Here is a 71,657-nt window from a genome sequence, read left to right as displayed (position 1 = left end):
GTACACATCCAAATGTAGTTACTGAGTGAACAAAAGTTTTCAATTTATCTGAATGAATACCAAGAATGACAACTGGACCTGTTTAGTTTTGTAAAATATCTCCCTTTTGATTTTACAGTTTTTCTCAACATGTATTAATGAGTATGGCGTGATCTTTCAACATATGCATGGCGTACATTGGCTAAGTCAGGGTAACCGCACTTTCTTCTCCTAATAATTTCTTTATGGTTGGGAATTCAAGTTCCTCTCTTCTGTATATCCCCCAAACACATAAATTTATTGTGAACTTTCGACTCTTGCTGTACAACACTTAACACCTTCTGTCTGGCTGTGCTTGGATACCTGTTATACACTCTCTTTTATATCCCCTCCCCTACTTCCCAGTCTCTAATAATCATCATCCAGCATGCAAATGGGTTATTTGGAGAGGAACATGTGCTACCCATTTTTTATTTTATATTTATCTTATTTATATTTACTTATTTTGTGCTGGTACTGGGGGCTTGGACTCAAGAGTCACATTGTTAAAAGCTGGTACTCTACCACTTGAACAACACCACTACTTCCAGTTTTTGCTGGTTATTTGAAAATAACCTGGAGAATTTGTCTGCCGAAGCTGGCTTTGAATTGTGATTCTCAGATCTGAGCCTCTTGAGTGCTGGAATTATAGGTATGAGCCACCAGTGCCAGGCCTTTCCTCTCCTTTTCCCCTCTGGAGTCCTGGGCTTGAACTAAGGGCCTGGGCATTGTCCCTGAGCCTCTTTGTGCTCAAGGCTAGCATGTTACCACTTGAGCCACAGCATCACTTCTGGATTTTTCTGAGTCGCTTATTAGAGATAAGAATCTCATGAACTTTCCTGCCTGGGCTAGCTTTGAATCGTGATCCTCAGATCTCAGCCTCCTGAATAGGTACTATTATAGGCACGAGTCACTGGCACCCAGTTTAAGAGGATGTTTCTTTTTTCTTTTTTCAGTACTAGGGATTGAACCCAGGCAAGCACTCTGTCACTGTGCTACATCTCATCCATCTTCCCTCTTCTTTAAAAATAGAATGTTTCCATTTGAATTTGACATTTCCTGGCAATTAGATTCAAGTCTTACAATCTGTGTGGTCTGCTGCATTTTCTGTTTTTTGTTTTGTTTTGTATTATTTGTCAGTCATGGGGCTTGAACTTAGGGCCTGGACACTGTCCCTGAGTTTTTTCACTCAAGACTAGCACTCTACTACCATTTTCAACCATAGCACCACTTCTAGTTTTTTGGTAGTTAATTAGAGATAAGAGTCTCATACACTTTCCTACCCAGGCTGGATTTGAACCCCAATCCTCAGATCTCAGCCTCCTGAGTAGCCAAGATTACAGGCATGAGCCATGGGTGCCCAGTCCAGATTACCATTTTCAACTCTTGCACTCCATTATTAACAGTCAGCTTTTAGCATATGACTATGAGCACAAGGTGTTTATTGAAGTTTACTTAGTTATGTGTACATTTATTACTAATATAGAATGGTAATTCTTTTTCTTGGTGGCTTATAACTCATTATTTTACTTAACTATTTTGGTGCTCAAATGGGGCCCTGTATTGGGCCCTGGAGTCTCCTTCATGGTCACTTCTGTGTCTTTGAAGCTTGGTATCTCTTCCACTTAATATTTCAGTATTTTCTAGCATAACAATATGTTCTGACTTCACTTGCACCTGCTCTTGTTTCAGTCCTAGATGGGTCTTACCCTGAGGTTCCCTGGGTATAATAGTAGGGGACGGTGTTTAATACCAAGATCTAAGAACTATCTACGCCCACTGCTTAATGGAAGATCTGTTTCTAGACTCTTACAATGAACACTGTTAAGAAATAGAAACATGGACACATGCATACACTTAATACTAATGCATATACCCCTGCAAATAAATATGTAGGTCTCCCCATGCCAACACAGGCACATATTGTACATATTTTAGAAATGATGAGTTCATAACAAGATATGAATTCAGGCCATTTCCATAGAGCTCTTTCTGTTTAACCCAGTCAGTGAGAAAACAAAGGGTACCACAACTAATAAGCCAAATTATAGGAGTCTTTATTGCAAGGGCCAGAAGCTACATAGGGGTATAGACTTCCCAAATCATGCAGCTCTGAGATAGCTCAGAGCTAGTCTTTTTTTTTTTTTTTTTTTTTTTTGGTCAGTCGTGGGGCTTGAACTGGGCGCTGTTGTTCAGCTCTTCAGCTCAAGACTAGAACTCTACCACTTGAGCCATAGCACCACTTCTGGTTTTCTGGTAGTTAATTGGAAATAAGAGTCTCATGGACTTTCCTACTCAGGCTAGCTTTGAACCATGATCCTCAGATCTCAGCCTCCTGAATAGCTAGAATTACAAGCATGAGCCACAATGCCTGGCCAGAGTTAGTGTTTTAAAGGCAAAAGCCACATCATTTTTGGCAAGCAATGTATAGGGCTTTTTTTGTTTTGTGAAGCATATACAGAAGTAAAACTGGACATTATCAGTAAATTTAGAATTACTTGCCCAAATACTGGGTGGTTGGAACATTTTGGTGTGTGAGTGTGTGGGTGTGCGTGTGCGTGCGTGTGTGCGTGTGTGTGTGTGTGTGTGTGTGTGTGTGTGTGTGTGTGTGTGTGTGTGTGTTTGCAGAACCTGCTGAGCAAACAGCTTTTTGCAAAATCTGCTTAGGCAAACAACAGTTCTGGGGGCAGAGTCCTTTTTCTTTGAGGGGGATGGGGAAGTAACTTCTGTCAGGCTTCAGGCTTCATTTCCTACCTTCTTCCATTTCTTTTTTTAAAATATATTTTTATTGTAAAGGTTCTGTACAGAAGGGTTACAGTTACACGAGAAAGGTTAGTGAGTAGATTTCCTATCGAGCATTGTTATTCCCTCCCTTATTTTTCCTCTACCATCCTTTCCCTCTTACCTCCCCAACTCCTCCTTCTTCCATTTCATTATTGTCCCTTTGTCCACAGCATTGAACCCTGACTGCTAATGTTCATATTTGTACTCATTTGGTCACTCTTACATAAATAAACCTAAGGTAGGTTCAGAATTGGATAGCCTGTACCACTATGCTAATAAAGATTATGGGGGGAAAAAAGAGTTCGTGCTATGCTTGCAAATTTCCTCCCACTGTGCTTCATTCACTGTGCCACAAAATCAGAAAAGATAATAAAACTATTGTATTTTACTCAGTGTCTTATACAATGGATAGCTGTACAAGGTTATTGGCCTTAGATTATACTATGGCAAGAAGTGGTGCTGTGGCTCAAGTGGTAGAGCGCTAGCCTTGAGCTGAAGAGTGCAGGGACAGCGACCAAGCCCAGAGTTCAAGCCCCACGACCCACAAATTAAAAAAAGAAAGAAAGATTATACTATGGCAGTAGCGTTTGTGTGTATGTTCTACTACATTATGTTCCATGAAGTTAGGAATGCAAAGTTAATTAGATGTAGAATCAAGAGCACTAAGACCTGTTAGTATATCCTTTTCCATTTGGGGCTTGACAGTCCCCATCCTTGGCTCTCAGCATGCCAGCCCCCCCTCTTACCTCCCCCCCCTCGGCCAACTCCATCCTGCCTACTCACTAGCTGTCTTTAGTGACCAGCTACTGCAGGTGAAGTACCTCCCACCTCTATTCTCAGGTTTCCCCTGAGAAACAGACAGGGGCCATTTCTGCCTCTCTCGTGAGAGATTTGGCTCCTCTGGCAATAAACCCATTTTGCTCTATGTGACTGCATCCATGTGGTCTTCTTGGCTGGTTACTTTCATTTCAGGCCTGCTGCCTGTAGTCCAAGGCTGAGATCTGAAGTTTCAAGTTTGATGCCAGCTTGTGTAGATAAATCCTAGAGACTCTTACCTCCAATTGACTAGGGGAAAAAAATGGAAGTAGGGGTGTGGCTTAATGGTAGAGTGTCAGCCTTGAGTGTAAAAGCTAAATGAGAGTATGTTGACCTGAGTTTAAGCTCTAGTACTGGCACATGCACATACACACACACCACCAGCAACAACAAAAGGATTAGCATGAAGGTTCAAAGGTTAAGATGAAAACAAAACAAGCAGGTAGGTACATTGGGCCATGGTGAAGACAGCACACTTTTCTTTCTTTTGGTTGGACATTGGTATGATGGATATGCCAAAGAAACGGGTTCTCAGCTCCAAGAAGGTCAGTGAAAGTTCAACACACAACCCAGGCACCAATCAGCAATATTGCACATATTGTGCAATTCCCAATCCAATTTTAAGTACTTTTTCCTGGAAAAGAACATTACTTGAAACTTGAGAAATCAGCAGCTGCTTAGAAATGTTAGACAAATACCTCATTGTTTACTAAGAACTTAAGTCAATGATGATTTTGTTACTCAGGCAAATCAGAGGGGCAACTTCAAGAACCAGTCTGGTTCACCTCCTACAAATCAGAAATTGCAACGGCAATGCAGTTTTTCTGTGATCCAATCACATTAAGGAAGTTTTTGGGTGTTTATTGAGGCTCTCCCAGGAGCCAGACAGGAATTAAAAGTTTTGAGAGAGCTGAAAGAAAACCATAACCAAGTTCAGCAGACAGGAGGGCTGCTACCTACTCCTGGTCAGCTACTTTCTCTTCCTGGCCACCTTCTAACCCCTTCTAGTGCAAAGAAAATCACACTTAAAAAACCATTAGTTGATTTCTGGTGGCTCACACCTAGCTATAAGAGGCCATGATCTGATAATAGTAGTTTAAAGCTAACCTAGGGGAAAAAAATAAAAAGAGACTCTTATCTTCTATTGTTATATGAAAATTCGATCTTAAGACACAGAGAAGCCATATTTTGAGAAGTTGAATCAGGAGTCTTTATTAGAATGCTGCTAACTGTGGGTGGACTCATGTCTCCTCAAAACTTGCAGTTTCAAATGCACTTGATACTGATAGGAAACTGAGCCACAAGGGTAGTTAAAAAAAAAAGAACAGAAAAATAATCTCCACAAACCAGGTCAACTTTTTTTTTTTTGGGGGGGGGGTCCAGTCATGGGGCTGGAACTCTGGGCCTGGGCACTGTCCCTCAGCTCTTCAGCTCAAGGCTAGGGCTCTACCACTTGAGCCACAGCGCCACTTCCGGCTTTTTTCTTTTTGCTTATGTGGTGCTGAGGAATCGAACCAGTGCCTCACACATGCAAGGCAAGCGCTCTACCACTGAGCCACCTTCCCAGCCCAAACCAGGTCAACTTTAATGGAAAGTTGAAGAGGAACAGCACAGTGACCTGAGGAGCATCAGGAAACACAGGCATGGTGCAATGGCGGCAGAGGTGGTGGGGCCTAAATAGGGTCATGGTCAAGGGGCAGGGTCACAGGGAACTCAAAGAGTCTCATAAACTCATGGTACAGGTGTGGCAGGTCTGGAAACCTATTGTCCAAGTCCTTGCCCCTGCTTCTAGGAATTTAGGGCTTATCACCTGGGTATGGGTGTGAAGAAGTGGGATTTTACCTCTAGGAGTTTTTAGAAAGTCCCTATCATCCATCAAGATGCCAAGATGGCATCAGTTAGACCCATATCTATATTTCACAACTAACCAGCAAAAACCCAGAAATGAAGTTGTGGCTCAAGTGGGAACAGCTAACACTAAGCAAAGGAAAAGAAATGTACATATCACCCAATGTGGAAGAAATAGTTGTACTGTCAAAGCTTGTAGAATTCACAAACTTAGACCAAGATAACAACAATTTGCCTTGTGAAGGTTAAAATGTGTTTGTTACTTTAACCAAGTATCACTATCCTACAATAGTGTGAAACTTGTAAAATTTATGTGGCTCAAGTGGTAGAATACCAGCCGTGAGTGGAAAATGTAAGGGACAGTACTCAGGCCCTGAGTTCAAACTTCATTATAGGCATAAAAAATACTGTTTTTGCTTAGATTGTTCTTCATTCAGCCTCTGTCCACCTCTCTGCTTCCTTTGACCATGGTCTTCTATATTCAATTTTTCCTTTGTAGGATCCAGGCACTGCCATGGCTCTTACAGTCCCCCTGTGGATAGAAGATCATGGTATCTCTATCCTCTTTGAGAGATGCTATTCTCACCTCCTTCTTGACAGTTGTGTGACCACCTACAAGAAGCCCAGTGTGTCTGCAATAGCTGACCCTTCACCAGTGCCTAGGATGGGGTCTGCCTGCCTGCTAATTCCCACCAATCCTCCATTATATATGAACACAGATCTGTCTATTTGTCCTTTGTGTCAAGTTAAAGTTTCATTGTTACCCTGCCAACTGAAAATGGAAACTTAATTGTTAGTCTTTAAGTATTGGACATAGTGGTTCACATCTGTAATCCCAGCATTCAGGAGACCGAAATAATAGGATAAAATGTTCAAAGCCAGCCTGGCCTACTCTTGTTTGTTTATCTCTAAAATAAACTAACAAAAAAACCTACCAGCATCAACAATGGGCAGTCATATAACATCTATTGGGCCATGTGTAATGAACAGGGTACCTATTCTATACCAGAAGAACATCATGAACAGGGATGGATCCAGGCAGATGTTGTCATGGCTCTGATCCATGTTTCCAGGTTCTTTACATGAGTTATTTAATTTCATTTCACAATAGCATTTGAGTAGCATCAACCTCAGTGTTATTAGGAATAGTAAATGAGAGACAATCACCTAGAACAAGATTCTGACTTCTACCTTTTGATTGCTCTAAACCAATCAATTGCCAAGTTCTGCAATTCTCTATTTTAGAGTTTTATCTTTTCAGGCTGTTATCATTTCTTCTAGGCTATTTACTCTAATTGTCTCTATGAAAATCTCTCTGATGGCTGGCTGGTCTCCATTTTAATCTACTCCCTATGCCATTGTTTGAGTAATTACTTTTAGATGATAAGTCTGACACCATTTTAAAGCTTTTAATACACAGAGTTTTCTCCTGTTCTTGATCATGTCCTTCTGTGACTCTTTCCTCCAGCCCCCAGGGCCTTCAGCACCAGTGAGCCATGGCCTCCCTCCTTTACTAGTCTTTTTTTTCTGTTTTTGCATTTGCTTAAAAAGCTGTTGCCCTCAACATTATTTAATTCTTTCTCATCTTTTGGGTTCCTACTAGGCTTTGACTCACTCTAGAGAAAATTTCCTATCTTAATCCCTCCAGAGTTTTTATGTCACGTTCTGATTTCCTGTTGGCTCATAAATATAACCTTCACTAAACTGAAAATTACTGAGGAAAGGAACTCACTCACTGAATTCCCAGTGTCTCCCATAGCCCCAGACTAGACAAGTACTTCATGCTGAGTGAAGAAAGGTTCTGACAATAAGCTACCCACCATCACCCAACCTATCCTGTACCTAGGCAATCAGTTTTCTGTTCCCAAGGGTCAACCTTTGTACTTGTGAAATTTCTTCTTTCAATAGATATAATCCATGCTTTGTTCATGACCATGACCATGTTTAGCCTTGTACAACATGTACAGGTACATGTGGTTATGTCCTGGGTACTTTATGTTGTCTTGCACTCCATACATAAAAGCAAGGGCCTAGACCCCTGCAGTTTAGTTTATCTGAATTGAATATCAAATATATAATTTTCTAACCCTAACTCAGACAAGCTATTTAATCTCCCTGTTTACTCATCTATAAAGTCATCCTGGGAAAGCAAAGTTTGTGAGACTCTTATTTATAATTATAAAAAAAGAGCTGGAAGTGTAACTGTGGTTCAAGTGGTAGTGCACTAGTCTTAAAGCGCACTAGCTTCAAGGGCAGTACCCAGGCCCTTAATTCAAGACTTAGGAGTGGCACAAAACAACAACAACAAATATATTCTCTGAATGTCTAGAAATGTACGCCAAGGGCAAAAGGTACGGATGTGGTAGTGCATGCTCTAATTCTCTCATTTCAGGACCAAGGCACTCATTCCCATAACTGAAAATAAGTACTTTTCCCTTGAACTAGACAGTCTTCATTGTGATAGATCTATGTAGACTCCTCCACCCAGATCATCCATGAACACTGTATCCCACTGTCAGGTTCAGTATTACATCCCTGACAGTTCACATGAGGAAATCAGGAGACAGAGGCCTGGCTGCAGATGTTTGTCTCACAGTAGACTTCTCTCAAAATCAGATTTCCGTGATGAGATCAGCACAAGGGTTGTTGTTTTGTTGTTTTGGTTGTTTTTTTTTGTTGGTTTTTTTTTGTTTGTTTTTGTTTTTGTTTTTTTTTTGAAGATGGTAGAGACTGGGGTGGAGAGATACTATATCACGTGGAGAAATTGTCCTCCTAGAGACCGTTCCTCCTCAATGGGCTCCTCTTCCCCCAGTATCACTAACAGAATCAGTAAATGTGCCCCATGGATAGAAGTATAGGAAGAGTCCATCCATCACTCCTTCCCTGTAATCCCTTCAGTCACTGGAGCTGCTCCAACAGAATTGCCCTGACTGGGCCTCAGTCTGAGTCTCCAGCTTCCCAGATCCATGGGTGGGGTCTGTCTGCTTTCTCTCACTACTCTTCCAGGCATGAGGAGGGGTGAAGGGCTGTGGCATGAGAAAAGCATCTTTTTATCAAAGTATTTTGCTTTCTTTCTGTTAATTTTGTAAGAATTATTCTTCTAAAAAGTTCCTGGTTTAGCCAGAGGGCCTGGACCTTGTAATTACATTTTAGTTACATATATTCTTTTCCTGTTGCCATTTAATTAAGACATCCCTTAGAAACTCTTGAGTTTTAGTTTCATCCATTAATTAAACCACATTCTTTTTCAGATTGTGAACCTGAGCTCAGCCAATGAGAGCAGAGGAGCAGGGACTGCTAAATTAGGAATAAAAGGATTAGGCTGACAGCTCTGTGTGCTTGCTTGCCGTGCTTTTGACTGATAGTTCACTCTTCTGCAGATGTAAGCTTTTCCTTGCCAAGTTCCTTTCAAGTTGATGTCCTTATTCCTATGTGACACCCCAACATCCCAAGCTATTTCTAACAAAGAGGACATGCCAGAGCTGGATGAAGAAATGCAGCCCTTTGGGTACACAACTCAGAGCCAGGTTCCCACACACGACACACAGAACTTATAGCACTGTGAAATGCTGATAGGAAGTAGAAGATCCCATCCCGGTCTCTGACTTTATAGCCCAGGCTGTCTACTCTTGGGCTACTCTAGCCCTGGGTTTCCTCACATTTATCCAGGAAGCACTGGAGGAAGATATTCTCCATTGCTTGACTTTTAAGGCAAAGGCCTGAGTTGTTTACATTCTGAATTTCAAAGTGTTCTAGAAGACTTCTTCCAAGATGGTTCTACTTTGTACTAAATTTTCTTTTGTTGTGTGTCATCACTGTTTCATCCAAGTCTCATGGAGAAACTTGGCTATTTTCCAAACTCACAGTGCTCTGATCAGTGTCTTTGTTTATCTTTTTTTTTTTTTGGTGGGTCGTGGGGCTTGAACTCTGGGCCTGGGCGCTGTCCCTCAGCTCTTCAGCTCAAGGCGAGCGCTCTACCACTTGAGCTTCAGCGCCACTTCCGGTTTTCTGGTGGTTTATTGGAGATAGGAGTTTCACGGTCTCTCCTGCCCAGGCTGGCTTTGAACCGCGATCCTCAGATCTCAGCCTCCTGAGTAGCTAGGATTACAGGCGTGAGCCACCAGCGCCCGGCTTCTTTGTTTATCTTTAGGATCATTCTTCTGTCAAAATTGCCTTTCTCCCACTATTAAAAATGTATTTATCAGGGCTGGGAAGGTGGCTCAGTGGTAGAGTGCTTGCCTTGCATGCCTGAGGCCCTGGGTTCGATTCCCGAGCACCATATAAGCAAAAAGAAAAAAGCCGGAAGTGGCGCTATGGCTCAAGTGGTAGAGCGCTAGCCTTGAGCTGAAGAGCTGAGGGACAGCGCCCAGGCCCAGAGTTCAGGCCCCATGACCGGACCCAAAAAAAAAAAAAAAATTTATTTATCTTGGGCTGGGAAGGTGGCTCAGTGGTAGAGCGCTTGCCTTGCATACATGAGGCCCTTGGTTCGATTCCTCAGCACCACATAAGCAAAAAAGAAAAAAGCCAGAAGTGGCGCTGTGGCTCAAGTGGTAGAGCGGCTAGCCTTGAGCTGAAGAGCTGAGGGACAGTGCCCAGGCCCAGAGTTCAGGCCCCACGACCAGACTCAAAAAAAAAATTATTTATCTGAAAGTGGTGCTGTGGCTCAAAGTGGTAGAGCACTAGCCATGAGCAAAAGAGCTCAGGGAGAACACCCAAGCTGTGAGTTCAAACCCCATGACCAACAAAAAAATATTATTTATCCTGGAAAATCCACTTTTAATCTTATATCTTTGCTGAGCTACTGCTTCTTAATTATTCTGACCTCATATATCTAGCTCTCATCAGTCTGGCTTGTATCAGGACGTTATGGGATGCTTCTGTTGCACCAAATTTCTTAGCACATAGAATTCTGGAGAAGGGTTGTTTCAGGCTTCCAGGATCCTCAGGAAACCAATCTTGTCTCAACAGATGGTTTCTTTCATTCAATATTTAACATATGAATGACAAACTGAGGATAGTTGGAAGTGAGCTGCCCTTAGAGATGGAAGGGAGGCATGGTGGCTGCTCTGCAAGGGAGAAGTGGTACAGATAGGGAAGGTTCTCCTAGATGAGGGAAATCTAGAGTCCATTGAACAACCAAACTGAAAGGCAATTAAATCCTCTTTAATGAAGAACCACTGACAACCTTACGTTTCAGTCTTTCCTTATACTCCATGGACAACATCTTCTCTATATTTAGGAAGATCCAGGGCTGGTACAGGGGTGATAAAGGACATATGAGGAGTGAATATTGTTCTTAGGACTGAGGACAGTTGATAGTGTCAGGAGGCTGGGGTTGGGGTGCCAGAGAAGGTGCAGGCCCTCAGTGTGCTCTGAAGGCTGGGTTGTTGACTACACCTGTTAGGCTCTCAGGGCCACCCTCTGAGAAAGCTGTATGTTTAAAATCAGGGCTCAAATCAGGACTCAAGGTCTCAGATGTCAAAGCATTTGAAACCAGCCTAAAGACAGGATATCCTTGAGATTTTCTGAGATGTTCTTGTAAAAACATCCTTACCTGTGCATACCATTCTCTGTGTTATTTTACAATTTGTCGAACCAGGAATAGTGGTGCATATTTACAATGCCAGCACCCAGGAAGCTGAAGCTAAATCAGTAGTTTAAGCCTGGCCTGGGCTATATAGTGAAGCCCTGTCACAAAAACAAAACAAAACAATCTGTGGAAATGAACAAAACTATCCAAATGAGAATAAACCAATGCAGTTTGTTATTGAAGAGAGGCATACACCATTACTTTCATGTGGCCGATACTAAAGGACAGGCAGTGGAGGAGGATAGCTATATAGTTGAATAAAAGAAAAAGCTTCGTTGGAGACTGTTAGCCCTGGGAAGCTGTAGGCAGGCTAACGTGAAGCAACACAGTCTCCGCAGTTGGTAAAGGGTCTGTATTGGTTTTTCCTCATTGGTCCTAAGTTGGGGAAAATGGAGGAAAAAATGGGAAAGTTTTCACTCAAAAATAAGTCCTATTTGCTTTGAGCCAATTGCTACAAGAGTCATCTGCTTGTCTTTCTGGATGATCTGCTGTATAGAATGGATTGCCTGAGCTGGGAATGTGGCTTAGTGGTAGCATGCATGAAGCCCTGGGTTCAATGCCTCAGTATCACATAAACAGAAAAAGCTGTAAGTGGCTATGTGACTCAAGTGGTAGCCTACTAGCCTTGAACAAAAGAAGCTCAGGGACAGTGCCCAGGCCATGAGTTCAAGACCCAGGACTGGCAGAAAAATAAAGACAAAAGAATGGACTGCCTTCCTAGATTTGTTGCTTAAGTTTCTCAGTTAGAACTCAGAACTGATTCTGACCCATAAATAGAACTGGTCTGCCATTGCCCACATATATATTTAGATGCTATTCTGCCCTTTTGCTCATTTTCTGACTTCTGAAAGCTTAATGAACTCAAAGCTAGAATTCAGATTTTCATTGCTTGGAAATTATTCAGCCACCTTCATAATCAACTGTATCGAAACATCACTGACTGATTGATGATCATCATTATGATGATCATCCAATGAGAAAGTATCTATATAGAAAATTCATTTAGGGGCTGGGAAGGTGGCTCAGTGATAGAGCGCTTGCCTTGCATGCATGAGGCCCTGGGTTCGATTCCTCAGCACCACATAAGCAAAAAGAAAAAAGCTGGAAGTGGCACTGTGGCTCAAGTGATAGAGTGCTAGCCTTGAGCTGAAGAGCTGAGGGACAGCACCCAGGCCCAGAGTTCAGGCCCCATGACCTGACCCAAAACAAAAAAAAAAAGAAAGAAAATTCATTTAACACAGACATGTAGGGACAAAGGGTGAACAAATGCAGCACGCTACTTACTAGATGCAATGCTGAAGCTATACAACTTGTAAGTGGAGAAGGGAGGGAAAATCAGAGAGAGCAAGGATGTACAAAAAAATGTACTCTTTGCTGGACTTAAGTAACTGTATCCTCTTTTTACATGACCTTTATAATAACAGTAAAAAAGGGAAAAAAGAACATTTAAAATTCAACATACATTCCTTGTGACACTATAGCAAAAACAATAACCCTTGAGATACTTCAAAAACAGGAATCCAAGTTGCCCAACTCAGGTCAAGAAAATCAATCTCACTGAATTTGAGGATCAACCTTAGATATCCAAAGAACTTTTTGATGATCTTACAGCTTAAATGTCCCTGAACTTCTTTGTGCTCAAGGCTATCATTCTACCACTGGAGCCACAATGACACTTCCAGGTTTTTCTGAGTAGTTTACTAGAGATAAGGACTTTCCTGCCCAGGCTGGCTTTGAACTGCAGTCCTCAGATCTCAGTCTCCTGAGTAGCTAGGATTATGGGTGTGAGCCATTGGCACCCACCCAAAGAACTTTTTATTTGAGTCAATGCACAGCCTTTTAACATTTTCTTGTTCCCTATATTCAAGTACTACAAGAAGAATCAACAACAACAGGCATAATTGGAATGGCCTTCCAACTATGTAGAATTCTTAATCTCTTCTTCAGTTGTAAATCACAAACCTAAGGAATGATGATTGTGTTTGCACTTACAATCTGATAAGGTTTCTTCCAATGACATCTAAGAGACGTTTCTCTGATCTGTCTTCCAACAGACAAGACTTCTGGTTGAAAATCACAAAGGGCTTCTATAGAAAGGTGGATTTAAACTATCTATGATCAAAGAATGATACATAAATTCCTTGCAATATTTCATCATGTTTGCATGTGGTAGGGCAGAATCCAATACCAAAAGTGAAATTTCTAAATGCATGAATTTGCCAGTTATCAGTTCACAAGAAGTTAACCTGTGAAATAGTAACTCATAGGCCATAAGGCACAGGGAGAATTTCTTTGCAGAAAGAAACTCAAAGGTTTCAGAAAATTCTCATGTTAATTAAAGTATGCTCTTAGTGATCTTTGCCTTTCCAGTAAATTGTGGATAAAAAACAGTGCAATTTTTTAATAAGTGTTCTTGTAAAATCATTATCTTAAAGTGATATAAAAGTTGAGATCATTTGATCCAAAAGTTAGAATGCTCCAGGATAAAAAACACAAAATCAAACCAGACCCCAGTAGTTCATTCCTATAATCCTAGCTATTCAGGAGGCTGAAGTCTGAGGATTGTGATTGAAGGCCATGCTAGGAAGGAAAGTCCATGACTCTTATCTTCTATAAACACCCCCACTTCCCAAAAAAAGCCAGAAGTGAATCTGTGGTTCAAGAGGTTGAGTGCTAGCCTACGCAAAAGAAACTCAAGTAAAGTGCTAATACCCTGAGTTCAAGCACCAGGACTGGCACAAAAAAGGCTCAAGGTCAGTGTCCATGCTCTGACCTCAAGCCCCAAGACCAACAGAGAGAGAGGGAGAGAGAGAGAGAGAGAGACGCACACAAAATCAAGCATCAAGGATTCTAGCTGTTTTTCAATGGAAATTCTTCATCCTGAAATAAATATACCATATCTATTTGAGCCTTATGGAAAGAAGATTAGGAAGGGGGTATAGAATGAAAGCTGGCATGGGACTGAAAAACAACCTTGATTGTCTTTTCCAAGTTTTCCCACTTATGTGGATTAAGATAATTTCCAATTTGGTTATTCTATGATGAGTATTTCATGGAGAAATTTAGATAGGGAAGGGAAGAAAAATGTGTCTTGCCCATCTTAGGTTGTCAGTTGGAGCTCTGTAATACATGTAAGAGAAAACATATAAATTTATGTAATAAAAGTTTTTTATGACATGGGAGCCTTACAAGGAAATAAAAATAAAAAACCAATTTGAGTTTTTATGTACTAATTGAAAGAGTAAGAAATCATGAAAACAAAATAGAGGGATGTGGCTAGGGCAGCTAATCATGGGGAGGAAGACTTGAAGGTAAGAGTTTGCCAAGGTTGGTTTGGACAGATTTCTCTCATCTCTAGTGAAAAGACTATCTTCTTTATAGCTGGAGACATTGCTCAAGTAGTAGAGTGCTAATCTATCAAGCCAGGCAAATGAGAGCTAGGCCCTGAGTGTAAACCTCAGTACTACCAAAGAAAAAAGAAAAAGAAGAGGAGAAAGAAGAAAAGAAGTAGCAGCAGAAGAAAAGAGAGTGATATAGGGACTGAGGGTGATCCAAATATATTGTATGAATGTATGGAAATGTCACAATGAAGCGGCTCTTGGACAACTAAGGTATGCTAATTTAAAAAATGGGAGTTTTAGAAGTGGTGCTGTAGCTCAAGTGGTAGAGCGCTAGCCTTGAGCTGAAGAGCTGAGGGACAGAGCTCAGGCCCAGAGTTCAAGCCCCAGGACTGACCAAAAAAAAAAAAGTGTCAAAAAATGGGAGTTTTGTCTCTTCTTTAGTAGTATCTGATTTTAGTCAGGCCCAAAGAAACATAGGTCCCATGGTCTCCCTTATTTGCAATAACTAGTATAAGTCTGAGTCAAGCAGAAAAGGTCAGATAAGGGAATGTTAGGGAAATGAACCCTAAGATATGTATTCAAATGTTTTTTTTTTCTTTCATGCAATTGTTTCTAACACATTTATAAGATTATTTCTTTGTTGCTTTGTATGTCCCTCCCCCACAGTATAACCCCTGCTTTCACTGTAATTGATGTCGGTATAATTTGTGGAGGGGAAGGGGAAAAACAAGTCTTTTAAATAGGGATACAGGTGGACCCATTGCAACAATGAGAAGTACAAGTCGTTATGTCGAAAATGAACTTTACAACTTTGGTGGGGGGGGCAGGGAGGATTAGGTGGGGGGGGGGTGGGGGAGGATGGGAAGGGGAAACAAAGGGGGAGTCTACAATGCTTGATAAGAAATGTACTCATTATCTTGCTCATAAAAATAAATAAATAAAAGGAAAATAAAAAAAAATAATATCTGATTTTCTCCCTTTTGTACCAGTACTGAGGCTTGAACTCAGGACCTTGTGTTCTTGTTCTTACTCAGCTTTCTTAGTCACAGCTGGCACTCTACCACTTAAGCCTTCAGTCTTCAGGACAATGCATCCAGCCTAGAATTTTGCTGATTAACTGGAGGTGAAGAATTCTTACAGGCTTTTCTGTGTAAGCTGGCTTCCCAATATATGCCAGAGTGACATATATTATGGTGGAGTTGTTGTAAGGTCCCAGAAAACAGAAATGCCACATTTTGAGAGATTAAAGTGGGAGTCTTTATTAGAAAATTAGTGTTAGCAGGTGGACTCCTGTTGCAAAGATCAGCCGCCCTGCAAATATACTTAACACTGTTAGAGGACCAAGCCATGAGAACAGAAGAAAGAAAGAGCAGAAAGACCATACCAACAATCTGTATTAATTTCGTGGGGAGTTGGAGTGGAGTGGAGGAGAGACAGGCCACCTGAATCTGAGCATGAAGACACAATGGTAATGGTGTTCTCCTGCCTGAGCAGTTCCAGACTTCCCCCTAGTCCTCCACAGGAGGCAGGGTCCTACGAAACTCCAGCCCCAGCCCTATCCAGACGATAGGTTCAGTAACCTATCTACCAAGTCCCCACCCTTATCTACAGGAAGTTAAGCACACCCATCACCTGGGAGGTATGGCTTTACCTTGTCCTGGCATTGGTCAGACCCAATATTTTACCATCCACCACGTGGCCACCTGCCAGACTCAGCATTCCCACTTCAGAGTGTTTTGTTTGTTTTTGGGTTCGGTTGTGGGGCCCGAACTCTGGGCCTGGGCGCTGTCCCTCAGCTCTTCAGCTCAAGGCTAGCACTCTACCACTTGAGCCACAGCGCCACTTCTGGCTTTTTTTTTTCTTATGTGGTGCTGAGGAATCGAACCCAGGGCCTCATGCATGCCAGGCAAGCACTCTACCACTGAGCCACCTTCCCAGCCCCCACTTCAGAGTGTTTTAAACTCCTTCAATAATATCCCACTTGAAATCACCTGATGTCATTAAGTAAGGAGACTAGATCTAAGCAAAAGGTCTTGAAAATAGAGGACATTCTTTAGTTTACAAATGTGTTTTGAGTTGGTAAGTTCCAGAAAAGTCTTACTCGCCTTAGATGATTGGTTCTTGATTTTCTTTGTGTCTACATTTGATTTGTTTGGGTTTATATTTAACATCTTTGTTAGGTTTGAGTGTTCACTTTTTTTTTTTTTTTTGTCGGTCGTGGGGCTTGAACTCTGGGCCTGGGCGCTGTCCCTCAGCTCTTCAGCTCAAGGCGAGCGCTCTACCACTTGAGCTACAGCACCACTTCCGGTTTTCTGGTGGTTTATTGGAGATAGGAGTCTCACGGTCTCTCCTGCCGGGGCTGGCTTTGAACTGCGATCCTCAGATCTCAGCCTCCTGAGTAGCTAGGATTACAGGCGTGAGCCACCAGCGCCCGGCAAATGTGTTCACTTTTTTAAATTTTCTTTGGATTCACATCTGATTTACTTTGCTACTTTGTTAAGATTAATTCCATACACCTTATGCAGTTTTGAGGCTATATAATCCATGTGTTAGTTGTACTAAGGAAAATAGGGCTTTGTGATAGGAGTACCCCTATTGCCCCCTAGCACTCCAGTAAACACTCCAGATTCAGTCTTTTAAGTGGTAGTTTCTCTGTTCTCACAACTGGATATACCATATAACAGCAGTCTTTGATCACCAGGGATAATTTGAGCAAGAAGTACAGACAGATTTTTGCCATTCTTTTTTTTTTCTCAAAATCAAGACATCTGAATCCCTCTAGGGATGTATCCTTGAAGGGTTTATATAGAATAATAGCCTTGGTTAAATCAGCTTTTGGGCATAATTGTCTGAGACCACATTTCTTTTATTTTTTTTATTGTAAAGATACTGTAGAGAGGGGTTGCAGTTACATAAGTAAGGTAATGAGTACATTCCCTATCAAGCATTGTTACCCCTCCTTTGTTTTTCCCTACCATATCTTTCCTCCCCACCTTCCCAACTCCTCCCTCCCGCCCCCAAAAGTTGCAAAGTTGATTTTCAACATAGTGTCTTGTACATGTCATTGTTACAATGGGTCTACCTGTATCCTTGTTTCAGCATTTTGTTATTTCCCTTCCCCTCCCCAAATTAGAAAAATGTATAGACAAGATGCAGGGATCAAATACAGTGACAAATGGGGTTATACCATGGGGGAGGAACATACAAAAGAAACAAAACAATCACACAGTACATTAAAAACAACAGCAACAAAGAAAAGACCTCTTGTGTCCCTATCTTGGGGTTCATTTCACTTAGCATCAGCTTATATGTCAAATGTACGTAGCTTTTGACATTTTCTGCTTGTCTGGTAGGATTATTCTAGACATATACTAGTTATTGAAAATAAGGGAAACCGTGGTACCTATGTTTCTTTGGGGCTGGCTTACTTCACTTAATATAATTTTTTCCAAGTCTTTCCATTTCCTAACAAATGGGGCAATGTCATTCTTTCTGATGGAGGCATAGAATTCCATTGTGTGTGTGTGTATACATATGTCTATATGTATAGACATATATGTCTATACATATATATACATACCACATTTTCTTTATTTTATTTAGTTTTTTATTGTGAAAATACTGTACAGAGGGGTTACATTTACATGAGCAAGATAATGAGTACATTTCTTATCAAGCATTGTAGCCTCCCCCTTTGTTTCCCCTTCCCATCCCATCCTCCCCTCGCCCCCCCACCCAACCCTCCTCTCCCCCCCACCAAAGTTGTAAAGTTCATTTTCCACATAACGACTTGTACTTCTCATTGTTGCAATGGGTCCACCTGTATCCCTATTTAAATGATTTGTCTTTTCCCTTCCCCTCCACAAATTATAACAGTGGATGCAGGGGTAATACCGTGTGGGAGGGACATACAAAGCAACAAAGAAATAATCTTATAAATGTGTTAGAAACAATCGCATGAAAGAAAAAAACATTTGAATACATATCTTAGGGTTCATTTCCCTAACATCAACTTATCTGACCTTTTCTGCTTGACTCAGACATATACTAGTTATTGCAAATAAGGGAAACCATGGGACCTATGTTTCTTTGGGCCTGGCTTACTTCACTTAATATAAATTTTTCTGAGTCTTTTCATTTCCTAACAAATGGGGCAATGTCATTCTTTCGGTTGGAGGCATAGAATTCCATTGTGTATATATACCACATTTTCTTGATCCATTCATCTACTGAGGGGCATCTTAGCTATGGCAAATAATGCTGCGATAAACACAGTTGTGTTGGTGGCCTTAGTGTGGCATTGTTTATGATGATTTGGGTAAATGCCCAACAGAAGGATTGCTGGATCATAGGGGAGCTCTATGTAGAGTCTTTTGAGGAACCTCCATACTGCTTTCCAAGGTAGTTGAACAAGTTTACACTCCCACCAACAATGCAGTAAGGTTCCCTTCTGGCCACATCCCCTCCAGCATCTGTTGTTATTAGAGTTCTTGATTATAGCCATTCTAACTGGGGTGAGGTGGAATCTCAATGTTGTTTTGATTTGTATTTCTTTTATGTGATAGCACATTTCTTTTAGTTTCATGTTGTTTTACATGAACTACCACCTTTATAATAATCACCTCTCCAGGAGAGAGAGGAGTATCTAGAAAATCCTTCACTTGCTGTCTTATTTTAATGCTTGTTTCCCAAGCATCCTAATGTCAGAACTGACCTGTAATCTGTCACACCTGTAATCTTAAATGACACAGAAAGCTTAGACCTGCAGATCCCAATTTGAAGCCAGTCCAGGCAGCAACATTTGTGAGACTCTTATCTCCAATTGAACAGCAAACAGCTGGAAGTAAGGAGTGAGTGGTTCAAGTTGTACAGTGCCAACCTTGATTGAAAAAGCTAAGGGGGGCTGGGAAGGTGGCTCAGTGGTAGAGCGCTTGCCTTGCATGCCTGAGGCCCTGGGTTCGCTTCCTCAGCACCACATAAGCAAAAAGAAAAAAGCCGGAAGTGGCGCTGTGGCTCAAGTGGTAGAGCGCTAGCCTTGAGCTGAAGAGCTGAGGGACAGCGCCCAGGCCCAGAGTTCAGGCCCCACGACCGACCAAAAAAAAAAAAAAAAAGAAAAAGCTAAGGGATAGTAACTAGAGCCTGAGTTTGAGCCCTAGTATGAGAATCCCCCCCAAAAAAGACCAAACCCCAAAGTACAACATTATAGTTTGTATGAGTAATTTTCATTGTAATGTTGTTTCCTCATGATTGTTAATCTTGATCATCAACTTCACTGGGCTGAGAAGTGCATAGAAGTTTTAGTAAAACATTTCTGCTAGGTCTGTGAAGGCATTTCCAGAGAGAATTGGCCATGGAAGGAAGGTTCTGAATGTAATTATGACTATCTCATAAGCTGAAGCCCCAGATGGAATAAAGTGGGGAGAGCAAAGCCCACTGGAACAGATTCCCTCTCCATTTCCTTGGCTGCATGACATGAGCTGTGCTGCTTGTTCATTCCCTCCCTGCCATAATGGGCTGAAACCTTTGAAACTGAGCAGATAAATGTTTCCTCCTTTGTTTTCTCAGTTATTTGGTCACCTTGACACAAAGTCTAACTGACGCATTCCTTTTTACCAGGAAAAGGAGAGAATTTAATCACAGGACATTATCACTGAAGAAATGGAGAAAGCAACCAACTTGAATTTTCATTAACTGTAAGCAACTACCCACAACACATTCCTTAGTTATTGTTAGCATTATTCCCACCTCCCGTCCTCAGCTCCACCCAGACCTGAGCTCCTCCCTGCCCTAGAGTTCCCACCATATAGTTGGCCACTCCCATTCTCCACCCAGACCTTCCTGCTTACTATTAGCCACAGAGCTACCCACCTGGATGGGGGCAGACACCATATTGCTCCCTTACCCAGGGAGATATGGTCCCACTAATAAACCTTATCTGTCTCCTGTGCCTGCCTGCTTCCGTGTGGTCCCCTGGGATGGTCATGCTGGATCCTAACACCTTCAACACCTTCAATACCTGCAATCCACAGCTTGCAGACCCTGTCTCTGGATCTTGATACTTCTGAGCTTTTCTTTGTTAGTGGAATGTAAGCCAAGTATTGATGGCTTATGACTGTAATCCTAGCTACTCAGGATGCTAAGTTCTCAGGATCTCAGTTAAAAACCAGCCCAGCCAAACAAATGTGTAAGACTTTTACCTCTAATTAACTAGAAAAAAGCCAGAAGTAGAATGTGGCTCAAATGGTAGAGTACCAATCTGAGTGACAAAGCTAAGCAAGAACCAGTACCCTGGGTTCAAGCTCCAATTCAGGCACAAAAAAAAGATATCTAACCTTCCAGCTTATTGGCCTCTGTAGGTCTTATGAAGACATCTATGTTTATGTTAAAAATGAATAAGTAAAACTTGTATGGCCAGTCTCCTGTTAAATCAGTCTTTTCTCAGTTTTCAGGGGTCCAGCTCTGAAATATATGTTTTTGTTTTTACTTCCCCTGGGTTTTTTTTTTCCCTTCAGATCTGTTTTATGTCTTGTTTATTTGTGCTACTACTGGGGCTTGAACTCAAGGCCGGGGCACTATTCCTTAGCTTTTTTGCTCAAGGCCAGCCTCTACCACTTGGGCCATAGTTCCACTTCCAGCTTATTTTGGTTGTTAATCAGAGATGAGTCTCACCAACTTTCCTATCTGATCCTAGATTCAATCATGATCATCAGATCTCAGCCTCCTGAGTAACTAGTAACTGAGTAACACATGAGACACCAGTATCCATTAGTTTTGGAAATTGAACCCAGGAACTTCACTCTGCATTCTAGTCCTTATTTTTGTTTGTAGTCCAGGCTGCCCTCTAAATTCTCCTGCCTCAGTTTTCAGTGTCCTAGGATTATAAGCATTCCACATCCCACCCAGCTTCAAGTTTCAGTTTTCAGGTAGGATCATTACCAAGTAATATTAGACAGGATTCTTAGAGTTACTAATAACTCTGAGTGAGAAATGGACTGTCTCCTCACTCAGGTAAGATCATCACAAGGATCCCCTTCTCTTGGTAGGGGCAGAAGAGTGGCAGACTCAGGCTGTGACAGCTTTAAACAGTAATGTAAAGACAGCATGATGGAATCACACAAGTAAGTCAGATGCTTATAGTCTGTTGGGTATCTTCTCTGCATGCAGGACAAGAAGGCCCACAGAAGGCCTGAAACTAGTTCAGCAAACCTTTGAAAAGTATTGCAGCAACAACTACTGCCCTGGGCTGGGAAGGTGGCTCAGTGGTAGAGTGCTTGCCTTGCATTCATGAGGCCCTGGGTTTGATTCCTCAGCACCACATAAGCAAAAAGAAAAAAGCCAGAAGTGGTGCTGTGGCTCAAGTGGTAGAGCGCTAGCCTTGAGCTGAAGAGCTGAGGAACAGCGCCCAGGCCCAGAGTTCAGGCCCCACGACCGGACCAAAAAAAGAAAAAAAACAACTACTGCCCTGAGATTAGAGAGCTTTGCAGAAGGGCCATGCGGAAAACTATAGTAAGAGAGAGAGAGACAGGGAAGAAGGGAGGGATAGAGAATTCTTGTTTTCTCCCAGGTGGCCCATGAACTCAGCTCAAATCAGTTATGACATTTTGTTCTCATAATTAGTATGCTTCAACTTGCCTTTTGAGTTAACAGGTTTTTTATGATTACCCATGAAGTTAAAATGAAATTTCAAGGGCTTCACTTTTTTTTTGAGATAGTCTCACTATGTAGCCAAGGCTGGCCTTGAACTCATAATCTTCCTTTCTCAGCATCTAAGAAAGATTGTAGGAATGTGCCACCATGCCCTGCTTGCTGAAGAAATTTATTAAGAATTGCTGAAGGCCTGTTTATACCTGAACTGAAGAACGTAAAAATATATAGACAGCACCTAACAGCCATTTTCACTTCTGTACCTTTGCTTGCTAAAAACTCTGCTAAAACCTTGAGGAGTGGAGTGAAAGAGGCAGAAAACTAGACTGCCCTCAAAGTAGGCAAGCACCCCTGAATGAATTTATTAAAAGGCATGGAGTAACATTAATGCTTAATGTAATAGAAATTAGAAGTTATGATTACTAACTGCTCATTTTTGCTTCTGTTCGAATGGCTTTGTGCTAGATGATGTTATGGTTTTTGTATGATTTTAACTGTGACTGGTTTTAGTTACTCACTCAGTAGTGGAATGTCAGCCTGGGATCCTAGAGTTGCTTAGTAAAAGACTTCAAAGGCTTTACAGCTTTGACCAAGGGCACAACGTCCTCAGAATTATCCCCACAGCTGCAAAGCTCTTCCCGGAGGCCGGGGCAGTAAGGCCTTAGGGAAGAAATATAATGTTTTAAGAAACCTAAGCAACTCCATTTTTGTTTAACACTCCATCTCAGTTCTGCGACTTGAGTCGTGATCCACTTTAGCCCCAATGCTAGGAATTTATGACAGAAAGCCATGCACAATTCTTGGAGCTATGGATGGCGTTTGCTTAAGACAGGTATTAGCCCCCAAATTGTGTTGCCCCTCAGCCACCTAGGACTAAGAGTTTCTAACCAACCAGTTCTTCAGAGCCCAGGGCAAGACATGTCATGCATTCTCTTGGTCCAGGTGTGACTCATAACCGTTTTCAGTCAAGCTATGGACCAAGGACATTTTTCTGTAAAGGTCAACCAATCATATTTGCCCAGCTTAGCTTGCTTTAAATGTTAACCAATCATGTAATTTCTTATGTAAAAGTTCCTTAAAAACTGGGTACTGGTGGCTCACACCTGTAATCCTAGCTACTCAGGAGGCTGAGATCTGAGGATCACGGTTCAAAGCCAGCCCGGGCAGGAGAGACTGTGAGACTCCTATCTCCAATAAACCACCAGAAAACCAGAAGTGGTGCTGTAGCTCAAGTGGTAGAGCGCTCACCTTGAGCTGAAGAGCTGAGGGACAGCGCCCAGGCCCAGAGTTCAAGCCCTACGACCGACAAAAAAAAAAAGTTCCTTAAAGTTGTTTGCTCAATACTATAAAAACTGTGCTGATTCTATGCTCAGGGCCTCTTAGCATCACCGGTTACCGTGTGCATGGAGGACCAACTCGAGCTTGCAATAAACCGGCTCTTTGTTGCTTACATTGATCGTGGTCTCTGGTGTTCTTCTGGGGGTCCCCGAAATCTGGTATAACAAACTATGGTTCTCAAATCATTTTCCTGCCTAATTGATAGTTATTTTTGTGTAACCATGGCTACCACTGTAGTGGGATTAAAATCCATTAAGGCCGAGACATGCCTGGACATAAAACCCTCAAGTAATATAGTGCTTAAGTTGTTTTTCAAGAATGGACATGTTGGGGGGAAGGATTAGGTGAGGGGACAGGGGGGAGGATGGGAAGGGATGGGAAGGAGAAACAAAGGAGGAGGCTACAATGCTTGATAAGAAATGTACTCATTATCTTGCCCGTGTAATTGTAACCCTTCTGTACAGTATTTTCACACAAAAAAAGAAAAGAAAAAAAAAAGGAGCTGGGAAGGTGGCTCAGTGGTAGAGCACTTGCCTTGCATGCTTGAGGCCCTGAGTTCAATTCCTCAGCACCACATAAGAAAAAAGCCAGAAGTGGCGCTATGGCTCAAGTGGTAGAGCACTAGCCTTGAGCTGAAGAGCTGAGGGACAGCGTCCAGGCCCAGAGTTCAGGCCCCACGACCGGATCCCCCTGCAAAAAAAAAAGAAAGAAAGAAAGAAAGAAAAGATAAGATAAAAGAATGGACATGTACAAAACCAGCTCTGGTCAATGACCTTTTGATGCCACAAGCTCAAAATCTCCCATGGAGATTATGATCATTTTCCCCCAAAGAAACATAAAATCCATGTAGAGCATGGTGACTTGCAATGCCAAGGAAAAATAAGCCCAAGACTTCTACTTATTGCTTCTTCTCTCTCCCTTTCTATAAGTCCTCTACAACCAACAATTATAGAGAGAGATTGAAAAACTATTTTGAGCCAGGTGCTGGTGGCTTATTCCTGTAATCCTAGTTACTCAGAAGGCTGAGATCTGAGGATCATAGCTCAAATTCAGCCTAGGCAGGAAAGTCCAAGAGACTCCTATCTCCAGTTAACCACCAGAAAACCAGAAGTGGCACTGTGGCCCAAGTTGTAGCATGCTAGCCTTGAACTGAAGAGCTCAAGGACAAAGCCCAGGCCCAGAGTTCAAGCCCCACAACCGACAAAATAACAAAACAAAACAAAAACTATTTTGAGTCCTGGGCTTCAAGTCTTGGGTTTTGACACCAAATGTTAGGAATTACTAAGGAAATAGTTTGAGGGGCTGGGAAGGTGGCTCAGTGGTAGAGCACTTGCCTTGCATGCTCGAGGCCCTGAGTTCGATTCCTCAGCACCACATAAGCAAAAAGCAAAAAGCTGGAAGTGGCACTGTGGCTCAAGTGGTAGAGCACTGGCCTTGAGCTGAAGAGCTGAGGGACAGTGCCCAGGCCCAGAGTTCAGGCCCTATGACCGGACCCAAAAACAAAACAACAACAACAAAAGGAAATAGTTTGAGTACCAGGATGAATAAAGAAAAGGGTAGAGAGATGATCTCTACAAGCCAGCAGGCTTTATTAGACTCCAAACCAGAGAAGGGTATCCAAGACTTCTTCAGCAGGGCTGGAGTAGAAATGACAGGCAATCATTTTTCAGCTGGAGAAAAAATGGTGCACACAAATCCCTTACAACTAATGTCTCTTTTTAAATATAATTTTATTGATATAAATTTCACAGTATTGTGAGATAGTGATAATTAAAGTCACAAACACATTTTAACCTTCAGGAGGCAAATTGTCATTATCATGGTCTTTAAAGTTTGTGAATTCTTTTTTTTTTTTTTTGTCGGTCGTGGGGCTTGAACTCTGGGCCTGGGCACTGTTCCTCAGCTCTTCAGCTCAAGGCGAGCGCTCTACCACTTGAGCTACAGCGCCACTTCCAGTTTTCTGGTGGTTTGTTGGAGATAGGAGTCTCACGGTCTCTCCTGCCAGGGCTGGCTTTGAACCGCGATCCTCAGATCTCAGCCTCCTGAGTAGCTCGGATTACAGGAGTGAGCCACCAGCACCCGGCAAAATTTATGAATTCTATGAGCTTTGACAATACAAATATTTCTTCCACATTGGGTGATATGTACATTTCTTTCCTTTTGTTTAGTGTAAGCTGTTCCCTCTTTCCCTCTCATTCCCTCCCTCCCTCCCACCGCTGCCCTTGAATTTTTAGTTCATTTTCATCAATGTCCAGTGTAGCTGATGGGACCCTCTGTTATATCTTTTCCCTATTTCCCTCTGATTCTGTGTCCTCCTCCTAGTTTCCCTCTGATGTGCATATATATATCTATAAATATATAGATATATATACATATCTATAAATATCTATATATTTATATATATATGTATGCACCATATATGTGATCAATAACAATGGAATTCTATGCCTCCATCAGGAAGAATGACCTTGCCTCATTTGTTAGGAAATGGAAAGACTTGGAAAAAACTATATTAAGTGAAGTAAACCAAGCCCAAAGAAACAGATTTCATGGTTTCCCTTATTTGCAATAACTAGTATATGTCTGAGACAAGCAAAAAAGGTCAGACAAGATGATGTTAAGTGAAATGAACCCAAAGATAGGGACAAGTGGTTTTTTTTCTTCCTTGCTATTGTTTCTAACATATTTATAAGGTACCATGTGATTTTTTCTGTTGCTTTGTATTTCCCTCCCCCATGGCATAACCCCTGTTTTCACTGTATTTGATGTTGGTATAATTTGTGGAGGGGAAGGGAAAAAACAAAATGTTTAAATAGAGATGCAGATTGACCCATTGCAACAATGAGATGTACAAGATGCTATGTAGAAAAACAAACTTTACAATATAGGTGGGGGGGAGGGAGGGTGATGTATTTGAGGAGGTGGGAGGGACAGAATGGTAGGAGAAAAACAAAGGATGAGACAACAATGATGGATAAGATATTTACTCATTACCTTGCTCATGTAACTGTAAACCCTCTGTATACTATTTTCACAATAAAAAACTTATTTTAAAATATTTATGGTTATTATAGAGAGAGATGCATTGTTTCCTGATATTTTCATGCTTTCCTAAGATTGTCTTCTTTCCTTTCCTCCTATACTTACTAAGTTGTTCTTCTAGTGATGTCTGTCTGATGTGGAGCCCTGGTCATTATTGTTTTCTTTAGATTGTAATCCCACTCTTAATATCACAAACCCTCACCTGGACCTGATGACAGCATAACAGAAAACCTAAGGGCTTCCCTCTGCTCCCCTTTATTTCCATAAAACCACAGGTCCTTGTGATCAACACAAAAAGAATTTCAGGGTGTCTCATGAAAAGAGAATCTCACAATGTGAAAGTTTTAGCAAGGGTTTATTTTACCATAACAAGGTGAAAATAGACTGAAAGGAAATATGTCCTGTTCCCCATGCAGAAAACAAGACTCAAACTGGCAGTTGTTATCTGCTGCTTTTATTCTTTCTAACCTGGGAGAATATAGGTAGTTCCTTTCGGCAGCTCTCAACCCTTAGGAAAAGGTATGGATAGCCAAAGAGAGTGTTAGTTATAATTCTGCAGTATGCCGATGTCTGTCAGTCTACCAAAAACATAAGGAAAATGAGCTTTTAGCTCTTCCTTTGAAATACCTAACTTCACTGGCTCACTCAAGCTTGGAAGTTTCTTAAAATCTCTGTATGTAATGTAAAATGCGAATCAAAGACAGGACAAAATTATTGGTTATTAAAAAAGAGGGGAAAACATTAAAGCCAGAAGTGCTCTGTAGAGCGAAACTCCAGTTATTAAAGGAAAATTCAAAACAAGTTAAACACCAGGTTACTGGAATGCAGTAAGTAACAGTAAAACTCAGGAAGAGTGTGGAAGCCTGGATAGTGGTCTGGTGTTAGATTTGATAAAAAGCTTGGAATGTGTTCTTGTAAATTTCAGTTAAACCCTTGAGAATCAAAAAAAGAAAGAATCCAGAATGTGGTCTTTGCTTTGATGAACTATTGCTTTGTTTATCAGAACTGTAATTGCTATCTGTAATTATTAATGGCCAACTCTGCTTCTGTAAACCTGCTTACTATCACGTACAATGCCACCTGTGTGTGTCTTTTCCCTATAAAATCCTTGCTGAATGAGAAGCCTGGGCTACACTCCAATACTCAACTTGTGGAATGTAGTTGCCACGTGGCTAATAAAGACTTCTTGCTTTTTTATCTGAGTTTGTGATCATATTTGTAGGAATCAGGATTCCAAACTATCTGAGCACTGGTGGCTTATGTCTATAATCCTAGCTTTTCAGGAGATTGAAATCTGAGAACTGCAGTTCAAAAACAGCCAGAGCAAGAAAGTCTGAGATTCTTATCTCCAGTAAACCACTCAGAAAAGACCTGAAGTAGTGCTGTGGCTCAAGTGGTCGAGCACAAGCCATGAGCCAAAGAAGCTCAGGGACAGCCCCCAGGCCTTGAGTTCAAGACCCAGGACTTTCCTTCATAAGCCCACACACTTGCATGCACACACACACACACACACACACACACACACACACACACACACGTTTCTGTATTTGTCTGTATTTGTGAATGTAAACCATACAAACATATATTTTACACGTATAAACTATTTGCACACAACATATAAACTATGTGCACACACTCTGGTAGATCTCTCATTAGAGTGAAATACTAACCTCCCCCTGACCCCTGTTTTACAGTGAAGGACCATACAGAGTTTCAAGATAAGGGAAAAGTCTGGAGCCAAAGAGAAAATATATCTTTTGAACAAATTGTTGAGCTATATATAACTTGTTTTACAACCTACCTAGGTTGTGAACCCTCTCTCGCTGTCAATTGTTTAATTAAGAGATGTGTGTTGCCATCTCCTGTAGCCAAAAGTCTTATCTCAACAGTACCTAATCTCCCTAAACATATGTAAATTTAGCAGTTTCTGCCTTTAAAATCCCCACTGGACTGGGAAGGTAGCTCTGTGGTAGAGCACTTGCCTTGCATGCTTGAGCACCACATAAGAAAATAGAAAAAAGCCAGAAGTGGCACTGTGGCTCAAGTGGTAGAACACTAGTCTTGAGCTGAAGAGCTGAGGGACAGCGCCCAGGCCCAGAGCTGTGGCTCAAGTGGTAGAACGCTAGTCTTGAGCTGAAGAGCTGAGGGACAGCGCCCAGGCCCAGAGTTCAGGCCCCACGACCGGACCCAAAAAAAAAAAGTCCCCACTAAACTTGCCCTCAGGGCCCAGAGATCTTTGTTGGGTGATAGCAAGTCAGGAACTCTAGACATCTATAAAGGACCTTCAAATTTCCTCAGTGTGTGGCACTTCTCTGTTTTGGCTTGCCTGGGTTTAACACCTTTCCTCAAATAAGCCCCTCATCCAGCAGTCATTAACCATTCATGTATAGTTACCAAGAATTTACATTTCAAAAGAGAGGGCAGGAAGTGAAGCTGTGGCTCGAAGTAGTAGAGCACTAGCCTTGAGCTGAAGAGCTGAGGGACAGCGCCCAGGCCCAGAGTTCAAGCACCACGATGGACAAAAAAAAAAAAGAGCGGGGGGGGGGGGGGGGGGGGGGGGGGGGGGGGCAGTTGTGTTGTTTTGTTTTGTATTGTCAGCCATGGAACTTGAACTTGGGGCCTGCCCCTGAGCTCTTTTGTTCAGGCTAGTAATCTACCACTCCAAGCCAAAGCTCCACTTCTGGTTTTCTGGTGATTAATTGGAGATAAGATTCTCACAGTGACTTTCCTGCTCAGGCTGGCTTCAAAATGTGATCCTCATTAGTTTTAGGTAGCTATCCTCACTTAAATCTCTTAGACCTTATAACTTAGTGTTTAACTGTAGGGAAGCTTAACTGCTTTGTTAGCTTCTTGGCTCAACTTCTGAGACTAGCCATTTTTCTATTTGTTAAAAATAATATAATTTTCCAGGCTGGGAATGTGGCTTAGTGGTAGAGTGCTTGTGTAGCATGCACAAAGCCCTGGGTTCGATCCCTCAGTTCTACATACACAGAAAAGACCAGAAGTGAAGCTATGGCTTAAGTGGTAGCGAGCTAGCCTATAGCAAAAGTAGCTCAGGGACAACATCTAGGCCCTAAGTTCAAGGCCCAGGACTGGCAAAATAATATTAATGTAGTAAGAAGACCCCTACTCAGGCAGGCAAGTCCACCTTGTCGTCTGGAGTGACAGAGCCCACCACAACAAAGTTGTTAACAAAGAGAAGGTTCCTACTGACCAGACAGGTCCACAGCACAGGCTCAGGAGCTGATACTGCGACCCTGAGTGGCCCCCATTCTTTGGTTTTTAAAGGCAAAATCCATGAGGTCGAGCCTAGTTAAACTCAGGTGACCAATGGGGTCATACCACTGGTATGGGGCCACACACTGGTGGCCAATAGGTGAAGTTTACTGTAAACTTGTGCAAAAGGCAGGGTTTACTGTAATCATGTGGTATTGCCAGTTGGAGCCAGATTACAATCTGTTTTATGGGTCAGTCCTTAACTGAACAATCAAGGTGGGTTAGGTTGAAAGACCCTAGTCCCCTAGGATACTTTTGTCGACGGGAGGGCGCCCCAGAAACTCAGACTCCAGGCCGGGAGATGCAACAAGCAAGAGGAGTTTATTTGACGTTTGCGCAAATGGACTCTCTGCCTCAGGAAGGGAGAGAGTCCTGAGCAGCGGTTACAAGCCTCTTTAAAGGCAAAAACCACAAAATTAACGCATAACACAAAGCGTCCCATGATTGGTTCGTTTAAAGGTCACCATATACACCAACAATCACTTTGCCACGCGGGAAATTTTGTAACACTCTTTGTAAAATGATTGGCACAGTACAAAATGGGGGTGGGGGGGAGGGGCTGGGGCTAATAATTGGTCAGGCTAGTGAACTATTGTGCTCTAAACTAATTAGAGGGTACTTCTAGCGTAATTTAGGAGAAGTGGTTGCCAGATGGCCACTATCTCTGACCCTGACCCGGGGGAAGTGGTTGCTAGGCACACACTATCTCCTGTCCTAGGCCCGGGGAAAGTGGTCTGGAATGTGTCAGGTACTTTGTCGTTATCTCGGGGTCCCATTTGGGGAATTCCCTAACAGGGACTAAAAAAAAAAACACACACTTGTTTGTTCTTTTTTACTACCACAGACCTTGTCCTGGAACCAACATCTGGACTCTATGATTTTTACCCAATTCCTTATTTCCAGGGAGGGGGTTGGTGGTAGCGCAAGCAAGTTTACAAAAGCAAAATCAGCAGTTAGCAATTGTAAAATGTAACTCTAATTTTTAATCTTTCAGGTTGTTAAGGGGAGGGGGACCTGAAGGCATTCTTTCCATTCCAGAACTGGGCTGGTTGGAGCCAAGGTCTAGTTAACCTTGTTTAAAGGTTTTTTTTTTTTTTCTAAACCCTAAAACAAAGGCAAAGCCTGGAAAGAAGCTATACCAACTCGAGTCTCCTCTAGGGCCTACTTCAATAATAATAATAATAATAATAATATAATTTTCCTGTCTCTTACCTATCTCCTGTTACAAGGGTACACCTGACTATGTCAAATTACACACCAAAATCTGTCAGGCAAACCCTGTACCTTATTTATCTCTATAGCCCACTGTGCAAGGAACAAACAGATTTTAAATTGAGCACTCAAAATGATGCTAAGTACTATCTAAGAACTCTGAAACAAAACCTGGATGGGTGCTTATAACAAAAATGGAAGCAAAAGTGATTTTCTCAGCCTTTGAGATTCTTTGACTGGAGTAACTTGTTATAGTCATCATACTGTAAATTGAATTCTTCAGAATAATTTTCTAGAGTCTAACACTACTGTTAGAAAACTGAGTCATGACAGTATTCTGTTGTACCAGAACTTAGTCGTGAGAAAACAGAGAAGCCACATTTTCAGAAGTTGAATTCGGAGTTTTTATTGGAAATCTGGCAGCTGCAAGTGGACTTCTGTCTCAAAGACCAGCTTGAACAAAGCTTTTAAAGACAAAAATTACATGGTTGAGGTGGAAGCCTATCCTCAAATAAGCAGACCAGACCAAGTAGGGAAGTAGCTCAGCCATCAGCAGAACTTTCCATCTAGGGAAGTAGCTCAGGGGTCAGCTTAAATGGTCCATATAAGGGATATGGCTCAAATTGTGCATTTAGGGAGTTACTTAGAGTCTACTCAGGTAAGTGAATCAAACCATATATGGGAACTGAAGACTAGCATTCTCTGTATTTAAAAAAAGCTTTCTTAAAGCTAACTAGCTTGGCATCTGCAATTGAGTGATCTCTAGGCTATTCAGAGCTGAGGTGGAAGACCCTCTCCACTCAGCAAGGCGCCAGGATAGCTGTGAGAAGTTACTTAGACCCAGCCTCCTTATTTCAATTCAAATAAAGAAAGAGCAGAAAACTCAACAGACTGGATCAACTTTAGTGGAGAATTGAGGATGAATTGGGTCTAACTGTTGCCATATTGACAGTATGATTGATGATAGGGAAATTCCAAAAACTCTTGGAGGTATTGTCCCACCCCCAGGTGATTGGCATGGCTGAATTCCTAGAGGTAGGGACAGGGACTGGGACAATAGGTTACTGGACCTGCCAGACCTGTACCATAAACTCACAAGACTATTTAAAAAGAAAAACAAGTTTTATTATTATCTTTAAGTAGTTGTACAAAGTTCCCACTCTACAAAACATTATATGAATACAGGGTGTCTGACAACATTGTCACCCATCACTCTTAACCCATCCTTTCTCCCACTTTTTTTTTTAAATTGAGATAGGTGATTACATGAATTTCACATACTTCACAGTATTGTGAATAGTGATTCTTAGTTAAAGTCACAAACACATTTTAACCTTCACAAGGCAAATTATCATTATCATGGTCTATAAAGTTTGTGAATTATATGGGCTTTGACAATACAAATTATTTCTTCCACATCAGGTGATGTTTACATTTCTTGACTTTTGCTTAGTGTAGGCTATTCCCTCTTTCCCTCTCATTCCTCCCTTCCCATTGCTTAGTTCTTTTTCTTCTATGTCCATGCAGCAGATGGGCCCCTTTGTTGTGTGTTGTTCCATTTCCCATTTATTCTGTTCCTCCTCCTGGCTTCCCTTCATTGCGTGCACATATCTACCATATATACAGTCAAGAACATGGAGTCATTTAGTGATGACATGACAAAATGAGTGGCTGTCCTTTGTTTCTCGTGTCCTGTTTACTTTGTCATATTTTCTTGCATTTTGGATTTAGCATCCACATATCAGGGAGACCATGTGTCATTTGTCTCTTTGCTTTTGGCTTACCTCACTCAAAATAATTTTTTCTAGTTCCATCCATTTCCCTGTGAATGCCATTATTTTGTCCTTTCTAATGGCTGCATAATATTCCACTGTCTATAGGTACAACAATTTTTGGATCCACTCATCAGTAGTAAGGCTTCTGGGTTGTTTCCATAACTTGGTTATTGTGAACAGTGTTGCAATAAACTTGGAGGTGCATGTGTCCTTGTATCCTGGTTCCTGTTGCTCAGGGCAAATGCCTAGGAGTGATATGGCTGGGTCCTAGGGGAGGTCTATATTTAGCTTTCTGAGGTACCTCCAGACTGCTTTCCAAAGTGGTTGTATTAGTTTACATTCCCACCAGCAATGCAGTAGGGTTCCTCTTTCTCTGCATCCCCTCCAGCATTTGTCGTTGGCTGAATTTAGGACGTTGGCCATTCTGACTGGGGTAAAGTTGTATCTCAGGGTTGTTTTTATTTGCATTTCCTTTACAGCCAGGGATAATGAACATTTCCTCATGTGTTTTTTTGCCATTTTTATCTCTTATTCTGAGAAGTCTCTCTTTAGCTCCCTTGCCTAGTTAATGATTGCTTTGTTAGATTTGTGAGGGTTAGTTTCTTGAGTTCCCTGTATATAATGGATATTAGACCCTTGTCTGATAATTTGCTGGTAAACATTTTTTCCCAATTAGTTGGCTGTCTTTCTAGTTTGGTTGCTATTTCTTTGTCTGTGCAGAAAACCAGCAGTGGTACCATGGCTCAAGTGGTAGAAGGCTCGCCATGAGCTGAAGAGTGGAGGGACAACACTCAGGCCCAGAGTTCAAGACCAGGACTGACAAAACTAAAACTAAACAAAACAAAAACCCAGAAGCACTACTGTGCTCCAAAGAAAAACAACAGGATGTATTCCTTCCTGAGAATGCATTTCTCACCCCAAGAACTAACATTTGTTTGGTAGGATGTATCCCTTCCTGAGAAATGTTCCCCCAAAATATAAACAACCTCTTATCCAAAACAAGAGCCAGAAACATAGAAAGTGGAACAACACCCAGAGTGGTTGAAAGTGAAGATAAACTAGCTTTTTCTACCTTTAAGTCATACCTCCAGCTCTTATCATATAAATACCCTGGAGGACAAACTGCTGAGGGTCTCTCATTTAGAGCACCAGTGTAAGCATTGTGCTCACCTTTGGACCTCAGCTCCACCCAGACAGGAGCTCCTCCCACACCTGGAGCTCCCACCATACAGCTGGCCCCTCCCTCTCTCCACCCAGAACCACCTGAGCTCCCATCTACCCCACTTCCTACCTCCAGACCCTGTGCTACCTAGATAGTGGAGGGTTCCATGTGCTCCCTCTCTGGGGGAAATATGGCTCCTCTAATAAACCTTGTAATAATCTTTCTCCTGTGCATGCCTGCCTGCCTCTGTGTGATCCCCTGAGATGGCTGTGGTAGATCTTTCATTTTGGCCTGTATGGGGATAGGTTCCCAGGTGGATTTGCTCACCTCCCCACTTTGGATAGGGGTCTGACCAGCTTCCCCAGGACTTATCCTGAGGTCCTACACGCCTGTCACCAGAGGACCACCAAGGTACTTTCTCCTGACCAAGGGCTCTACCTGATGCCCATCCAACACTGGCTAATTAAGTCCTACCACCAGGTAAGTGAAGAGTCTTAGAGGCTTAGATTTCACTGTGCAGAGTCCATGCCTTTGTCAGGGGGCCCCAGAGCCCCCCAAAAACACTCTGCCAAGTATCTATAGCTGATGCCTCTGTGGCTGAGGGACACCATGGAGAAATGTGATGATATTTCCCACTGGTTATATCCCACTTTTTGAGCCAAATTCATTGCTGAGGATGCTCCACAGCAAGATTTTGGTTCCCCATCACGTACCATAAAAAAGGACACAACTGGGGCTGGGAAGGTGGGTTAGTGGTGGGACTGCTTGCCTTGCATGCATGAGGCTATGGGTTCGATTCCTCAGCACCACATAAGCAGAAAAAGCTGGAAGTGGTTCTGTGGCTCAAATGGTAGAGTACTAGCCTTGAGCTGAAGAGCTGAGGGACAGCGCCCAGGCCCAGAGTCCAGGCCCCACGACTGACCAAAAAAAAAAAAAAAAAAGACACAACTAAATTTAAAACTCCAGTTCTGTGAGCACTGATACAGGGCAAGTCAAATTTGGGCCCCAGGTAATCCTCACCCAGCACTCAAGTATTTGATATGCTAAATGAAAAGTGGTGGAAGTACGTAGTCCAGCAACAACTTGTTAATACTCCTTGAGATAAAAGAATGGATGAGTTTAAGTTTAAACTCCTCCTCTTCCGGATCCCTCCCCTGTGGATCCTGCCCTGCAAGGGCCCCCTCCCCTGGGGACCCTTCCCCTGTGAGGCTCCCTCCCCTGCGGGGGACCCTCCTGTTCAAGACCTCTCCTCTGTCTTTGCTTGTTTGTTTGTTTGTTTGTTTTGGGGTCCTGTCATGGGGCCTGAACTCTGGGCCTGGGCGCTGTCCCTCAGCTCTTCAGCTCAAGGCTAGTCCTCTACCACTTGAGCCACAGCAACACTTCCGGCTTTTTTCTTTTTTGCTTATGTGGTGCTGAGGAATCGAACCCAGGGCCTCTGGCATGCAAGGCATGCGCTCTACCACTGACCCACCTTCCCAGCCCTCTCCTCTGTCTTTGTAGTAGGGGTGTGGCACCTGAAGCTCCTTGTGTGCCAGAAGCAGTGCACCCTCACTGTCAAAATCTTCAGCTCTCTTTAGCATTGACCACGTGGCAGATGCACCATCTTGGCTCAAGATGGGAGCTCAGCTGCTCTTAAGCACCAACTTGATTTCATGCTGACTCAACTTGATGCTGTGACCCTCCCCCACTGACCTGACCAGCTCTGGTGCCATTTTGCCAAGCCACCTGTCTGTTCATGTCTTGTCTCCTGTTCACCAAAAGTTCCTTATTGTTGGCAAAGTTTTGTATTATAAACTGACCACATGGTTCCATCATAATTAGGCAAAGTAATACCACTAAAATTCCAAAAGTACTTTAAACAGCCAATTTTAAAATCTAAGCACACTCTATAATCACAAATACGTCTGTTTCTCTGTGTATGTCTATATGAAAATGGTTATGATTTCAAGGTTACCAAGTATTCTGCTTACTAAAATTCTTTGTTAGTGGAAGCTGTGATTTATTCTAAATTGCTTTAAAACTTTGTGACCTGACTATAAGCCCAAGTGAAAACAGACAGTTTTAAAAGGACTTGGGAAAGGAGTTAGAAAAGATGGTTTCCTTTGCAAAGTAAATGAAATTTGTAATTAAGTTGGCTGTGGTTTATGTCATTGCTATGTCCATCTAGGCTAAGAGTTAAGTATTATACCTCTGACCAAGGCTAGTAAACTAAGGCTAAGGTTTTAATTCTCCATTTTCTCCCCTGTGCGTAGATCAATTCCCTTTAATATCCAAGGACCAGAGTGACTCAAGATGTAGTGTGCTCCTGTGAATGGGAAATGCCCAGGAAAAAAACAAAGTTGTCACAGCTGTCTAAACTAGTGGCACCAGCCAGAAAAAGCCAGTGTGAACCAGGTCTTTAAGCAGTATACGTAGAAATTTTTGCAAGTAACCAGTGGGAGGTGTGACAGATGCCACAGCCTCACCCTGACTTTGGCCTTGCTCCATCACACATGACCAAAAGCCTGCTAATTTGGGGTAAAACACAAGCCACTTCAGATATTTGTTTCTGAAATGTTAATCCCTATAGGTTAGACTATAAGTGCTGTATGACCAAAGGATATGAGTTGACTTCTATGCTATTTTACAATTGGATGTATTTCTAAAGGAAAAGAGATGCTATGTCTAGATTCTTGGTACAGTGCTAGTACATTAAGAAAAAAAACCTGCTGGGGCTGGGAAGGTGGCCCAGTGGTAGACTGCTTGCCTTGCATGCATAAGGTCCTCGGTTCGATTCCTTAGCATCACATAATCAGGAAAAAAAGCCAGGAGTGATGCTGTGGCTCAAGTCGTAGAGCACTAGCCTTGAGCTAGAGAGCTGAGGGACAGCACCCAGACCCAGAGTTCAGACCCCATGACCAACAAAAAAAAAAAGGAAAAAGAAAAACTGATAATTTCCTAAAGGTAACTCAGACAGCAGAAAAAAAAAGTGGCCAGTTTAAACCTTTGGTCAAGAAGTAAAGGGTATAGCCCAGTGTTTCAATAAAGCATTTAAATGCAAATTAAAGTGACTTTAAAGGGGATTAAAATGGTGTCCCCTTTGTGAAAATTTGGGAAGTTGTGGGGAGTGGCTGGCCTCCCAGACAAAGTTTAAAATTAAAATTGTCCTAATGGGATCTTTAAAAGTTCAAAAAGAGGGCTGGGAAGGTGGCTCAGTGGTAGAGTGCTTGCTTTGCATGCTTGAGGCCATGGGTTCGATTCCTCAGCACCACATAAGCAAAAAGCCAGATGTGGCGCTGTGGCTCAAGTGGTAGAGCTCTAGCCTTGAGCTGAAGAGCTGAGGGACAGCGGCCAGACCCAGAGTTCAGGCCCATGACTGGACTCAAAAAAAAAAAAAAAGTCCAAACAGAATGATTGTTTAATTGCTATTCCAGTTTGTCCTTCTGGGTTTTTTTTTTTTTTTTGTAAAAAAAAAAAAGTTTGTAGATCTGAGATTATATCCCTATTGAGATCTGTCTAAAGGCCTACTCAGGTAGGCATTGTTGGGGCCACTAGAAATCACATTCCTCAGCCAGTCAGAAAGTGCTTTTATAAACCAGTGTTAAACAGGCTGTGCTGCTATAACTTAAGAAAAGGCCTGTACATTTGTTAAAGGTTAAATGGTGTATAGAAACTGCTTTAAACAGGCTGCCCAGAGGCAATGGGTGGTACTTAGAGTATTAATCAGTTGTAGTTTAAAATGATCTACTGGGTTTTTGTTAGGTTTTTAAAAAGAGGTAGCCGAGTAAGAATAGCACCATGCACATGGTATTCAGGTAAGGGGTAGGTTTATTCTTTGTTCTGGCTGGCACCAGGCCATGTTGGCCCTCCACGTGGCTGGGAAAGAGGTGGGAAAGAGAGCCTCTGGGCCTGGGCTAGGCCTTATCTAGGGTATGGGCAGAGAAAGGTGTGGCCACATCAAATTCAGATGTGACCTCAATGGATGCAGATGTGACCTCTTCCAGGTGTGCCAATTGCCTAGTTAACACAGGTACTGGGTGGGGTCTGCTCCCCATCCAGGAATGGACCTTACAGACATGACATCCTAAATGGAGTCTCTTTATGCTCTCCCTTTCAAAATTAATCAGAGCCTGGAGATCAAGAAAAATAGTTGCTTGCCCACCTAATGTCCATACCTGTCGGCCTTCAAACTGGACAGAAAGTTAACAGTCTTGCCTTTATTACCTGCTATTTGTATTTATAGTCTCCTCGGACTGGTACTCCCATCCAGTCCATTATGCTCTCCCCTACCCAGTTGCTCAAAAGACCCTAAACACCCCCTTTCTGCCTTTCTGCCCTGAGTCCAGTTATTCCTCCTCTCCTATAATGGGTTTATACTCCAAATGGAACGTTTCTGGCCCATGGCCAATGTGGGTTCTCCTCTGAGTCATTCATGTTAACTGATCTTGTCACCTTGTCAGCTTTTTGTCTGATCTTTCCAAAAGTCTCTTTCAACAGGATATCATCCCCCACACACCCACCCAGGATACCACCTGGGAACAAGTCAAGGCCATCTGGTTCCTACAGGCAACTGGAAACATCACTTACACTCCCCTGCCTTGTCCAGTGCAGAACCAGATCCTAAAGACCCCAGCTCCAGGGATTCCTTTATGCCCCCAGGCCAGCAGGAAGTAGCCAAAAGAGCCCATGACACCAGTTGGCTCTGGTACCTTTAAATATCTCAGCTACCTCCTCCTCGGATACTGTGATCCTAAAGGAGGAAAAGTCTTACTCCCCCTCTTCCAAGATGCTGGGAATCAGGTACCATGCTCTATCTCCAATCTGAGACAAAAAAGGCAATTTCAGGTCTTTGATAGCCCTTCTGGGAATCAATCCCTCCATGGCACATTCTTCTCTTGGGTTGCTAACAACAATTTTTGTCTTTTATTAATTGTATCTTGCATTTTAGATAACTATTGTCATGAAAAAAAGGACCATTACTAACCACTGTCAAGCAGATGCTTCTTGGACGGTACCTGGCAGAGCAACAAAGCAGGGACCACTGATTACTTCACGCCTTTACAGCAGGAAGTAGCTCCAAAAGAAACGACCCATACCACCTGACCTGGTACCCCTACTTTTATTAAACAACAGAGAAGGGAATGTAAGCATTATGCCCACCTTTGGACTTCAGCTCCACCCAGACAGGAGCTCCTCCCAGACCTGGAGTTCTTGCCATACAGCTGGCCCCTCCCTCTCTCCACCCAGAACCACCTGAGCTCCCATCTACCTCACTTCTTAACCCCAGACCCTGCTGCTACCTAGATAGTGGAGGGTTCCATGTGCTCCCTCTCTGGGGGAAATATGGCTCCTCTAATAAACCTTGTAATAATCTTTCTCCTGTGCCTGCCTGCCTCCGCATGGTAGTGTGTCTCTTTCTGCTTATCTGTTTACATGTGGATGTTCCTGTTTGCTTACTTAATAAAACTCTGCCAAGTTTTCTTACCATTATGACTTATCCAGAAATTCTTATTCTGTGATCAAAGTCAAAGACCTTAAGTGAAGAGTCCCTATTTTTAGAGGAAAACTTCACTAATCTTCACCTGTATCTGGTGACAGTGAAGAACGTAAAAATATATAGACAGCACCTAACAGCCATTTTCGCTTCTGTACCTTTGCTTGCTAAAAACTCTGCTAAAACCTTGAGGAGTGGAGTGAAAGAGGCAGAAAACTGGACTGCCCTCAAAGTAGGCAAGCACCCCTGAATGAATTTATTAAAAGGCATGGAGTAACATTTGCTTAATGTAATAGAAATTAGAAGTTATGATTACTAACCACTTATTTTTGCTTCTGTACGAATTGCTTTGTGCTAGATGATGTTATGGTTTTTGTATGATTTTAACTGTGACTGGTTTTAGTTACTCAGTAGTGGAATGTCAGCCTGGGATCCTAGAGTTGCTTAGTAAAAGACTTCAAAGGCTTTACAGCCTTGACCAAGGGCACAAAGTCCTCAGAATCATCCCCAAAGCTTCAAGGCCCTTCCCGGAGGCCGGGGCAGTAAGGCCTTAGGGAAGAAATATAATGTTTTGAGAAACCTAAGCAACTCCATTTTTGTTTAACACTCCATCTCAGTTCTGCAACTTGAGTCGTGATCCACTTTAGCCCCAATGCTAGGAATTTATGACAGAAAGCCATGCACAATTCTTGGAGCTATAGATGGCATTTGCTTAAGGCAGGTGTTAGCCCCCAATGGTGTTGCCCCCCCTCCCCCAGCCACCTAGGACTAAGTTTCTAACCAACCAGTTCTTCAGAGCCCAGGGCGAGACATGCCATGCATTCTGTTGGTCCAGGTGTGACTAGTAACTGCTTTCAGTCAAGCTATGGACCAAGGACATTTTTCTGTAAAGGTCAACCAATCATTATTTGCCCAACTTAGCTTGCTTTAAATGTAAATGTTAACCAATCATGTAATTTCTTATGTAAAATTTCCTTTAAGTTGTTTGTTCAATACTATAAAAACTGTGCTGATTCTATGCTCAGGGCCTCTTAGCGTCACCAGTTACCATGGGTGCGGAGGACCAAGCTCGAGCTTGCAATAAACCGGCTCTTTGTTGCTTACATTGATTGTGGTCTCTGGTGGTCTTCTGGGGGTCCCCAAATTTCGGTATAACAACAGTACAAAGGGGTTTCAATAAAATGTGCCAATTTATTGGTGTAAAGCATCTGATCAATGTCCCCATTTTCATTGTTCTCCCCTTCCCTCCTAACCTCACCCATCCCCTCATTATCTGGCTCTGTTTTTCATATATGCACATTTATCTTTGAAGAATGGCTCAAGAGTTCCCTTAGCTTCCCAGTTTCCACACAAAACTACATAGTGTCTCACAAAAATAAGACTCTCACAAGATGGAAGTTTTAGCAAGTCTTTATTTTAAATGTTTAACAGGGTTAAAGGAGAGAGAAGGAAATATTTTCTGTTCCCTATGCAGGAAATGGAGGTTAAAGACTGAAAATGGCAGCTGTTATCTGCAACCCTTTAGCAAAGGGTCTAGGAAACCTATGCAGATGTTACTTATTATGAATTAAGGAGACCAGCCTGGCCAGTGCCATATTGGCCACAGGTGGATGGTAGGGTCTGGCATCTTGTCTTCTGTTGGGGGAAGGAAATGCCTCCATCCATTACCTGCCTCCCAGGCGATGGGTGTGCCCAGATGCCTGGAAACAGGGGTGGGCACTTGGCTGATAAGTTCCTGAATCTGTCAGACCAGTGCCTGGGACTGGGAATTTCCTGTGGATCTGCCCCCTGCTTAGAACCTATTTAAGCCCGGACCAGTCCAACCCTGCCACATATGTCCACATGTCCTGTGTCCTGTCTCCTGGTTCATCTTCAGTTATCATGGCATCCCACTTCAGCTCTCCATTGAAGCTGAACTGGTTTTGTTCTTTTTCCCTCTAGCCTCTTTCCTAGCTGTGGTGTGTGTATTTTGGGGCTGCAGGCCTCTAACAACTGGCTGCATGCCATCTGCTAATTGTGTAGTAAAGACTCCAATATTCCACCTTCCAAATGTGGCTTCTGAGATAATTTCATCTTACAACAATTAGTCTAAAATATGGAGATGTCTTTGGGTCTACCTGAAACACAGGTACCTTAGCTAAGCTTTAGGGCTTCCTTTCCTCAGTTAAAGCCTCCCATCTCACTATCCCACACATTTACAAAGTAGCCCAGTTTTTACTGTAAGATTTGTTGAAAGGAACTTCCATGTGGTCACTCAGGCATAAAAGAGTTTATTAGAGGTATCAGAACTGCTGGCCCACATGTGGTGCAGCTCATGTAGAGAAAGGGTAGGTTCCTGGTGGGATTGGGGTTAGGTAGGGAGAGGGCAGGGAGGAAGTGTGGCCATGGAAAATCTGTGACTTCAGAGTCTGGGAACCTCTGGTCCTGGGCTGTTCAGGATGTGACCTCAGAGAAAGGGGAGGTAACTGCTTCCAGGTGTGCAGGTCACCTGAGTAACACAGGTGATGGGTGGAGACTTCTGAGGGGGAAGACATGTGAAGTTTATATAGAAGAGAGGTGCCATTCTCCCATATATAGGGGGAAGGGAGGTGCCATTCTCCCAGGCAGACCTAACATTCACCTTCTCAAAAGAGAAGGCAGACTTAGTTAGCCCACAGGTTCACCAGGGAAAAATGACCTCTTCTCTTTGCTTTCCCTCCATGCCCACATGGTCCTCATTAGAAGTCCCTGTCCAGCATCTGTAGCCTAGGTAGCTGGCTGCTCCTTGGGGTAGCCAGTGGTAGTTTTCCCAGGCTCTGAGATCACTTCATCATCACTCTGAGGTCACATCCTCACCACCTCTGTCATGCCTTCTTTGGACTGAGTTCCCAGGCTCTGAGGTCACTTTCCTACAAAGTCAATCTCCATGATTAGTTCTCCTCTTCCCTTCCTTTCCCTTCCTTTCCAGTACACCTCCTCCCCTTCCTTCTCCTCCTCTCCCCTTCCCTTTACTTCCTTTCTCTTCCTTTCCTTTCCCTTCCCTTCCCTCTATACACCTCCCTATCTGCACAACTTCCCTTCCTCTTCCCTCTTTCTGTTCTCTTCACACCTCCATCTGGTACAGCCCTCAGCATGACTCCATCTTGTACAAGGTGGACAGGTTCAGTTTCTCCTAATAAACTCTCCTGTGCCTGAACAACCACATGGAGGTCTCCTTTCTTTGAACCTTATACCTGCCACCCTAAGCCTCACCTGTAAAGTTTACCACAAGGAGATCACAATATGGTTTAGGCAGGAAAGAGTTTATTGGGGAAGAACAAACTGCCTGCCCTCACAAGATGGAGGATACAAAGCAGGGGGAACTCATGATGAAGATTGATTATATAGAGGTTGGGGAGGGGGTATTGCTGCAGCAAAGGGTAGGAAGGAGGCAGGACTGCAGTGGAGACCTCAGAGCCTGGGGGGGGGGGGCACCTTCCACTGCCCCAGGTGCTCCAATTACCTGTGTTATGAGTGCTGGGCAGAGACGTCTAGGAAAGGGCCCATGTGTGCATGGAGGGAAACAAAAGGGAAAGGGCCATTTTTCCTGAGCAGACCTAACATCATCACCCTTATAATTTAGCATGTAAATGGAGAAAAGCTTTTGAAAGCCTCAACCCAGACTTGGACACCAAGTCACATACAGCAAAATTAATTGTAGGCAAGCTGTCAGGCTGACCCTCTTGGGCAGGGACAGTACTACTTGTCCTTGAGCAAGAGGGTTATGTTGCTAGAGAGCTGCATGGAGAATTTTTACTAGGAGCAGGGGATAGGTACTCTGCAGTCTAGTTTATGTGGGATGTGGAGTTTGTGAGGTGCATGAGAGCAGAGAAATTTGTTTTCATTTTTTTTTTTTTTGGTCTGGTTGTGGGGCCTGAATTCTGGGCCTGGGCGCTGTCCCTCAGCTCTTCAGCTCAAGGCTAGTGCTCTACCACTTGAGCCACAGCGCCACTTCCAGCTTTTTTCTTTTTGCTTATGTGGTGCTGAGGAATTGAACCCAGGGCCTCAGGCATGCAAGGCAAGAGCTCTACCACTGAGCCAACTTCCCAGCCCCGAGTAGAGAAGTTTGTTGTGGCGGGGCTAGGGTTTATGGTTGCAGCTGCCAATGTCACCCAATAAAATAAGGCCTGAGTCAGATAATTTGGGGGGAGGGCCTGTGTCACCAGATTTCAGGAAAGGCCATGCTTTACAGCAGGGCCTAAGATATTGGAGTGGCTCCTAAGGTGGTAGAGGTTAGGCTAACAGCTTTAAATGCTTTGTTAGTTGCTACAGATTCCAACTTCTGAGTAGGACTCTTTTTATATTTATTTGAAAGTATATAGTGAGGGAGGAAAGAACCAGGTATGACTAGTTAAGGCCATCCATTTCAACATTCTTTTCCCTACAGCTAACCTGCCCTATTCCTGTGAATAAATAGAGACTCATATGCTTCTATAGCATCCTATATTCAAAGACACATTGTCTCTAAGAAACTAGAGGCAAGCAAAAGTAACCAATATAAGCTCAAGGCTTTATTGGGAGACAGACCTGCTGGGCTGCTCCAAGCAGGAATGGAGGCAGCAGCCATGGACAAGTGTGGGCTGAATTTAAACAAAAACTTTAGGGGGTAGTCACATGGGTCACATGGACAGTCACATGGGTTACATTACATAGACTATGGAAATTTGGGGGTAGGGTCAGTTTGGAGAAGTGTAGCAAGACTGTTACAACTGGGGTGGAAATTTGTATGTCACACCAGGAAAATAATGAAGCATCTGGGAAATAGAAACAATGGATTTTTGTAAACAGGTAGGGACACGGGGAGGGGCCTTAATGGGTAAGCTGACTCTGAGACCTTAGACTCTCCTCAGCAGCAGTGGAGTGAGGTTGGCCTGAGTGATTTCCCACCCTTACCTGTCAAAGCTCTGGTCTTTATCTGAACAGAGCCCAAGATGCTCCTCCCACTTTTCTTGGAAGCCAACCCCTTCATAATCTGTATAAGATTCAGACCCAAGACCTGAGTGTTTGCAGAAACCGGCCTTCCACCCTACACAGGAGCCCCAGCTGGAGACAGGTAATTGATCTGGGAGGTAATGTCAGGATCCACTTCTGTTCAGAGATTAGGCAAGTTGGGGAGCCAAGGTGGGTAGCACTTGCACTGAAAAAAACTTGGGCTGACACTAGCTCAGTAAAGCTCAAACCAGGGAAACATCAATTGGAAGCAGGGAGGGGGGTGCGGTATTCACAACTAAGTACAAGAATCCTGGGCTGTGGAGAAGAGAGAATCCCCAAGCTGGGATAACATGTCTTTTGAATGTAATGGGATCCCTTCCAATCCCAAGTCAGTAACCCCCATGTACTGTTTCCCTTGTGTTGTAAAACAAGAAGGCTCTGTCAGCCATGGCATTAAATGTTACAGTAATAACTCAAAAATATGATCTGGCTTGTGGCTTATTCAAAATCACCTTTTAATGAGCTGTTTGAGCATGGAATTCAAATATATTTTGTTTTTCAAATGAATTTCAGGTGAAAGAAATGCCAGAAGGTAAACACAGAAATGCTACTGACATTGTAGGTAACCACCAAGAGGGGAGGATAGCCACTCTAGTAAGTTGGAGTAATACACACTAGGGGAAGGATGTGTGTGTCTCATCTCTTGGAGAATCTTTCAGGAAGAGGAATGCCTTCCTGGTTATTGTGAAAGATGGTTATTGTGAAAGAGACAGTATACTAGAAAGAGCAGACAGGAGCTGGACTTCTCTTTCTGAGGTTCTCTCTCTCTTCTGTTTCCCAACAATGCTCTCCCAGGACAGGAGGTCCACCATGGCTCCAGAGAAATCCTTCAGACTGTTCCCACTGCTAGTTCTAGCACTGTTGGTGCTGACCTGGGTCCAAGTATCCATGGGCAAGGAATCCCAGGCCATGAAGTTCCTTCGGCAACACATGGACTCAGATGGTTCCTCCAGTAGTCCCACCTACTGCAACCTAATGATGCAGCACCGGAATATGACCCAGGGATGGTGCAAGCCAGTGAACACCTTTGTCCATGAGCCTGTGGAAGATGTCCAGGCTGTCTGCTTCCAGAAAAAGATTTCCTGTAAGGATGGTCAGAGCATCTGCTATCAGAGCAATGCTAGGATGAACATCACAGACTGTCGTCTTACAGGTAACTCCAAGTACCCCAACTGTACCTACCGGACCAGCCAGAAAGAAAGACACATCATTGTGGCCTGTGAGGGGAATCCATATGTGCCAGTCCACTTTGATGCTTCTGTAGAGAGCTCCACATAAAGCCACAGCATGAAGACATGCCCCTTCCCCAACCTTACCACTTCCTTTTCCTTTCTTGCCCTGAAACAACAACTTCATTGGCTCCTATCCAACATGCATGATTCCTCTCCCTGAGTTTTGTTCCTACATGGCTCTAGGGGTGAAGAGTAATTGTGAAGTAGGCCCATGGAAACTTCCTTCTCTGCTTGTATTAATAAAGCCTAGTTGCAACCATTTGATTCTGGAAATATTCCATCCAAGCTCTCTTTCTCTGATTGTTTTCCAGAAAAAGGTAGGATTATATATCTGGTTAGTTTTGATCAGTGAGTGGAGTAATTAAATGTCTTCCATTCTGGATCCTGGCTTGCAGTGAGTAGAGAAAGATTGATTGATTGATTTAGTGTGTGCAAAGACGTGCTTGAATTCAGGGCCTGGGTACTGTCTCATAGCTCTTTGTTTGCCCGAGGCTAGCATTCTACCATTTGAGCCACAGTTCCACTTCTGGTTTTTACCATGGTTAATTGCAGATAACCTGCTGAGACTACCTCAATCTTTAGCTCTCAGCTTCCAGAGTAGCTAGGATTACAGGCTAGAGCCATCTGCACACACTGAGAAAGTTACTTTCTTTAGGGCTGTTCGTGGGGCTTGAATTCTGGGCCTAGGCACTGTCTTTGAGCTTCTTTGCCCAAGGCTAGCACTCTACCACTTGAGTCACAGCTGCACTTACAGCTGTTTTGGTAGTTTAGTGGAGGTAGAAGTCTTGCACTTTCCTGCCTTGGCTGGCTTTGAACCACAATCCTCAGAACTCAGCCTCCTGAGCATCTAGGATTACAGGCTAGAGCCCCTAGTACCCAGTTGAAAGTTACTTTTCTTATAGACTCTGCAACACTAAGTATAGAACTGTTAAGTGTGGACTTTTGGTGGAGATAAAAGTGGGTTACAGCCTGGGACACTGTCATACTAGATGAACTGACAGAGTGAAACTCCAATACTGTAAAGAAAGCATGATTAAGAAGGCCTTGCTTAACCTGCAGGTTAGGTGGTGGCTGTGAATTTAGCCATTTTGCATTTTCCTTTTTTTATGTAACTCCTACTACTAAATTAGAAAAAAAAAAGTTTTATTAAAGATTCAAACAGGAGCAGAGACTAGATAGAGACGACTCAACACCAGCGCAGGTTTTCTGTGGAGAAGAGGGAGGAAATGGGTAGAAGTGTAAAAAAATCAGATTGCTAGTCTGGAGCCTCAAGATAAGGAAACCTGTCTATTCAGACCTAACAGTTGTCTTATTGGATACTCAGAATCTTAAAGATCAGAGTTGAAAGGGGCTTCAGAGGTCACAAAACTGAGGGATAACAAGTCAATTTCAGATTTTATACCAACTCAAATGAGAAGTATCTGCCTGGAATGCTATAGAACACCTCAACCCTGACCTTCAACCTCTAATGGAGGCAAGAGAGCAGGAAGATGTGTTCCCACACTTGTCAGCCCTGATGTAACATAGGGACTTGATCAGGGGCCACTATTGGAAGCATAACTGGAAATGGAGCCCAGGTCTCCTCTTTTCCCTATAATTGTTCTTTCTGCTGTTAGAGGCTAACCCAGGAAGAAAATCTCCCCACCCCTCTGTACAGTATGTTCACAATAAAAAAAATAATAATAAAAATAATAAATTAATCTCAAAAAAAAGAAAGAAAATCTCCCCATTCTCCCTCCTCTATAGGGAGTGGTGGCTAGCTCTAGGTGGCATGTTCTTATAGATTTCTAGTGTACTTGGTGTGTTAGACCTATCACTGTGACAAAAACCTGAATAAATTGAAGGATGAAAGGTTTATTTTAACACACAGTTTTAATAGTTTCAATCCATGTCAACTGATTAAAGGAGAATATCATAGCCTAAATATATGAATCAAGAGCCAGAGGTAGGCTTAAGTGGTAGGAGAATAGAAAATTTAGAGTTTCAGCCCCAGGTCCATGACTTCAATTGCAGAATTAGAATTTCAGGGCAAGTTATTTAGTATTTCCTTTTCCATTTGGGGCTTGACATTCTCTATGCTAGGCCTCAGCAAGCATCTCTAGGCCCCTGCTGCATCAACAGAACACCTTCCACCCAGACCTGAATTCCACCTTGCCTTTCACAAAGAAAAGAGAACTCTCCAAAGGGAACTCGCGCTGGTTTCTGTGGTATTAGTCTATATTCCTGCTCTCTTCCCAGACTTAAACTCTGCCCTGCCTATGTGTGATCTTCCATGACCTGCTGTCCATGCAAAGTACCTCCTGCTTCTAGTCCTATGACTGTATAAAGATGCCCCTGAAGAAAGACAGGCACCATTTCTCCCTCTCCCGTGAGAGAATTGGCCTTGTTACCTCTATTGGCAATAAAATCCTTTTGCTCTATGTGATTGTGTCTGTGTGATCTTCTGGGCTTGTTGCTTTCATTTCAATCATAATGGTTAGAAAATTTGGTGGAATTTTACTGAGTAAGCAAGCAAGCAGACAAGAGCAGAAGAGTTTGTCTCAGAGGGAGATGCATTGACATCAAGTGTATATATGATAAAGGCAGAGTTTAACTTAGTTATTCTAAGTGTTTTTTTGTTCTCAGGCACTCTTGGTATTATACTTTTATCAGTTGGGCTCAGGGTCTCTAAACCTGTTTGCTCATTAAACTTTGACTATTGATATTTGGGCATCTTTTCAAAGAACGGATACATTCTGCCATTTTCTTAGACATATGTCCATCCTTGAGATTAGTACTTTGTGCCAAGAGTAGTCATTTTCCAAGAATCTGCTTTTTTAGGATACATGCAAATTTTATTAAGATGTCGCTTCTTAGTTTTTGAAAGACACTAATTTGGGGCCAGCAGGCAGGTCACATGGGAAAAGCTGCTCTTTGTCTCTCCTTGGTTTTTTTGTTGTTGGTGGTGGTGGTTTTTTGTTGTTGTTGTTGTGCCATACCAGAATTCGGGGACCCCCCAGAAGACTACCAGAGACCACGATCAATGTAAGCAACAAAGAGCCGGTTTATTGCAAGCTCAAGCTTGGTCCTCTGCGCACACGGTAACCGGTGACGCTAGGAGGCCCTGAGCATAGAATCAGCACAGTTTTTATAGTATTGAACAAACAACTTAAAGGAAATTTTACATAAGAAATTACATGATTGGTTAACATTTAAAGCAAGCTTAAGCTGGGCAAATATGATTGGTTGACCTTTACAGAAAAATGTCCTTGGTCCGTAGCTGGACTGAAAACGGTTACTAGTCACACCTGGACCAACAGAATGCATGACATGTCTCGCCCTGGGCTCTGAAGAACTGGTTGGTTAGAAACTTTCAGTCCTAGGTGGCTGGGGGGGCAACACAATTTGGGGGCTAACACCTGCCTTAAGCAAATGCCATCTATGGCTCCAAGAATTGTGCATGGCTTTCTGTCATAAATTCCTAGCATTGGGGCTAAAGTGGATCACGACTCAAGTCGCAGAACTGAGATGGAGTGTTAAACAAAAATGGAGTTGCTTAGGTTTCTTAAAACATTATATTTCTTCCCTAAGGCCTTACTGCCCCGGCATCCAGGAAGAGCTTTGCAGCTGTGGGGATAATTCTGAGGACGTTGTGCCCTTGGTCAAGGCTGTAAAGCCTTTGAAGTCTTTTACTAAGCAACTCTAGGCTCCCAGGCTGACATTCCACTACTGAGGAACTAAAACCAGTCACAGTTAAAATCATACAAAAACCATAAAAATCATCTAGCACAAAGCAATTCGTACAGAAGCAAAAATAAGTGGTTAGTAATCATAACTTCTAATTTCTATTACATTAAGCATTAATGTTACTCCATGCCTTTTAATAAATTCATTCAGGAGGTGCTTTCCTACTTTGAGGACAGTCCAGTTTTCTGCCTCTTTCAGTCCACTCCTCAAGGTTTTAGCAGAGTTTTTAGCAAGCGAAGGTACAGAAGTGAAAATGGCTGTTAGGTGCTGTCTATATATTTTTACGTTCTTCAGTTGTTGGTTTTTTGTTGTTGTTGTTGTTGTTGTTGTTTGTCAGTTGTGTGTCCTGAACTCTGGGCCTGGGCTCTGTTCCTCAGCTCTTCAGCTCAAGGCTAGTGCTCTAGCACTTGAGCCCCAGCGTCACTTTTTTCTGCTTATGTAGTGCTGAGGAATCGAACCCAGAGCCTCATGCATGCAAGGCTACCACTAAGCCACCTTCCTAGCCCCTCTCTCCTTGTATTAATACTGAAGCTTATGAAAGAAGATAGTGATTCTTTTTCTTTTTTTCTTTTTTGCCAGTCATGGGCTTGAACTGAGGGCCTAGGTGCTGTACCTGAACTCTTCTTGCTCAAGGCTAGTGATCTACTACTTTGAGCCATAGCTCCACTTCCACTTTTCTAATGGTTAATTGGAGATAAGAGTCTCATAGAGGGATGGGATGGTGGCTCAGTGGTAGAGCGCTTGCCTTGCATGCCTGAGGCCCTGGGTTCGATTCCTCAGCACCACAATAGCAAAAAGAAAAAAGCCAGAAGTGGTGCTGTGGCTCAAGTGGTAGAGCGTTAGCCTTGAACTGAAGAGCTGAGGGACAGCGCCCAGGCCTAGAGTTCAGGCCCCACGACCGGACCCAAAAAAAAAAAAAAAAAGAGTCTCATAGATTTTCCTGCCCAGTCTGTCTTTGAATGGTGATCCTTAGAACTTAGTCCCTTGAGAAGCTAGGATTACTGGTGTGAGTGACCAGCACCTGCCTAAGATAGTGCTTCTAAATAGAACTACATTTGTTTCTGAATTCCTGGCTCCTGTTTATCATGCCTCATTCTATCATGCTTCAAGGCCATACATGGGTTCAATCAGAATTGAAAAAAAATTAAATGAAAAGTTTAATATTTATTTGTTTGGACTAGATTTGCTTTTATCAAGTGATAAAGTTTTGAAAAATAATCATGCATGTTAAAAATAGAATAAGCACAAGAGATATGGCAGAGGAAGGACCTTATTAAGTTCACCAAGTATCAAACTCCTGGAAGAGCTCCTGTTCCTAGGAGCTTCTGCTGCTACTTTCTCTTGAGGCACTTTGGCCATGGTGCTACCACACCTGGTTTCCATGGGAATCACATCTCAAGCATGAACAATATTTTCTATTAGCTCTTGCCAGTTAGAGGGCATTTTCCAAAAGACTAAAATTTAAAAGATTGTTGAAAGAAAATACTTTTTATATTATCAAAATAATAAACACCATTAGTACTAGGTTTCATAAGTCTTTTCAGATAGAACAATTTAAAATAATCATCTACTATAGTAAGTAAATCTATAAGAATAAGAATATCAGGCTGGGAAGGTGGCTCAATGGTAGAGTGCTTGCCTTGCATGCATGAGGCCCTCGGTTCGATTCCTCAGCACCACATAAGCAAAAAGAAAAAAAAAGCCAGAAGTGGCACTGTGGCTCAAGTGGTAGCGTGCTAGCCTTGAGCTGAAGAGCTGAGGGACATCGCCCAGACCCAGAGTTCAGGCCCCATGACCAGACCAAAAAAAAAAAAAGAATAAGAATATCAAAATTGTTTTTACTGGCTCCATACTCTAGTCTTTTTTTTTTCTTCTTTTTATGCTGGGACTGGGGCTTGAACTAAGAACCTGGGCACTTAACTTTAGCTTTTTAGTTTAAGTCTAGCACTCTACCACTTGAGTCACACACATGCACACATATATACATACACACACACACACACACACACACCTCTACTTTTTGGTCACTCATTGGAGGCATAAGAATGGAGGAAGCTGAACCACCTGCATCAGGTAAGGAACTCAGGAATTATTTCTAAAGCAATGCTCTCCAACTAAGGAAGCATTGGGGTTTCACTTGGGGAGACTACCCTACCCATATTTATAGAAGAAAGCTCATTAGGCCTTTTCTGAGCATGCACAGTTATGTACATTTCTAAGCTGCTTTTAGAAAGGAAAAGATGGCAAACAGTTTTAAAAGGAAAGATGGCAGAAACATACTGTGGACAGTTTATATAAAAATCATGGAGCACATGCACATGGACATCACTGGGCACACTCAGTGACAGCATTCTCCCCACTTCAGGTCCTCAGCCCCTCCCACTACACTTCCTGGGGCAGCTTATAGACCCCAGCTCCACCCAGACTTAAACTCCTCCCTGCCCTAGAGCTCCCTCCAGGATAGGTGGGCACTCACACTCCACCTAGACCTAGCTGCTCAAGCAGAGTATCTCCCACCACTAGCCCCAGAGTTATAAGCTTCCACCTGGATAGGGGCAGAGACATTATTGCTCCCTCTCCTGGGGGAGATATGTCTCCACTAATAAACCTCATTATAATCCTCCTCCTGTATGTGACTGTCTCCACATGGTCCCCTGAGATGGCTGGGATGGATTCTTATACTCAGCCTGTGTCATAAAGTTTTTAGCGGGAAATCAAGGATAGGACCCTTTGAGGGTGTGTTAACATTGAAGTTTCTCCAAAGATACTTGCTTCTCTTAGTCATTAATGGTTGCTAAAAACAATTTTCTAAAAACCCCTAAGTTACTCTAATGTAAATGACCAGTACCAGTATAGTTTTATTGTTGCTCTCTAGACAAGCTCACAGCCAAAGGAGCTGATCTTGGGTGTAGTGCAAGGAAGTTATCAGCATAAGTAAAGCTCACCAGCAAATAGGCCAAAGGATTTATTGAGTCCACCCATGGTCTTCTCTCTCCCTTGTAGTCTAGATGACCAGATGACTTCAGTCAGAGTCTGTAGTCCCCTCCTCCATAATTAAACTCTGCTGGGTGCTCAAGTATGGCATGGATATGCTAATGAACCAACCTATAGGTGGCTCTGATATGCTAATAAGATAACCTTAAAATGGCTAGGTGGTGGTCTTACTAGCTTAAGTGGTCACCCTAAGGTGGCCTAGGTAACACTCAGACAAAGAAATTGTCTAGGTAAGACCCTGACAAAGGGCCATAAACATTCAAACTGAGAGCCTGGCACTAGTGGCTCTAGCCTATAATCCTAGCAACTCAGAGGCTGATATCTAAGGATCAGATTGATAACCAACCCCAGTGAGAAAGTCTGTGAGACTCTTACCTCCAATAAATTTCCAATTACCAAATAAAAATAAAATAAATAAAAATAAAATCTAGAAGTGGAGCTGTGGCTCTACTGGTAGAGCATTAGCCTTGAGCAAAGATGCTCAAGGACAGCACCCTAGCCTTGAGCTTAAGCCCCAGGACTGGCAAAACAAACAAAAATCTCAAGCTGAAAATGCTCCGATTTGAGCACAGTTCCTCATGGGACAATAGTCATTCCACTCCAACCTGGAACTCGAGCCTCAAGGGACCTGCCTTCCCCAAGGCAACCTATCCTTCCAGCCTCCCTGCTTGGAGAAATGTGTTCCTTTCAGAGAGTGCCAGTGAACTAATTTGCTCAATGCTCAGTCCTGTGGCTGTTATTGCATGTGACTGCTTGATGTATGAATTGAAGGATTAACCCACTGTCCTATTATCCCAGGCACATACAGACACTAGGCAAAACTCCAGGTATTTGTGCACATGCTTGACATGCAGGCAAGGCAATCCATCTAAGCCTGGCAGTAGACTTTCCTTTGTGGGCCCTATAAAAAAGCCTACCTACCTATACCTAATGGCTTTTTCATTAATCCCTGCCTCCTTGCTAAGACCCCATATAAGCCCAACTCCTTGCACCATCTTCAAGCCCCTTGTTTTTCCTCAATAAACAGTTCTAACCTGTTGAAGATCAAGTCTGGACTATTTCCTTCCTGTCTCCATTTTCCTAACATGAATGGTTACTACTTGTTGAAATGTTATTTTCAATTATTATACATTGGGCTGGGAAGATGACTCAGTGGTAGAGTTTGCCTTGCATTCATGAGGCCCTGAGTTCTATTCCTCAGCACCTTATAAGCAGAAAAAGACAGAAGTGGCACTGTGACTCCACTGGTTGAGCACTAGTCTTGAGCTGAAGAGCTGAGGAACAGCAACCAAGCCCAGAGTTCAGCCCCGCAACCAACAAAATAAATAAATAAATAACAAAATCAATTATTAAATGTTATTGAAAGACAGCTTGTATTTATGTCTTTATTGCACACTTTCACCACTGCCATCATCTCATCTTGACCTGCATAGGGGGAGACATCCTTCTTGGCTAAGATTCCCATCATTGGTGGGAATGGGCTTGTCCTGAAACAGCCTAGTGGACAAGACTAGATTTTGCTGTGAATCTCCTCAAAAAACAGTATTCATTTTTGTATATTTGTTGGGCTTTTTTTTTTTGCTTTAGGGGTTTGTTTTCAATAATTTTAATATGTCTTTATTAATATTAAGTGTTTACATAAATTTCACATTATTGTGGCACAGTGATACTTAGCTAAAGTCACACACACTTTTAACCTTCACAATGCAAATTGTCATTATCTTGATCTACAAAGTTTATGAACTCTTCAGACTTTAACAATGAAACAATAAGGTGATTTGTACATTTCTTTCCTTTTGCTTAGTGTCAGCTGTTCTCTCTTTCTCTCTCATTCCCTCCCCTGCATCTCCATCCTTAAGTTGCTTAGTTGCAGTGCAGCTGATGGACTCCCATTTTCCTCTGATTCTGTGCCCTCCTCCTAGCTTCCCTCAAATGTGCAAGTGTATACACCATATAGGGGTCAAGAACATAGAGTTGGGGCTGGGAAGGTAGCTCAATGGTAGAGTGCTTGCCTTGCATGCATGAGGCCCTGGGTTCAATTCCTCAGCACCACATAAGCAGAAAAAACTGGAAGTGGCACTGTGGCTCAACTGGTAGAAAACTAGCCTTGAGCTGAAGAGCTGAGGGACAGAGCACAGGCCCAGAGTTCAGGCCCCATGGCTGACAAAAAAAAAGAACATAGAGTCATCTAGAAACGATAGGACAAATTAAGAAGACATCCTATGTTTCTGGAGTCCTGTTTACTTTGTTATATCTCATTGAGCTTTGAATCTAACATCTGCATATCAGGGAGAATGTTTGTCTCTCTGATCATGGCTTATCTCACTCAACGAGATTTGTTCTAGTTCTGTCCATTATTTTATCCTTTCTAATGGATGTGTAATATACCATTGTATATAGGTACCACAATTTTTGGATCCATTTATCGGTTGTGGGACATCTGGGTTGTTTCCACATCTTGGCTATTGTGAACAGTGCAGCAATGAACATGGAAGTACAAGTGTCCTTGTTATATCCTGGTTCCTGTTACTAGGAGTAGATGCTGGGTGATAGGGTTGGTCTATGTTACTTTTCTGAGGAACCTCCAGACTGCTTTCCAGAGTGATTGTACTAGTTTACATTCCCATCAGCAGTGCAGTAAGGGTTGCTTTTCCCCACATCCTTGCCAGCATTTGTTGTTTGAGTTAAATATGTTGGCCATTCTAACTGGGTTGAAATAAAATCTTGGAGTTGTTTTTATTTGCATTTCCTTTACAGACAGGGATGATGAACATTTCTTCATGTGTTTCTTTGACATTTTTACCTCTTCTTCTGAGAAGTCTCTCTTTACCTCCTTTACCCATTTAGTGATTGGTTTGTTAGATTTAGGAGGGATTCGTTTCTTGAGCTCCTTGTATATAATGGATATTAGGCCTTTGTCTTATATATTGCTGGTAAATATCTTTTCCCAATTGGTAGCTATGTCTTTAGCTGTGCAGAAACTTTTTATTTTAAGGTAGTCCCATTTGTCAAGTCTCCAATTTGTTAGGACTCAAGAAGTCTCTGCATGTGCTTATAAGTTCTATGTCTCTCCTACCCTGTCCTGCAGTAGTTTCAGAGTTTCAGTTTTGATGTTGGGGTCTTTAATCCATTTTGAGTTGATGTTAGTGCATGATGACAGGCTGGGATCCATTTTTTAGTTTTCTTCATGTGGTTACCCAGTTTTCCCAACACCAATAGTCAAAGAGGCTATGTTTTTATTCACTGTATGTCTTTGGCTCCGTTGTCGAATATCAACTGACTGTATGTATATGGTTTTATTTCTGGATCTTCTATTCCATTCCATTGGTCTTTGGGTTTATTTTTTTGTATCAATACCAAGCTGTTTTTGTTATTATGGCTCTATAATAGAGCTTGAAATCTGGTATTGTGATACCATCTGCATTGCTTCTTTTGCCCAGAATCGCTTTGGCTATTTAGGTCTCCTATTGTTCCGTATGAATTTTTGGGTTGTTTTTCTCTCTTTCATTGGGATTTTGATGGGGAGCACAATGAATTTGGATATCAGTTTTGGCAGTATATCCATTTTCACAATATTGATTCTACCTATCCATGAACATGGAAGGTCTTTCCAATTCCTGGTGTCCTCTTTGATTTCTTCTTTAGATTTTTATAATTTTCACTAAATAGGTCCATCACATCTTTGGTTAGGTTAATTCCTAGATATTTATTCTTTTTGAGATTGTTTTCCTGATTGCCTTTTATGCTCATACATTGTTGGTGTCCAGAAATGCAACCGATTTTTGTGGGTTAATTTTTTTGGGGGGGGATCCGGTCGTGGAGTCTGAACTCTGGGCCTGGGCGCTGTCCCTCAGCTCTTCAGCTCAAGGCTAGTGCTCTACCACTTGAGCCACAGTGCCACTTCCGGCTTTTTTTCTTTTTGCTTATGTGGTGCTGAGGAATCGAACCCAGGGCCTCATGCATGCAAGGCAAGTGCTCTACCACTGAGCCACCTTCCCAGCCCTTGTAGGTTAATTTTATATCCAGCTACTTTGCCAAAATGGTTTATTAGTTCTAGGATTTGGGGAGTGGAGTTTTGGGGGTCATTTAGGTATAAGATCATGTCATCTGCAAATAGGGATAGTTTAATTTCTTCCTTCCCTATGTGGATCCTTTTAATGTCTTTTTCTTGCCTTACCGCTCTGGCTAAGGATTCCAGAACTATATTCCAAAGGAGTAGAGTGAGTGGGCATCCTTACCTTGTTCCTGATTTTAGGGGAAATGGTTTTAGTTTTCCCCATTTAGTATGATATTGGCTGTTGGTCTGTCATATATGGCTGCTATTATTTTAAGGAATGTTCCTTTTATTCCTAGTTTCTCCAGAGTTTTTAACATGCTGGGTGTTGTACTTTGTCAAAAGCCTTTTGGCATCAATTGAGATAATCCTTGGCTCTATTAATGTGGTGGATTACATTTATTGTTTTGTGTATGTTAAACCAGCTTTGCATCTGTGCGATGAAGCCTACTTGGTCATAATGTATTTTTTATTTGTTTCTGGATTCTGTTAGCTAGTATTTTATTGAGGAGTCTGTTCATGAGATTGTTTTGTAGTTCTCTCTCTCTTTTTTTTGTAGTTCTCTTTTATTGTTGGATCCTTGCCTGATTTGGGTATGGCTTCATAGAATGAGTTTGGGATTGCTCTTTCTGTTTCTATTTCATGGAAGATCTTGAAGAGTATGGGTATTAGCTCCTCTATAAAAGTCTTATAGAATTCTGTGGTGAGTCCATCTGGACCTGGGCTTTTCCTTATTGAAAGACTTCTGATTGCTTCCTCTATCTCATTGTATGTTATTGGCTTATTTAATTGATTTATATCTTCTTGGTTCAGTTTGGTCAACTCATATTTCTCTAGAAATTTGTCCATTTCTGCTAGATTTTCCTTCTTTAGTGGGTACAGATTCTGGAAATAGTTCTTTATGATCATTTGTCTTGGATGTTTGTTGTAATTTTTCCTGTGGCATCCCTAATCTTATTGATTTGGGTCACTTCTCTTCTTTTTATTTTTATTTTTATTTTTTAGTTAATCTTGCATGAGGTCTATGAATTTTATCAATTTTTTTTTTAAAAACCAGCTTTTTGTTTTATTAATTTTATTTATAGTTTTAAATTTTTCTATCTTGTTAATTTCAGCTCTTATTTTGGTTTTCTCACTCTGTTTAGTAACTTTAGGTTCCATTTTTTCTTACTTTTTTAACAGTTTTAGTTGCATCAACAGATTATTTACAGGAGCTGCTTCTATTTTCTTGATGTGTACACTCAGAGCAATGAACTTTTGCTGTGTCCCAGAGGTTCCTTTTTGATGTATATTCATTTTCATTGAGTTGTAGGAACTTACTAATTTCTTCTTTAATTTGTTCTGTGACCAAGATGTTATTCAGTATTGTGCTGTTCAGCCTTCATCTATCTGAGTAATTTCTGCAGTATGCTTTATGTTGAGAACTAGCTTGATTCCTCTATGGTCAAATAGAACACAGGGATTATGTCAATCCTCTTGCATTTGCTTAAATTCTTTGTATGAACTATGATATGATTTATTTTGGAGAAAATTCCTGGGCTGCTGAGAAGAATGTGTATTGGGTCATTGTTGGGTAGAAAACTCTTTTTTTTTGGGGGGGGGGTCTGGTCGTGGGGCCTGAACTCTGGGCCTGGACGCTGTCCCTCAGCTCTTCAGCTCAAGGCTAGTGCTCTACCACTTGAGCCACAGTGCCACTTCTGGGTTCTTTCTTTTTGCTTATGTGGTGCTGAGGAATCGAACCCAGGGCCTCATGCATGCAAGGCAAGCACTATACCACTGAGCCACCTTCCCAGCCCCAGGTGGAAAACTCTGTAGATGTCTGCTATGGCCATTTGTGATATGGTGTCATTTAGTTCAGTGGCTTCTTTGCTTATCTTCTGGTTGGTAGACCTGTCCTTTGGTGAGAGTGGGGTATTAATGTCTCCTACTTTTATTGTATTTGGGTCTATTTTTTTCTTTTTTCTTTTTTCTTTTTTTTTGTTCAGTCGTAGGGGCTGAACTCTGAGCCTGAGCACTGTTCCTCAGCTCTTCAGCTCAAGGTTAGCACCCTACCACTTGAGCCACAGCACAAACTTCCATCTTTCTTCTGCTTATGTGGTGCTGAGGAATCAAACCCACGGCCTCATGCAGGCGAGGCAAGCATTCTACCACTGAGCCGCCTTCCCAGCTTTTTATTTATTTTTTTTTTTTGTAAGTCTGAAAGTATGTTCTTATCTTATTTAGGTACTCCATTGTTTGGTGAATATAAGTTGATGATCATGATATACTCTTCTTGATTGTGCCCTGCATTAATATGTAATGACCTTCTTTGTGTTTTCTACTGATTTTAATGAGATGTCTATTTTGTCAGATATCAAGATGGTTAACCCTCCCATCTTTTTGGGTGTATTTGCATGGAAGGTCTTCCATCCCTTCACTCAGAGTTTGTTTTTTATCTTTAGCTGTGAGATTGGTCTCTTGCAGATAACAAATGGATGGATCTTGTTTTCTGGTCCACTCTGAAGTTCTTTTTCTTTGGATTGGTTAATTGAGTCCATTAATGTTTATGTTAATTATAGATAGATGAGTTTCCGGCCATTTTCTTGCTTTTCTGAATTTTTCTTCTTTCCTTCTCGTATGCTTACTAAATTGATCTCCTAGTGATTTCTATCTGATGTGGTTTCCTGATCTTGATTGCTTTCTTTGGAATGTATTCCTCCTTGTAATAATTTTTGTAGTGTTGGCTTATTGTTCATGAATTCCTTTAGTTTTTTGTTATTAATTTTTTTAGTTTCTCTGTCAAATGTGAATTCTAGCTTTGCTGGATATACCAGTCTGGGTTGGCAGTTGTTGGTTTTCAGGGATGTCATGGTACTTTTCCAGGCTCTCCTTGCATAGAGAGTTTGTGTGGAAATGTCTGCAGTGATTCTGATTTTCTTTCCATTGTAGTATAGCTCCGTCTTTGATTTTGCAGCATTTAAGATCAGCTCGGGCTAGGAAGGTAGCTCAGTGGTAGAGTGCTTGCCTCACATGCATGAGGCAGTGGGTTCGATTCCTCAGCACCACATAAGCAGAAAAAGCCAGAAGTGGTGCTGTGGCTCCAGTGGTAGAACGCTAGCCTTGAGCTGAAGAGCTGAGGGACAGTGCCCAGGCCCAGAGTTCAGGCCCCATGACCACCAAAAAAAAAAAAAAAAGATCAGCTCTTTGTTTCTCCAATTTAGTGTTTTTACTGTGATGTGTCTAAGAAGTGTTTTTCCTAGGATCATATTTATTAGATGTTCTGTATTCTTCTGTTATGTAGGTGAAATTTTCTCTTTTAAGATTGGGAAAATTTTCTGTAATAATCTTGTAAGTAAATGTTGCATCCCTCTATTCTGGTATGCCTGTTCTTCATTGACCTCAATTACAAGAAGATTGAAATTCTTGGCATTGTATGCCTGTTCTTGGACTTCCTTTGGTAAATTCTGAGTGCTTTTCCATATCTGTGACTTTCTTTTCCAGCTGTTCTGTTTTATCATCAGCTCCTGATATTCTATTTTCCATCTCATTTATTCTGTTACCTATGGCTTCCACTGTAGTTTGCATTGTGGAAATTGAACCATCTATGGTTCCTATGTTGGCTTTTTTCCTATATTTGCCAGACCTAGGGCTTGAACTCATGGCCTGAGCACTGTCCCTGAGCTTCTTTTGTGCAAGCCTAGCACTCTCCCACTTGAGCCACAGTGCCACTTCTGACTTTTTCTCTTTATGTGGTACTAAGGAATCAAACCCAGGGCTTCATGCATGCTAGGCAAGCACTTTACCACTAAGCTACATTCACAGCCCTTGTATCGACTTTTAAAGTGTTAATTTCATCTTTTACTGAGAAATATGTCTATTTTCATCTGCATTTCTTTTTTGAATTCATGGAATTCTTTTGAAATTTCGTCTTTGTGCTCTTGTAATTCTGCCCTTATTTCTTTGGCCAGTTCTTTCATAATCTCTAATTAATCATTTGTCCACTGTTTCCTCTTCACTCTCACTACAGTTCTTTCCTGGGTTGCTGCTGGCTTTTGGGACTGGTTTACTGTCTTGACTGTTCATGAATCTTGTAATTTTTTTTGCTGTGACTTATGCATAAGGGGTCAAGGACTATTAGAGTCTTATCCCGAGTTCTGTTTTTGATTGATAGGTGGTAGCCTTAGCTTGGCTCTGCATTGCTTTACACTCCACCGACCCAAGTTGGGTCCCAGGTCAGTTGTTATGTGTACACTCATCCCTGAGCTGGCTGAAAGGAACTTTGTTTGGTTTACAGTAGAGAATGATCCAGTTGAGTTCAGGTTTCTGAAGTAGTCATTGGTTCAGAAGGGTTGGACTACTGATGGGTACAAAGGGTGTGTTGTGTGTGTGTGAGTGGACACACCGTGGCCCTGGATTGTTTCTCTTCCCTCCAGTGGCCAGTGCTTGGTCCACTGCTTGGGCTGCCTCATCTTATGCATGTGTGCGTGCTCGGCCCACTGTCAGCACACTCACAGAAATCGAATTTCTAGTCAGAGCAGGGATTTCCCTGCTCCCTCCTGGAACCAGCACCTCCAAGTGGGGGAGTGCTATCTGTGTTGCCCTGTATCCTGCTTCCCTACAGGAGCTGCAATGCAAGTGCAACAGCTTGGCAGGTCCTAAGGCGTGGAGGGAGAAAACCCATCCTCCAGCCACTGGCTGCTGCCAGAGCACATACATCTCAGTTCCCGACTTTGCCCATTCTGTCAGGGGAAGGAATGGTCTTGCGGCGGCTGGTTGCTGCTGGGCATGTGCACACCTTGGTTCCCCGGCTGGCTGGGGAGGGGAACAGTCCTCCCACCGCGGCTACTGGGGCCCAATGTCCCTTGGTTCCCCAGCAGGAGAGCCCTCCATCAGCTGCTGCCCCCTGCACACATTTTCAATAGCCAGTACTGTAGGTACCACTGGGTCCTAGTGCCCGTCAAGTATGGGACCTTGTGTCCTCCCACTGGAGGTCAGTAGGTGGGGGAGGAGGGGTTGACTCTGGCCTCTTTGTCCCCTTAAGGTGTGGTGGTCTTTCTTGAGCAGGAGGGAAAGGGGTCTAGGTCAAGCTCCGTGGGTCACCACTAACATGGGTCTTCTGAGGGTAGTCCCCAGCAGGGTATTCACTGATCCAGGGATTGGTTGTGGGCTGTTCAACTGTGCTGTGGGAGTTCTCTGGATCTAGGTGTTGCAGTGCTGCTCCTCTGCTCTCAGCCTGTCTGTGATGTCCAGGTCCCACTCTGTGGGAGTTTCCTGCATCTGGGTTCTGCAGTCCACTGCTGGTCCTGAAGTCCTAGGCAGCCATGGGCTGCTTTTGCGACCATGAGGGGTTGGGAAGGGGTCTTCGTGGATTTCCCTCTTTGTAGATGCAATTTATGAGCTTTTTTTTTTCTCTTTTCTCTTTCTGTTCCTGTGGTTCTCTATTGTTCAGTTTTTCGTTGTTGTTAATCTCTTGGAGGATTTGTGTGTTGGGATTCTCCACTCTCTGGTTGGAGTGTGTGTGTGTGTGTGGAGGGGGGTTAATGTAATTTCAATTTGGGGATTTTTTTGGTAGGGGGTTTGTTGTTTTCTGGAAATGAAGATTGAATTTAGGGTCGCAAACTTGATAGACAATTGCTCTACCACTTCAGACATGTTCCAACCTTTTGTCAAATTTTTGGTTTATTTAGTTTAGTTCTTTTTTGTTTTTGCCAGTCTTGGGGATTGAACTCAGGGCTTGGGTATTGTCCCTGAGCTTCTTTTGCTCAAGACTAGTGATCTACCACTTGGGTCACAGCATCACTTCTGGCTTTTCTAAGTAATTTATTGGAAATAAGAGTCTCACAGATTTTTTCTGCCCAGGCTAGCTTTGAACCATTATCCTCAGATATCAGCCTCTTGAGTAGTTAGGATTATAGGTGTGAGCCACTGGTGCCTGGCTTTTTCTGTTTTTCAAATAAGAGCCCTCATGTAGCTTGGGAAGCCTTGAACTATGATTTTTGTACCTTTTGACTCATGAGTAGCTGGGATCACAGGTATATATCACCACAGCTGTCTTATCTCTCTTGTTTTTGAGATATCTCCTGTACTGTGCCCAGTTGTCCTTGAACCACAATTCTCTTGTCTCTACCTCTGTCTGTGTGTGTGTATCACACCCAGTTATTTATAATTTTAAGGTCACAGAAAATAAAAGAAATATAACGTATTTCACTAATTTTTAAGTAATATTTTATGTTCTCTAATGTTTCTGACAGATTAAACCTACAGTACCACAAATATCTTTAATTCATGAGATTATTTTAATGTATAAACACAATTGTGTGTGACAATTGAGTTATTTGGTCTAAGAAATTTTGGTAGACCACTGTCTTGAACAAACTTTAGAGAGTCCCAGAAATTACTAGCTACTTGGGAAGCTGAGATGGCAAGAAACAGAGAAGTTAAATTGGAAGTCTTTATTAGAAAGCTGGTATCCACAAATGGATTCCAGTCTCAAAGACCTGTAGCCCAGAACAGAGCTTACACAAAGCTTTTAAAGACAAAAACCACATGCTGGGGTGGCGACCAAGCCTTAGCAAATGCAGACCTTATAGGGACAAGCTCAAGTACCAGCATAACTTTTCCATCTAGGAAGATACATCTCACCCTTCTATATGGGGTATACTTAGAGGCTACTCAGAGGCAGGTGATTCAAACCATGTAGGGAGGTAATCAAGGAAGAATCAGAACATTCTCTATGCAAAGCTTTCCTAAAGGTATGACATCTGCATTTCTCTGAAGCAGAGTTCTTCTAGCTCACCTTGAACTGGGCATCTGCATTCAATGAATGGCCTCACTCTCCTCTAGGCTTTTTAGCACTGGGTGATGAATTGCCTCCTCTCAGCAAGGGACACTAGGATGGCTCTAAGAAATTACTAAGACTCAGCTTCCTCACTTCAAGATCTGAGGATCAAACTTTGAAGCCAGCCTATGCAAGAAAGTCCATGGGACTCATCTCCAATTAACCAGCAAATAACAAAACAAAATTACAGAAGTAGAGCTATTTCTCAAATAATAGAGCCCTAGCCTTGAGTGAAAAAGCTAAGGCACAATATCTAGACCCTGAGTTAAAGTCCCAGTACTAGCATGCACACACACACACACACACACACACACACACACATCATTCTGTACCACAGGTAATTCTTACTTTTTAACATAGGTGATCTTTTGTTAACCAAATACTTACCACTCTACAAAGCATTTCTAACTTATAATTATCACACTTAACTCTGATGGTTGACAAGGAACTGATTGGGACAGTTTTCCTTTGCTCTATTAGTCCATTATAATAGGCAATAGGAAAATTGATCTACAACAACTTATTGCCCCTCCAAACACTATACTACTACTTAAATGTTACCTTAGCCTTCAGCAAAATCCAAACAAGCTCAGAGACAGTGCTCAGGCCTCAAGTTCAAGCCCTGGGACTGGTACCAAAATAAATCAATGTTATATATAAAGTATCTATATACATGTTGTCTGATTAAATATAGAAACAAGTGAAAAAAGGACCCTTCAGTCACCAGTGTTAGACTTTATTACAAAAGTATCTGTAAGGTCTGCTCCTGGATGGCTAGCAGACTCCACCCTCCTCGCAGCAAAGTCTCCACCCAGTACCTGCGTTACCTAGGCAACTGGGACACCTAGAAGAGGTCACATCTGCATTGCTGAATTTGATGTGGCCACACCTTTCTCCGCCCATACCCAAATAAGGCCTAGCCTAGGCCCAGACGCCCTCTCTCAGCTCTTTTCTAGCTCTTTCTCAGCTATTTCCTTCTCTTTCCCAGCTCTCTTCTTTCCTAGCTCTCTTTCCTACCTTTCCCAGATGCTCTCTTTTCTAGCTCTTTTCTCTTTTCTAGCTCTCTCTCTCTCTTTCCCAGCTCTCTTTCCCACCTCTCTTTTTCACCTCTTTTCCAGCTCTCTCTCTCTTTCCCAGTGTGCTCTTTCTCTCTTTCTCAGCTCTCTCTTTCCAAAGCCCCTCTCTTTCCCAGCTTTCCCAGCTCTCTTCCTCAGGCCTTTACCCACCCCGTGGAGGGCCAACATGGCCTGGTGCCAGCCGGAACAATGAATAAACCTACCCTTTACCTGAATACCACGTGCATGGTGCTGTTCTTACTCGGCTACCTCTTTTTAAAAACCTAACAGTATCATCAACTCTTTCAGAAATACTAGCACTGTTCCAAATAGGAATGGGGGATAATGGTTTCAAGGGAAGTATGAAGAGTCATGAGCAGAGTTCAAAGGGAGGGAGGACCTGCTTCCTACTCCTTAATATAGAGCCAGAAAAGAGATCTCAAAAGTGGCTTATCAACCTAATGTCAAAATAGTTTTCCTTTGAATACTGGCAGACAATAATTTAAGGGTGCATAGAAATACATTCACACTCATTATAATGCAGCAGGAAGTGGTTTTATTGTCATTAATATAGTGCAATAAAGTTTAAAGGTCAAATGTTTGCAGCCTGGCCCTTTACTTTCTTTCCTGTATTCCCTACCTCAACACAGACAGCACTCCACAGCAAAAAAGAATCCTATTTTTTTTTGTCCCAATTCTGTTTTGTCAGGTTTTTGTAACTCTGCCTTCTATGGGAACAAAGGAATAAACAAAGAAAATAGAAATCAAGCCTGTTATCCTAGCAACTCAGAAGGCTCATATCTGAGGATCCCAGTTCAAAGCCAGCACAGGCAGAAAAGTCTTTGAGACTTATCTCTAAGCATCAAAAAAAAGCAGAAATAGAGTTATGGCTAAAGTGGTAGAACACTGGACAGCACCCAAGCCCTGAGATCATACCCAAATATTGACACAAATGAGAAAAAAGAAGAAAAAAATCTGGAGAAACTGTGAAAGAAACTGTCAAATGAGAGGAGATGGGCTCAGAACCTTAGACCAGCTTATCTAAGTGCACAGGAACTAGCTGGTAGGGAGGATCACTCTTTTCTGGGGGGTCACAAGCAACAATGAAGAATTTGTACTGGGCATCCTCACTGTAGTGGCAGTGGGGATACTTCCCTGATGTGAGTCTGCAGTGGGTGGAGTTCACAGGCTTGTAACTCTGGTGACAGTTCTTCTCACCGTTCTTACAGATGATATTGGGCAAATCACAGACAGTGGCCACATTCTGGAAAGAGTCATGCAGAAAGGCATTTGCTGGCTTACAGTGCTGTGTGTAATTGTTGACACCACTCATTGCCCTGTTGCATGGCCGAGAACTTGACTGGATGTGCTGAATTTCAAACCAGTGAGCCTTAGTGAGTCCCTTAGGCCAAACATCAAGTGGATACAATGGCTCACACAGCCCCAGCAGCAGCAGGAGAGAAAGGCATCTCATGAGATACGGCACCATCTTTTTCTGCAGGAAGATAATGGGAGATCATAGAAATAAAAGAGCAAAGTAGCCAGGTACAGTTGGCTTGTACATGTAATCTCAGCTATTCAGGAGGCTGAAATCTGAGGATCACAGTTCAAAGCCATCCCAGGTAGGAAAGTCTGTAAGTCATCTCCAGTAGTTCAAGTGGTAGGTACAATACCAGAATTTAAAAAAAAAAAAAAAATAAGTGCCTAGGCTCTGAGTTCAAGCCCCAGTATTGGCACAAAATAAAAAATAGAGAACAAAGCTATTAATTGATGGGAATCTGCTTTGTTCTTGTAACTCCACACTGCTCCCTTGGGTCACTGACCAAACTTCCCTGGTGATTCTTCCTGATTCTCAGGAAAACCTCACCCCTTACTTTATCTGAAATAAACTTTATCTGAGAGCTCCTGGCCGGCCTTATCTGAAAGTGTAGGAAGTCAGAAGGACACTCCTACCATAAAACCCCAAACAGGACTGGTTGGACAATAAATCCCCAACAGAGCAGGACAAAGAAATTCCAAAGAAGAGTCTCACCCTAGAATGTATAAAAACCTAACCCACCTCTCTCTCTCTCTCTCTCTCTCTCTCTCTCACACACACACACACACACACACTCTCTCTCTCTCTCTCTCTCTCTCCTTCTCTCTCTCTCTCTCTCTCTCTCACACACACACACACACACACACACACACACACATTCCCCACTCTTTCTTACTCCAACCATGTTCTGTGTTACATGGAGTCCCTTTGCAACCATGACTAGGACCTATTTTGTTCTACTGCCTTCTTTCTTTTCTTTTGTCTGCTTGATCTTTCCTAACACTCAAGACTCAGTTTCCTAAAAGAAATTGTGACTATTTGTTTTGTCTTTAAAGATTTCATATTCTACTGACCAACTCACTCCTGGCCTTTAAGTTTTCCTCTTACCAGGTATTGGTGCTGAGTTCCTGATGAGAACAAAGGTGGTAGTTAGTCCCAGGTTCAGAGAGTTTGTCTTCTCTTCTTCTCTTAAGCCTGACACAACTGCCCTTGTCGGGAAGGAGAAAAATTAGTTTGTAGGAAAAAGAAACCTAAGGTTTTGCAGAAGTAACTTTTATGAAAGTGAAGTGAAACTATGCTCATTAAAACAGTGACACCATTGTCTCTAGAGAAAGGTCATTTAGAACAAGATGATTCAAAACACAGTTTTGAGCAACTGATCACTTCCTGGTAGATTTAGTGTCTCCTTCTTGATTGGAGCCTTTAGGTTTTTGATGCTCTATGATTTCAATTTTTTTTGTTTGTTTGTCAGTCGTGGGCCTGAACTCAGCCTGGGCTCTGTCCCTCAGCTCTTCAGCTCAAGGCCAAGGCTCTACCACTTGAGCCATGGCCCCACTTCTGGCTTTTTCTGCTTATGTGGTGCTGAGGAATCAAACCCAGGGCCTTGTGCATGCAAGGCAAGGACTCTACCACTGAGCCATGTTACCAGCCCCTGATTTCAAGTTTTTCAGAGAAAATATACCATGAGAATCCGATATAATAGCTGCCAAGTAGTTGGTAATGTTTATTTATAGTAGATATGAACAATTATTCACTTATATATGTTTATTGAGCCAAATATTGAGATATTCAAATTCACAATCTATTGAAAGGATCAGATTAATAAACAAATATATTATAAATTAATACATATGGAAGTGGCGCTGTAGCTCAAGTGGTAGAGCGCTTGCCTTGAGCTGAAGAGCTGAGGGACAGCGCCCAGGCCCAGAGTTCAAGCCCCACGACCGACAAAAAAAAAATTAATTAATTAATTAATACATATAATCGTGTTCATAGTATGATGGAGCATACTACAAGGTACATGGAGAAATAATAGAGGGTGATACCTGAGGGAGGGTACACCTGAACTGAATTTTTGGGAACAATTCAAAGGTAGGCTAGGTGCCAGGGCTCGTGCCAATAATCCTAGCTACATAGTGTAAGGTATATTAAATAAGTAGGTTTCATTAGGTAGCCAGTGAAGAGAGTGCCACATGCTATTCAGGCAGGAAAAGAAGTTATTTACCAAATAGCTGCCCCTGCCTTGCATGGTGGAGAGGCATGGCTGAAAAATGGGGCAACCCACCCCTGGGCCAGGACTTACTAGGCCAGGGATAGCAAGAGATGTGGCCAGGTGAGGGAAAGGTGTGGTCACAATGGATCCAGATGTGGCCTCAGGGTCTGGGACCCTCCTAAGGTCAGATGGGAAGCATGTGAACCCAGGCAGCCCAGGATGTAACCTAGCAGGAGAAGGAGGTGACTGATTCCAGGTGTGCCACTTACCTAGGTAACAGATACTGAGTGGAAACTTAGCCAAGAGGTAGGGAGGTGTCTACACAGGGCCTCCATGTCCCTGGCAGAACTTACATTTCAGCCTTTTGATAATTATGAAAAAGGGCAAAGATTTTCTCTGGCTACTTCTTGTTGGCAAGAGGCATCGACATTAGGGGTTAGATGTGGTCCCCTCCAGGAGAAGGCAACAAGCAGCAGCTGTCCTTTGATGGTAGTCCTTGAGTGAGGTCTGGAAGAGGCATTGAGGGTGTGGGCAAAAAATAAATACTGAACAAACAAATGGCAAGTGGAAGGGTTTGGGGCAGAAAATTAAAAATTAGATGAATTGGCTAAAATGGCTAGGTCTTATCTCCTGCATTCCAGGCTGTCCTGGAGTTGGTAGAAATGTCCCTAGCTACTTTTGACATCTGGTGACTAGGTAGGGAAGAGCAACGGGTAACAAAGGCAAGAATGAAAAATCTTGTCCAGTTAAAAGGTAGAAAGGCGTGGACAGGGCTGGGAAGGTGGCTCAGTGGTAGAGCGCTTGCCTTGCATGCCTGAGGTCCTGGGTTCGATTCCTCAGCACCACATAAGCAAAAAGAAAAAAGCCAGAAGTGGCGCTGTGGCCGAAGTGGTAGAGCATTAGCCTTGAGCTGAAGAGCTGAGGGACAGCGCCCAGGCTGAAAGGTCAGGCTCCACGACCGGACCCCCCCCCAAAAAAAAAAAGAAAGAAAAGAAAGGCATGGACATTAGATGGGCAGGCTTCTTACTTCTATTGACCTCCTGGCTCTGGTTAATTTTGAAAGGGCAGGCACAAAGTGGCTGATGTGACATCATCCCTCTTACTCCTCTCCATGGTTCCTTGTTCCCCAGACTGGCTGAGTCTAGGTGCTCATTGCTGGGATGGCTCATCCCAGTTGGTATTCACAGAGGTTTGAACTCAAGGCCTGGGCCCTGTCCCTGAGGACTCAAGAGTGTTCAAGGCTAGCACTCTACCACTTTGAGTTATAATGCCACTTCCAGTGTTTGGCTGGTTAATTAGAGATAAGAGTCTCTTGAGCCAGCTTCCAGCCTGGTTCTTCGCAGGTTAGTTGGGAGATGGAGTCTCAAGGATTTTTCTGCCCAGGCTGGCTTTGAACTGCAATCTTTGTCACAAAAACCCTCTATTATTGCCAATTAAAGCAACAGGAGATCAAATAGAATTAAGTAGAGTTTATCTGCTCCTTATCAAGAATTGACCAACAAATATTCTGCAATGACAAAACATGGTAGATGTGATGAGAGTTTTAGCACAGATATGGTATTGATTTCTGGTGACCTTAACAGTGCTTAAATTAACCAAGGTTCACAAGAGGCTCTCCTGGCCTACACTTGTTTCACTAGCATAACATAGCCAGCCTTTTCCAGGTCAGGCTGGGTAAGATTCCAAATCTAATATTATAGAAAGAATGTCACACAAGAGTCTTAGCTTTTGCAAATCCAAAGCAATCTTTCACCAGGAATCAGCTGCATGTGATGGAGTTAAGGGGGAGCACAGCCTACTTTTACCATGGTGGAGGTAGTCAGGATGATCTAGGCAGGAGTGAGGCCTGTCTTCCAGGTTGGAAGAGATGGACTGGATCTGGACTACATGTAGACTGGCTGGCACTGAACTATGAATCCAAACTGAAGAAACTTCAGGAATCTTAGACAATTTAACTTGATTACAATGCCAGATAACAAGTTTACACAGACAAAGACATACACACATAGGTGTGCATGCACACACACACACACACACACACACACACACACACCCTGTGCACATTAAGTTTTACAGCACACAAAAATGAATAACGGCCTTAGACTCTTGGAATTCCAGCAGTAAGATGGTATTATTTTGCCCAATATTTTAGAAACGTGTGGTCAGTTCTAGAATAGGCAACACCAAACAAGTCAAACCTCAAAAACTCAAAATTTTTAACAATAATATTTAAACAACCTTGCTAACAAAGCACATCAGGTGGTCAGTGTAAGGTCTGAACAGAGACACCTCTCTCCCTCTTGGATAAGTTTCCACCCAGTATCTGTTACCTAGGTAACTGCCAGACCTGGAAGTAGTCACTTTCCCCTCCTGCTAGGTCATGTCCTGGACCACCTCTGGTCACATGCCTCCCATCTGACCTTAGGAGGGTCCCAGACCCTGAGGTCACATCCAGATCCAGTGTGGCCACACCTTTCCCCCACCTGCCCACACCTCTTGCAGTCCCGGGCCTAGGTAAGTCCTGACCCAGAGGTGGGTCCCCCCCTTCCCCCCCCCCCCCGCACCTTTCCTTTTCAGCCATGCTTCTCCATCATGCATGGCAGGGGCAGCAGTTCGGTAAATAAACCTCTTCTCCTGCCTGAATAGCCCATGGTGTTCTCTTCATCGGCTACCTAAGGAAACCTACTTATTTAATATACCTTACAGTCAGGCCTCAGTTTCCAGGGCCTGTGAAAAGAGACAACAACTTGGTAGTAAGGCACATTAGAATAAATGGGTTGAGGAGTAGTAAGCTTGGTTGAAGGGTAAGGGTGAGAAAAGGCCAAACCCTTAACCCACCATGTGGCAAACTCAATATGGCAAACTTCTAAGCAAGTCATGATGGTAATAAAACTTGGAGCTTTATTGAATAAGCAAGCAAGCAGACAAGCAGACAAAGAAGCAGACTCTAACATAGTGTGGGTGCTTTCAAGGAAAGACAGAGATTGAACTATAAGACAAGGGAAAAAAAATGTTACCTTTCATTAGATGGCTGTGAAGCAGAGGTAAAGGGCTTAGCAAGACAGAGAACATGCAAAGAAAACCTGAACATATGGAAACTGACAATTTTCAAACCTAGAGTGGCTAGCCTTTGAGAGGGAACCTAGAGGAGGGTCCCCGGGACCCAACCTGCATCGCACTCTTCAGGACACAAGCCAAAAAGTTGTAGAAAAGAGAAAAGGAGAGATAGGGAAAGTTGGACATGATTGGCAGAGAGAACAGAGCCTGAAAGAAAACAGACCTCTGGCCATTTACCATTGCAATGGCAAAAACTGTCTAAATCTGAGAATGGCATAAAAATTAGGTGCTCTGGTTTTCCAAGGAGTGCAGGAAACATTTCAAAGGGGTTTCACAGCTCGGGTATGACTCATATCACCCCATTAAAAGTGCAAGAAAGTCAATCTGGTGAGTGAAGGAGAGCTGACCAAGCAGAAGCGGTGTCCTTACTTCCCCCAGAACACCCTAGAAAGAAATGGACAAACCCCCCAAACCAAGCATCCTTGGCGTGACCAGTCTTTCGGCTAAAGGCCATAGGAGCTGTCTGGCATGGTGCCATGTCTGGACAGAGACGGAGCAACAGAGTGTAATATCTGAGTTGTTATTCACTGGCAAAAAGTTAGAAAAATCACAAAGGAAAAAAAAAAGAAAAAAGAAAAATCACAAAGGCTGCCAGTAGTCAGCCTCTGTCTCTTCTCCATTCTCGCTAAAACGCAGAAGACTGGCAACTTGGGGGTCAGGAAAAAAAAAGGTGCAATGGAAGTTTTGAAGTGTGTATGCGTGGGGGTGTTACACTTGATGAATGACCCTGAAACTGGTGCTGATGAAAATCCTTGTGGGGCAGAATGGCAAACATGGTAATCTCAGCACTGTGGAGGTGAAGG

At 42.6% G+C, this 71,657-nt stretch overlaps 2 protein-coding genes across 3 annotated transcripts; one reads left to right on the top strand and one right to left on the bottom strand.

The window, feature by feature from the left end:
* Nucleotides 1-44,297: 44,297 nt before the first annotated feature.
* Nucleotides 44,298-45,820, top strand: Rnase1 (ribonuclease A family member 1, pancreatic). Of its 2 annotated transcripts, none has more exons than XM_042701088.1 (2): nt 44,298-44,390; nt 45,130-45,820. In XM_042701088.1, exon 2 carries the CDS (start codon nt 45,140-45,142, stop codon nt 45,605-45,607), a length of 468 nt encoding a protein of 155 aa, XP_042557022.1. In that variant the 5' UTR covers nt 44,298-44,390; nt 45,130-45,139; the 3' UTR covers nt 45,608-45,820. The 2 variants fall into 2 exon arrangements, with proteins under 2 accessions (XP_042557022.1, XP_042557021.1); XM_042701087.1 differs by having other exon boundaries at nt 44,309-44,390; nt 45,125-45,820.
* A 19,291-nt stretch (nt 45,821-65,111) lies between these two features.
* Nucleotides 65,112-66,761, bottom strand: Rnase6 (ribonuclease A family member k6). The gene is made up of 2 exons (XM_042701085.1): nt 66,633-66,761; nt 65,112-65,702 (listed from the first exon to the last, which is right to left on the bottom strand). The coding sequence occupies exon 2, from the start codon at nt 65,694-65,696 to the stop codon at nt 65,235-65,237; it is 462 nt and encodes a 153-aa protein (XP_042557019.1). The 5' UTR covers nt 65,697-65,702; nt 66,633-66,761; the 3' UTR covers nt 65,112-65,234.
* Nucleotides 66,762-71,657: the final 4,896 nt, after the last annotated feature.

The sequence above is a fragment of the Dipodomys spectabilis genome, unplaced genomic scaffold (genome assembly GCF_019054845.1).
Source record: "Dipodomys spectabilis isolate Male_0828 unplaced genomic scaffold, ASM1905484v1 ptg000286l, whole genome shotgun sequence".
Lineage (NCBI taxonomy): Eukaryota > Metazoa > Chordata > Mammalia > Rodentia > Heteromyidae > Dipodomys > Dipodomys spectabilis.
The sequence above is the reverse complement of the archived record's forward strand: the minus strand, read 5'-3'. Positions and strand labels throughout refer to the sequence as shown.

Coding starts and splice junctions, on each gene's coding strand:
- Rnase1 (XM_042701088.1), top strand. CDS start 45,140: ATGGCTCCAGAGAAATCCTTCAGACTGTTCCCACTGCTAGTTCTAGCA.
- Rnase6 (XM_042701085.1), bottom strand. CDS start 65,696: ATGGTGCCGTATCTCATGAGATGCCTTTCTCTCCTGCTGCTGCTGGGG.